Below are 72,089 nucleotides of genomic sequence, written 5' to 3' on the forward strand. Positions count from 1 at the left end.
CAAGTCTCCCGATCTTCTTCCGTTCCGGAAAAAATCATTCCGCAGGTTTTATTCCGTTTGGACTTCGTTCAAAATCCTCCTCTGAAAGGGGTCAAAAACATGGAAAAAACACAAACTGGCACTTGGCACTGAGTTAATAAGTTAGTCCCAAAAAATATATAAAAGGCATACAAAACATCCAAAGTTTGACAAGATAATAGCATGGAACCATAAAAAAATTATAGATACGTTGGAGACGTGTCAAGCATCCCCAAGCTTAACTCCTGCTCGTCCTCGAGTAGGGAAGTGATAAAGACTGAATTTTTCATGTGGAATGCTACCTAGCATAGTTGTCCTTTGCAACTTCTTTCGTGTGACATGAATGTTCAGATCCGTAAGATTCAAAACAATAGTTTGCTATTGACATGAAAACAATAATACTTCAAGCAAACCAGCAAGGTAATCATGAACTTTCAAAATGACAAGGCCAAAGAAAGTTATCCCTACAAAATCATATAGTGTGCCTATGCTCCATCATCCTCACACAAATAATTTAAATCATGCACAACCCCGGTATTGGCCAAGTAATTGTTTTCACACTCCTACTTTCTCAAACTTTTTATAACTATCACGCAATACATGAGCGTGAGCCATGGGTATAGCACTATAGGTGGAATAGAGTGTGGTGGTTGTTGTGAGACAAAAAAGGAGGAGATGGTCACATTGACTCGGCGTATCAAAGGGCTATTGAGATGCCCATTAATAGACATCAATGTGAATGGGCAGGGATTGCCATACAAAGGATGTAGTAGAGCTATAAGTATGTGAAAGCTCAAAAGGATAACTAGTGGGTGTGCATCCAACTTGCTTACTCACGAAGACCTAGGGCAATTTTGAGGAAGCCCATCATTGGAATATACAAGCCAAGTTATATAATAAACATTCCCACTAGCATATGGTGGTGACGAAATGAGAGGCTCTCAATCATGAAGAACATGGTGCTATTATGAAGCACAGGTGTGGAAAAAGATAGTAGCATTGTCCCTTCTCTCTTTTTCTCTCCTTTTTCATTTGGGCTCTTGGGCCACCTCTTTTTTTTCTTTTTTTTATTTGGGCTCTTTGGCCTCTTTTTTTATTTCCTCACACGAGACAATGCTCTAATAATGATGGTCATCACACTTTTATTTACTCACAGCTCAAAGCTCAGAACGATGATGACTCTATAGGAAATGCCTCCCGCAGTGTACCGGGATGTGCAACGATCTAGCTTGGCGTATGACGTTCAAACATCTCGCTAGCTATCTTATGATCATGCAATGGCAATATGAGAGTGACGGCACAAGTCATGAGACGGAACGGTGGGACTTCAATGGCAATATATCTCGGAATGGCTATGAGAATGCCATAGTAGGTAGGTATGGTGGTAGTTTTGAGGAAGGCATATGGTGGGTTTGTGTACTGGTGAAAATTGCGCAGCACTAGAGAGGCTAGGAATGGTGGAAGGTGAAAGTGCATCTATACCATGGACTCACATTAGTCATAAAGAACTCACATAATTGTTGCGAAAGTTTGTATTAGTAATCGAAACAAAGTGCTAAACGCATACTCCTATGGGAAGGGTTGGTAGGTGTTAACCATCGCGTGATCCCGACCTCAACACAAAGGATGACAATCAATAGATCAATTATGCTCGGACTTCCTAACATAGCGGTTCACCATATGTGCATGATACGGGAATCACTAACTTCAACACAAGTATTTCTAGATTCACAACACCCTACTAACATAACTCTTAATATTACCAAATCCATGTCTCAAAACTAATTGAGAGGAATCAAGACTTCTCTTTCTACTCAATGCACATGAAGATGGAAGTTTTTGTATCCTCTTTGGGTACCTATCACCTTTGGGACTACTTTCATAGCATAAGCCAACTACCAAGTCACGCACCGCCGTGCTCTAAAAGATCTAAGTGAAGCACATAGAGCAAAATTATCTAGCTCAAAAGCTATAAGTGAAACACGATGAGCATTCTAGAAAAATCACAATGAGTGCATGTCTCTATCAAAAGGTGTGCAGCAAGGATGATTGTGGCACAAAAAAAAGACTCCTAAGATACAAGACGCTCCAAGTAAAACACATATCATGTGGTGAATAAAAATATGGCTCCAAGTAATGTTACCGATGGATTGAAGACGAAAGAGGGGATGCCTTCCCGGGGCATCCCCAAGCTTAGGCTTTTTGGTGTCCTTGAATTATTCTTGGGATGCCTTGGGAATCCCCAAGCTTGAGCTCTTTCCACTCCTTATCTCTTTTTCCATGAGAACATCACCCAAAACTTGAAAACTTCACAACACAAAACTTAAACAGAAACTCGTGACATCATTAGTATAAGAAAACAAATTACCACCTCTTTAGGTACTTTAGCAATCTTGATTTCTATTTATATTGGTGTTATATTACTGTATTCTCACTTTCCCATGGCTAGTACCCCACGATACTATCCATAGTTTCATCAAAACAAGCAACCAACTCAACAAAAATAGAATCTGTCAAAAACAGACCAGTCTGTAGCAATATGTATACTTCGTATACTTCTGGTACATCAAAAAAATTAAAAACTTACGACTGCCTGGGAAAAAGGCATATAAACCAGCAGCAAAAAGAATCAACACAAAATCTCTTTCTGAATAAAAATGAAAAATAATCTCGTGAGCAAAACGTTTCTGTCTTTTTCCAGCAGGATCAAACATCCATCACCAAGACTAGTCATAAAGGTTTTGCTTGGCTCAAACACAAAAAGAAACACAAAAGACACAATAATAACAGAATTATGATGGTGTGGACACAACAAAACAGAAAGAAAAGGATAAATTCATTGAGTTGCCTCCCAACAAGCGCTATTGTTTAACGCCCTTAGCTAGGCATAAAGCGATAGAATCATGTATCGTCGTCTTTGGTGCTCAAACCATAAGTAGCCCTCATCATGGATTCATAAGGCAATCTTATTTTCTTTCTAGGAAAGTGCTCCATGACCTTCTTTAAAGTAAATTGAAAGCTAATATTCCCTTCCTTCATATCGATGATAGCACCGATAATCCTTAGGGAAGGTCTACCAAGAATAATAGGGCATGTAGGATTGAATCAATGTCAAGCACAATGAAATCCACGGGTACATAGTTCCTATTTGCAATAATAAGAACATCATTGATCCTTCCCATGGGTTTCTTGACACTAGAATCCGCAAGATGCAAATTAAGAGAACACTCTTCAATCTCATTAAAACCCAGAACATCACATAAAGACTTTGGAATCGCGGAAACACTAGCACCCAAATCACACAAAGCATTGCATTCATAGTTTTTGATTTTGATTTTGATAGTAGGTTCCCACTCATCATGAAGCTTTCTAGGGATAGAGACTTCCAATTCAAGTTTCTCTTCAAGAGATTTTATCATAGCTTCGACGATATGATCGGTAAAGGCCTTGTTTTGGCTATAAGCGTGTGGAGAGTTTAGCATGGATTGCATCAAGGAAATGCGTTCAATCAAGGAGCAACTATCATAGTTGAATTCCTTGAAATCCAAAGTAGTAATTTCATTACTACTCAAAGTTTTAATATCTTCTACTCCACTTTCAATGCTTTTAGCATCAAGATAGATGGACTCCGAATCATTGGGGCATTTTTCAACCAAAGTGGATTCATATCGAGCCCCATCATCATTAGGTTTGACACAAGAAAACAAAGATTCAATGGGAGTCACACCAAGCACTTTAAGATCTTCGTGATTCTTATCACGAGAACATGCCTTTTTAAGCCATTCATGTCTAGCACGAATTTGGGCGGTTCTTTCTTTACTCTCACTCATGGAAACACGCATATCTTTCAAAGTTTCATCGATATTTATCTTGGGAGGAGCACATCTAACTTTCAAAGCATCAATATCACTAGACATTCTATCAACGCTCTTAGCCAAATCAATATCACTAGACCAATTTTGAGTAGTTTTTCCTCTATGGATGCATTGAAAATCTTTTGCGAGTTGATAAAATCTTTGGTATTACTCTCTAGATCAGAGGGTAATTTATTGTAATTTCCATGAGTATTGTTTTAGAAGTTTCCAAAGTTATTAGAGGGGTTACTAGGAAAAGGCCTAGGAACATAGTTTCCTCTAAAAGCATTGTTGTTGCCAAAAAGTTTCCTACCAACAAAATTAACGTCCAAGCTAGCGTTGCTACTCTCAATCAAGGAAGACTAGGGCATATCATTAGTATCTAAAGGAGCACTTCTACTAGCAACCAAATTCATTAACTCATCCATCTTAGCACTCAACGAGTTAATTTCTTCTATAGCGTGTACCTTCTTACTAGTAGGTGACCTTTCAGTGTGCCACTGAGAGTAGTTCTTCATGATATTGTCTAGGAGTTTTCTGGCTTCTCCTAACGTGATTTACATGAACGTTCCACCTCAGGCGGAGTTCAAGATATTTCTAAAAGCGAAATTCAAGCCAGCGTAGAAGATTTGTATAATCATTCAAAGACTCAAGCCATGAGCGGGACAATTTCTAATCATCAATTTCATTTTCTCCCAAGATTGTGCAACATGTTCATGATCAAGTTGCTTAAAATTCATGATATCATTACGAAGAGAGATAATCTTAGCCGGCGGCAAATACTTGGATATATAAGCATCTTTGCACTTATCCCAAGAATCAATACTATTTTTGGGAAAAGACGAAAACCAAGTTTTTGCTCGACCTCGCAACGAGAAAGGAAAGGGCTTGAATTTAATCACATCATTATCCAGATCATTCTTCTTTTGCATATCGCAAAGCTCAATGAAGGTATTAAGATGGGATGCGGCATCTTCACTTGGAAGGCCGGAAAATTGCTCTTTCATAACAGGATTCAGCAAAGCGGCATTGATTTCGTGTGACTCCGCACTAGTGGCGGGAGCAATCGGAGTACTAACAAAATCATTATTATTAGTATTAGAGAAGTCACAAAGTGTGGTGTTTTCAGTCATGGTGACTTCAGCAAGCAAGCAAGCACACAAGCGAACAAAGAGCAAGCGAGAGAACAGGGCGAACAAAAAAGGCAAATATTTTTTTGTAAATTTTTGTTTTTTCAGAAGTGGGGGAGAGGAAAACGAGAGGCAAAAAGGTAAATGCAAGAGATGAGTTTGCGACACTTAATTGGATGAGTTCTTGACTTGATCCTCCCCGGCAACGGCGCGAGAAATTGTTCTGCTACTTCTCAAACAACAGCACCAGAAATTGACAAGTTGACGGAGACTTGCTTGCGTTGGTTTTTCCTTTGAAGAGGAAAGGGTGATGCAGCACACACTACAGGGATTAGCTTCTTTGCCGTGTGCCATCACAGACGGCAAACAGTAAATCCCGGACGACAAAGAGAATATCACAGATGGCAAAGAATCTCACGGCCGGCAAAATTTCTGCGTCAGCCTACGACGACATTGTAGCTTATTTGCCGTCTGTCTCCCCAAGGCGGACGGCAAAGAGCTTTGCCGTCAGATTTTCATAGGAGCAGTCGGCAAAGTGGTCGAGATGGCAGCCGAGAGGCGTTGCCTCCATTAGGGGCTAATGGAGGCTTTGCCGTCTACCTCCACCCTGTTCTTTGCCGTCAGCCTCCCGCCTCTTCTTTGCCGTCTGCCTCCACCCTCTTCTGTGTCGTCTGCCTCCCCTCTTCTTTGCCATCAGCCTCCACCTCCTCCACCCCCTCCTCTGTGCCCTCTTCTTTGCCGTCTGCCCCCCTGGAAGCAGACAACAAAGATACTATATGGTCAGCTGCTAATGCCCAGGTTGCACAGCTGGGCGCCACGTGGCACCTTTGCCGTCGGTCAGCTGACGGCAAAGGCCTTTGCCATCAGCTGGCAGATGGCAAAGAGCCTATATTGTCACATTTTTGTTTATTTTTTCTATTTCACAGCACATATACATATAAGTCATAGCACATATATGATAAATAGGTCACAACACATATATGATATACATATAAAGCTCATCAATGCCATTTGTTCATCAACGTACATCCCATATATCAAAAGAACCAACACATACAAAATTTCATCCATATATACATACATATAGTTGCACATATATTGTTCATCCATATATACATATACATATAGTTCCACATTGTTCATCAACTCAAATAAAAACGGAAACTAAAGCACTCCAATGCCATCTTCCATGCATGTAGTACATCCAATCTGCAAAATGGGAATAAGAAAGTCAGAAGAAGAAGAAGAAGAAGAACATATATATGAAAAATAAGCTAAATTGAAGAAGAAAGAGAATAAGCAAGAAGAGAACAAGGAGAAGAAAAACAAGAAGGAGGAGGAGGAGGAGGAGGGGAAGGGGAAGAAGAAGAAGGAGGAGGAGAAGAAGAAAAAAGAAGAAGAGAAGAAGAAGGAGAAGAAGGAGGAGAGAACAAGAAGGAGAAGAAGGAGGGCTCCTTCTCCTTCTTCTCCTCCTTCTCCTTCTTCTCTTCTTCTCCTCCTCCTTCTCTTCTTCTCCTTCTCCTTCTCTTCTTCTTCTCTTCTTCTTCTTCTTCTTCTTCTTCCTTCTTTTCATTTCTCGTCTTCTCCTCTTCTTGGAGCTAAATTAGCTAACTATGTCTTTTTGGAGCTAAATGGGCTAATTAGGTCATTATAGAGGAAAACAAGCTAAGTATATAATATTAATGAGCTAACCAAGGTTCTTATGCAATTTTGAGCTTATAATGTCTTTTAGGAGCTAAATTGGCTAATTATGTCATTGTTGGGGAAATTAAGGCAAGGAGAATATGAAAGAGGATAAGAAAGAGGAGGAGGAGGAGAATAAGAAGATATAAAGAAGAAGGAGGAGAAGGATGAGGAGGAGAAGGACTAGAAGGTCCTTGGCCTTGTCCTCCTCCTCCTCCTCCTCCTCCTCCTCCTCCTCCTCCTTCTCCTTCTCTTCTTCTTCTTCTTCTTCTTCTTTCTTTTCATTTTTCCTATTTCTTCTCCTCTTCTCCTCTTCTTGGAGCTAAATTAGCTAACTATGTATTTTTGGAGCTAAATGGGCTAATTATCTCATTTTAGAGGAAAACAAGCTAAGTATATAATATTAATGAGCTAACCAAGGTTCTTATGCCATTTTGAGCTTATTATGGCATTTTGGAGCTAAATGGGCTAATTATGGCATTGTTGGGGAAATTAAGGCAAGGAGAATATGAAAGAGGAGAAGAAAGCGGAGGAGGAGAAGAAGAAGAAATAAATAAGAAGGAGGAGAAGTGTCGGGACCCCGATCCTAAGCCATAGGAATCCAGCCTGTAACACATTGCATCCCTTTGTGGTCTCACGCACGGTTAACTCCACGGCTGCAGCCTTACCTTAGCCGGGACCGTTTGCGTCTTTTGACTCACGTATGCGATAGTGTCGCTAGCATTCAATGTCAAAGAACCCGGATCGACATGTCTAGTCATAAACCAAAGTGGCAGTTCCGCACAAGGACAGACATACATGACCCAACAAAGCAGGTGTCGGTCATCAACGAACGTAGACGAGTCGTAGCAAGCTACAAGGACTCCATTACGTCGCGTGACATTTCCCCAAAGGGGACAGACACAGCAGCTAAGAAGGACACATGCCGGTCAACCAATGTGTCCGGAGCAGTAGCGAACTACCAAGGCTCGTTGGATCACAAAGGGGCATTTCCTTGTAAGGAGTGCTACTAAAGTTCACGACTAGGTATTCGAACCCCATACATATCAAGTAAGACACACGTACGCATGGCATACCGATATGTATAGATACATCGATGGCATCACAACATAACCATAAACATACAAACTTTATTTAGGAGGCTCGGAAGAGCCACACACATAATATTACACATCAAGGGTCTCGCGACCCATAATGGCAGTCATACAATACAAGCCAGCGGAAGAGTTATAAGCTGTCTGGGTACATACAGAGCAACTAGAAGGCACATGGCCTGACTATACTACAGAGCCGACGTAGGGCCAGGTCGTAGCTGGGACACCAGCTACTCGTCGTCGTCGATGTCTACGAAGAACCCTCCATTAGGGTCATTAGCAACCTCTGCAACATTTATTAAACAAACATGAGTACGAAGGTACTCAGCAAGACTTTAGGATGGCTAACTACTCATGCAAGGTATCAAGAAGGTATTGTGGGGTTTCATGCGGAAAGCCAGCATTTGACTCGTGGCTAGACAACTTGCTTTTTGAAATTAGTTTTGACAACTTGATTTCTCGCACACGAGTCCACTAACACCACAACAATACGCTATCGTGGAATCATTCCGTCTCCATACGGAAATGCCGTCCACGACACTCGCGCTTATCTTGACAATTTTAGGAGTAGCCATTTAAGTTATCTATGAACAACATATGTCTCCAAGTAGTCCATATCCGCGGACGCGGCTATTCGAATAGATCATAACCCTGCAGGGGTGTACTTCGTCACACACGCTTCCGCCACTTATCGCCATGTGCACGTCATGCACCTCGGCAACCTTCAAGCGGAAGCCCAGCGAGGGAGTCGGCCACGACCGTTAACCACACTAGTACCTAGTCCAGGTTTATCGCCTATCTGAGAGTAACCCGTACGGAAGTCCGGCCGAGGTTTCCGCCACGGCCTCAAACGATGTGCGCAGGGTTCCCAAGCCCACCATCCGGGTGCCACTTGGTACACCGTGCCACTGCTTACCGCATCACGGTCCACCTCTCAGGTCAGCACCATGCACGGCCTCCAGCATTACTATAAACACCAGAAACTACTTGCAACTCCTGGACCGAGTACTACGTGATTAATAGGCCGAGCGGGGTCATATTTCAGGGCCCAGCATGTGGTAGTATCTAGTCTTGGATTACATACATGGAACTCAGGTCCTAAGGACGGTTCCAATGAAACAACCCGCCATGTACTCCTACACAGCCTTTCACCGGTACCTTTACCAAATCAAGTTTAACACACGACCTTTGCTTACCGAACACATTCCACATTTCTGTTCATCTCCCAGATGACAGACCATACACAACTCTAAGCATAGCATGCATAGCAGGATAAGGCACATCATAGCTCAAGAAACTACCAGGTATGCTAGGTTGCAAGGTTCGGCTATTTACTGTGACAAGGTTAAGTCATGCAAAGGAAGTGGGTCCAACTATCGTGGCAAAAGCAGTTGAAGCATTTGATTCTAATGCATTAAATAGGTGCAGGAGCAAGAACATAGGTGTTATCGGGATGATCAAAAGGGGTGCTTGCCTTGTTGCTCAGAGGAGGAACGATATCCGTCGGACGGATATTCGGTGGAATCCGGGGGTGCGGAGCCTACCGAAATGAACGGCAACATTCAATAACAATCATATGCAATCAAAATGATGCATGAGCATGGCATGAGAATGCAAAGTGATAAGTTATTATAATCAAGATGTTTTGGGTTTAGAGTTGATTTGAATCACATTCGAATAGCAATTCAAACGGGTATTCCCGGATACCGGTTTAATTGATTCGACCTGATGCTCAGATCAACCTAATGTTAACATGCATGAAATGTCATGTTATGGTACTGATTTACCTCTAGGGCAGTGTGTGATCATTGTACTTATAATGAAATTTGGATATTGTTGCAAATTCCATTTATAAAGTGATTAAAAGAATTGAATTATTCCTTATTTCACAATTTAGGGTTCTGTAACTTTTCCAAACATAGTTGAAAATAGCATAATCAGAATCCTTGAATTTTTCTGATACTTTTTCATATATAAATTATTTTCATTGGAGTTACAGATTAATTTCTATGATTTTTGCAATTTTTAGCAATTTCCTGAATTATTTTTATACTGGAAATTCCATTTATTGCATCAGGCTGACGTCAGCAGGTCAGCCGACCTGTGCAGGTCAAACCTGACAGGGGGGCCCCACTGGTCAGCCTCTCTGGGACTAATCCCGCGCTGACCAGCCCCTAATTGGGGTTTGACCAGGCGTGGGGCCCTCTGTCAGCGACTCAGAGGAGGGCGATTAGGCCCTAATGGCCGGCCACGTCGACGGCCACCGGAGGGTGGTCGCCGGCGACCAAACCCGCGGCGGAGGGCTCGCCGGAGGCGACCTAGACGGCGCTGCACAGCACCAAATCGCACGCGGATGGCAGCTACAGCAAGCTCGGGAAGCGGCCGATCTGGCAGGACCATCTGGGCAGGCTAGGGTCGCCGGAAGAGGCGTCGGCGACGAGCCGGATCGGCGGCCGAAGCTCGGCCGTCGTCGGGGGCTTCGAATCAGGGGGATCCACGCTTAGTTCTTAGCTGCTACGGCATCTACACGTCGTCCTGGAGCTTCTGGTGCTCACGGGAGGACGAGCTGGACATCGGAGGGCTACCGGCGACGAGCGGCAGGGGCGGTGCTCGTCAGCCTCCGGTGAAACTAGGGCTAGAGAAGGGGATCGACGGGGAAAGCTTAGGGGAAACCACCGCATGCTCACAGGGAGTGCAGAGAAGAGCTCAGACGGCTCGGGGAAGGCCTGGGGGCGACGAATCGACGGAAGATGTCCGCGGCCGGAGGAAGAAGACGACGGCGTTGCGGGCGTTGCAGGGCTCGAGGGGACTTCGGCTTCTGCAGAGACGACCAGGGCGACGAGGCAGATATAATGGCGTGCTCGGGGAGGGGTTCCTGTGGCCAGGGCAACGGCCAGCTCGAGCTCGAGCTCGGCTCTAATGGCGGCAGCAGGGAGAAGGAGGGGATCCGGGCGGAGGAGGAGAACCGAGGCGGGGAATGGATAGGGGAGGCTCTGGGGAGCTTATCCCCGCCGTCGCCAGCGCGAACCGGCGGCCAGGCACGCACGCAGGTGCGTGGCCGCGCCGGAGGAGGCGGCTGCCACCTCCTGCTGCCTACTGGCGCGGGGAAGGGGACGAGCGGCGAGGTGGGCTGGGCCTGGCGTGGGCGTCAGGTAAGACTTTTCCTTTTTCTTCTCTTCTTGTTTTTCTGTTTTGCTATTTATTGCTTTGCTAATTATTTCAGCTCCAAAACAAAAAGTAAAAACTATTTTAAACCTCCTGAAATATTTGTTATAATGTCCCCACTCATTTCCAAGACTTTCAACATTTTTGGAAAATTATAGCTTCTATTTTCAAATTTTTAGATTTGAAACCAGTGGCTTTTGCATTTATTTAAAATGCTTGAAGTGCCAAGGAATTAGTTTTCTCCAATGCTCATTTACTTTCATGATTTATCAGAAAGTTTGAACATTTCTTGAGGCCATTTTGGGTTCATTGATTTTGAACTAGTTTGAAATTTCCTTTAATTGAAATGGTGGCTAGGGTTTTGAGTTTTTCCTTTGCCACTTTGTTGTTTTTGTTAAAACTTCTTAGATGCAAATGCAAAGAAGACATGAGCACAATGCTATCTAGCTTAAGTTTTAGGGATGTGACAAGAAGGAGTAGGAGCGAGAGAACGACTAGAAGGTCCTTGACCTTCTCCTACTTCTCCTCCTCCTCCTCCTCCTCCTCCTCTTCTTCTTCTTCTTATTTCTTTTCATTTTTCCTATTTCTTCTCCTGTTCTCCTCTTCTTGGAGCTAAATTAGATAACTATGTCTTTTTGGAGCTAAATGGGCTAATTATCCCATTTTAGAGGAAAACAAGCTAAGTATATAATACTAATGAGCTAACCAAGGTTCTTATGCCATTTTGAGGTTATTATGGCATTTTGGAGCTAAATGGGCTAATTATGTCATTGTTGGGGAAATTAAGGCAAGGAGAATATGAAAGAGGAGAATAAAGATGAGGAGGAGGAGAAGAAGAAGAAATAAAGAAGGAGGAGAAGGAGGAGGAGGAGGAGAAGTACTAGAAGGTCCTTGGCCTTCTCCTCCTTCTCCTCCTCGTCCTCCTCCTTCTCCTTCTTCTCCTCCTCCTTCTTCTCCTTCTCCTTATCTTCTCTTTCTCTTCTTCTTTTTGTTCTTCCTTTTCATTTCTCCTCTTCTCCTCTTCTTGGAGCTAAATTAGCTAACTATGTCTTTTTGGAGCTAAATGGGCTAATTATCCCATTTTAGAGGAAAACAAGCTAAGGATATAATATTAATGAGCTAGCCAAGGTTCTTATGCCATTTTGAGGCTATTATGCCATTTTGGAGCTAAATGGGCTAATTATGTCATTGTTGGGGAAATTAAGGCAAGGAGAATATGAAATAGGAGAAGAAAGAGGGGGAGGAGAAGAAGAAGAAGAAATAAAGAAGAAGGAGGAGAAGGAGGAGGATGAGGAGAAGGACTAGAAGGTCCTTGGCCTTCTCCTCCTTCTCCTCCTCCTCCTCCTTCTCCTTCTTCTCTTCTTCTTCTTCTTCTTTCTTTTCATTTTTCCTAATTCTTCTCCTCTTCTCCTCTTCTTGGAGCTAAATTAGCTAACTATGTCTTTTTGGAGCTAAATGGGCTAATTATGTCATTGTTGGGGGAAATTAAGGCAAGGAGAATATGAAAGAGGAGAAGAGAAACTTACCGTAGTGGTCATCAAGGAGGAGAAACACGTGGAGAAGGGTCGTGCGATGCCGCTCGGGAGTTATTCTGCAGAATAGATATTTTGCAATGTCTCAGTTAGCATGATGACACTCAATTATTAATACTAGTTTATAATGAAACTCACTGTGCCAATCGAAGAGAAGACGGGCATCGACGGAGGGACCTGACCGCTCTTCTCGCACAGACCCTGAAGAGTGGGTCGTATTAGTTAGTAATGAAACAAACATTACACACATTATTTGGCTAATGTGAAAAAAAACTTACCACAAAAAGCTCATACAAGGCCCGTTGACCCGCCTCATTCCGGGACCTCTCCTCCTCAATCAATCATGTCGTGGTCTGGTCCCTCTCATCAAGAGCAGCCTGACTTGCCAATCTCTCTTTCTCAAGAGCAGCCTCAAGAGCAGCCTGGCTTGCCAATCTCTCTTTCTCAAGAGGAGCCTGGTTTGCCAATCTCTCTTTCTGAAGAGCAGCCTGAAACACCATTCCTCGTTACCACAGTAATGATCTATGGTGACACACATAATGAAATGGATGAAAGTGTTCTTAGTCCGTACAACTAACCTCGATGGCAAGATCGACTAGTCGTGGACGACGCGTTATCTTAGGACAGCTGCACGACTAGCGCCTTGATCTCCGGGAGAGTGAGTGGACAACGTATTATCCCATCTCCAATGGCTATCGAGCCATGGGGCCTCCCGCCACCAGATATCATCACCAGCTCTGGATCCAATGGTTCCTGGCTAGGGTTAAAGTCATCCCCTTTCGTAGCCTTCCCCGCGTCCGTGTATGCCACGAGCTTCTGGTGGGCTGATATGTTGGTGAAGTTATTGGGATCATCCAGGTCAGACTCAGAGAATGCCTTCGCCTTCTTGTACGAGGCAGTATGGGCCATGCCATAAAGGTCGTACAAGTGTGGCATCTCCGTCTTATTGTGATGCGCCTAAAAGAGAGGAACAAAATATTAGCATGAAGAATGAATTGCATGAATCATGAAGCAAATCACATACCCAGTTTTCTCCGAACTGAAGTAAGTTGGCGCTGCCTTGATGGTGTGGCACACCAACCATTTGGCTACGCCGATCCTTCGCATTCTCGTGGACGGCTCGCCAGCTGCCTGTGCACCACTCATCAACCAACGCCTCCCAACAATCCATCTTATCCGCACACCATCTCGGGGGCACCTGTAAGTTATGAGAAAGAATTTTGAGCACTACGCCTATGAATTAAATCAAGAAAACTACGTAGAAGGACTTAAGAATAGGTAATTACCTTCATGTATTGCTCCTTCTTCAGAAACTTTCCGCGGCAATCCTTCTGCTGCTTCTTAATACCACGCGTGGCGTAGTAGTCTCGAATAGCCTGCGGCCGAGCCTCGTGGCGTAAGTTCTGTAGTAACCGCCTACACTCGGCCTCGAGTACCCTGGCCGCCTCCTCCTCATATCCATCCTCACACCTATAGAAGGTCTGCAATCAAACGTGAAAATACCGATTAGTACAATAATTAGCTATATTGTTAATTTTAGATTCTGTAAAACGATAATTTACCCAAAAGCTCTTGATCACCATCTCGGCCCTCGTGTGGCACAAGACACCATCTATAATCTCCTCCGGCGGGGCCTGCGCAGCCTGGTAGTGCTCACAGGAAAATCCTAGTGTAGGAACCTGACCCTCACCAGGCAACGTGACAAACCCAGGGAAATTTGTCCGGCAAAGCACACCAAGGATGGAGTTCGGCCTGCGGACTCCAAGAGGGTGTACCCATCCCCCGCAGTATGATAAGTTCAACGCATTAGATATTTGAACAAAATTGAAGGCAAAAGCTAAAAAAAGAGTAAATGTACTTACCTATCTCCTTCAGGTTTAATCACCAGCCTCTGCTCGCGGATCTCAACCCAATCTACACATACTCGGGCTGTCCATGGATAATGTTGGACAATTCGAAAGGATGGCGGTTCTAAATATGCAAACACATGCATATTTATAGATGTCGCCCTTTCGAACGGGATACGCATACTGGTCACGCATACTGATAAATTAATTTAATTACCTAAATCTAGAAAGTTTCATCCGGAAACCAAGCCAGAGTAAAGGAAGGGGCGGGGAGGAGATGAAATTTGTACTGACCCACGAATGCACGGGCGAAGCTCGTACAACGCACGGGCAGGTCTTCGCACAGCAGACCTCATAGCGACGAGACAACTATCACATGTTAATCCACCCGATCAACACAAATATTCTAATTATGTCATTTTAGAGGAGAACAAGTTAAGTATATAATATTCATGAGCTAACCAAGGTTTTTATGCCATTTTGTAGCTAAATGGGCTAATTATCTCATTGTTGGGGAAAATAAGGTCAGGAGAATAAGATAGAGGAGAATAAAGAGGAGGAGGAGAAGAAGAAGAAGAAATCAAGAAGAAGGAGAAGGAGGAGGAGGAGAAGGAGGAGAAGAAGGAGGAGGAGAAGGTATTCTTCTTCTCTTCCTCTTCTCTTCTTCTTTTCTTCTTCTTTTCTTCTTCTCCTTCTTATTTTAGTATGCTCCTCCTCCTCCTCTTCTTCTTCTTCTTCTTCTTCTTCTTCTTCTTCTTCTTCTCCTCCTCCTCCTCCTCTTTTCCTCTTCTCCTCCTCCTCCTCTTCTTCTTCTTCTTCTTCCTATTCTTTCTATTAAGCTAACTAACAAACTAACCTAACTAGCCAAGCTAACTAAACGTATCGCTAAACCTAGATGGCACTAAACAGCAAAAAAATAACAAAAACAGAATCTACCACTATAACAAAAACAGAATCTACCAGTAAGTAACTAAAAAATAATCTAGCTACCACTAAATACCAAACAATAAAAAATCAACTGCTTCTTCTTTTTTCTCTTCTTCTCCTTATTTTTTTATTATTCTCTTCTTCTCTTCTTTACTTCTTCTCCTTCTTATTTTTTTTCTTCTCTTCTTCTTCTTCTTCTTCTTCTTCTCCTTCTTATTTTTTTCTTCTCCTCTTCTTTTCTTCTTCTTCTTCTTCTTCTATTTCTTCTCCTCCTCCTCCTCCTACTCCTCTTCTTCTTCTCCTCTTCTCCTCCTCCTCCTCCTCTTCTCCTCCTCCACCTAACTAACCAAGCTAACTAACTAACCTAACTAAAACTACTAACATAACTAAATCTACCACTAAAACTACTAACAATAACAACTACAAAAACTACTATAACTACTAAAAAATAATAAAACTACTAAAAAATAATGCGGGTGGGGGTGGCGGGTGGGGGTGTGAGGGCTCACAGGGAGGGGCCGGGGTGGCGGGGCGGCGCCGGGGGCGCCAGGGGCGGCAGCGCGACGGTGGTGGGGAGCGGCAGCGGGGGCGAGGTGGGGCAGCGACGGGACGGTGGTGGTGGCATGACAGTGGCGGCGGGGGCGAAAGGGGCGGCGGCGGGGGCGACAGGGGCGGCGGCGCGACGGTGGTGGCGGCGGCCGTTACACGGAGAGGGGCGCGTGGATTGGGAGAGAGAGAGAGGGGCGCGCGGGGTGACCGTTACAGAGAGAGTGAGGGGCGGGTGGGGGGGGGAAGGAGCCGTTAATGGAGTTAGCGCATTGTCGTCTGCCTCTGGACGGCAAAGAGTCTAGACTCTTTGCCGTCTGCCTCTGGACTCTTTGTCGTCCGCTAGCAGATGGCAAAGGTCTGACTCCAGTTTGACCTAACCACCCCGCGGTCAGGTGGGCCCATCTACATCTTTGTCGTCTGCCTCCGGACTCTTTGTCGTCCGCCTCCGGACTCTTTGTCGTCCGCTAGCAGACGACAAAGATGTGACTGATGGCAAAAACACTCTATGCCATCAGCCTGTGCTTTGCCGTCTATTTTGCTGAAGCTGGCGGCAAAGACACTCTTTGCCATCAGCTAGCAGACGACAAAGACTAGGCAGATGGCAACAAACTGTTTTCCAGTAGTGACAGGAGCAGTAAGTATTTCCCTCACTTTGAGAACCAAGGTATCAATCCAGTAGGAGAATCTCGTCAAGTCCAGTGTACCTGCGCAAACACAAACGAGCTTGCACCCAACGTTATAAAGGGGTTGTCAATCCCTGCAAGATTGATTGCAAAGTGATATCTGAAGGCGGAAAGTGCAACGAAGTAAAAGAGTAAGGCTGAAAATATGGTGTGATGTAGACCCGGGGGCCATAGTGTTCACTAGAGGCTTCTCTCAAAATAGCAAATATTACGGTGGGTGAACAAATTACTATCGAGCAATTGATAGAACCGCGCGAAGTCATGACGATATCTAAGGCAATAATCATACATATAGGCATCACGTTCGAGACAAGTAGAGCGATACTCTCTGCATCTACTACTATTACTCCACACATCGACCGCTATCCAGCATGCATCTAGTGTATTGAGTTCATGACGAACAAAGTAACGCCTTAAGCAAGATGACATGATGTAGAGGGATAAACTAAAACCAATGATGAAAACCCCATCTTTTTACCCTTGATGGCAACAACACGATGCATGCCTCGCTACCCCTTCTATCACTGGGTGAGGTCACCGCACGGTATAAACCCAAAACCAAGCACTTCTCCCATTGCAAGAATCATAGATCAAGTTGGCCAAACAAAACCCACAACTCGAAGAGAATTACAAGGATATGAAATCATGCATATAAGAGATCAGAAGAAACTCAAATAAGATTCATAGATAATCTGACCATAAATCCACAATTCATCGGATCTCGACAAACACACCGCAAAAGAAGATTACATCGGATAGATCTCCATGAAGATGATGGAGAACTTTGTATTGAAGATCCAAGAGAGAGAAAAAACCATCTAGCTACTAGCTATGGACCCGTAGGCCTATGGTGAACTACTCACGCATCATCGGAGAGGTCATGGTGTTGATGAAGAAGCCCTCCGTATCTGAATCCCCCCTCCGGCAGGGCACCAGAACGTGCCCCAGATGGGATCTTGCGGAGACAGAAGCTTGCGGCGGCGGAAAAGTACTTTCGATGATCTCCTCCATGGTTTCAGTTTTTAGGGAATTCATAAGCGGAAGAAGTAGGGGAGGGGAGCCACGGGGAGCACACAAGCCTGCTAGGCCCTCCCCCCTAGGCCGGGCCTGGTGAGCTTGTGATCTCCTCCGAGGTCCCCTGCCTTGGTTCTCAAGTCTCCTGCGTGTCTTCTGTTATGGAAAAAATCATTCCGCAGGTTTTATTCCGTTTGGACTCCATTTAAAATCCTCCTCTGAAAAGGGTCAAAAACACGAAAAAACAGGTACTGGCACTTGGCACTGATTTAATAAGTTAGTTCCAAAAAAGATATAAAAGGCATACAAAACATCCAAAGTTTGACAAGATAATAGCATGAAACCATCAAAAATAATAGATACGTTGGGGACGTATCATAGATCATATTCTGGGGACTACGCACACAACGAGGAGCAAGAGAAGTGAACCAAGTCTTAGCATCATCCTTTAGCGAGAAAGGAAACATCTTAAGGGTATAGTAGTGGCAGATCTTTTCCTCACTCGTGAATAGGGTGGCTATATCGTGCAGCTTAGTAAGATGTGCTACAACCGTTTCAGACTCGTAACCATGAAAAGGATCAGATTCGACCAAACTGATTAACTCAGGATCGACAGAGAATTCGTAATCCTTATCAGTCACAAAGATAGGCGAAGTAGCAAACTTAGGATCGTATTTCATCCTAGCTTTCAGAGATTTTTCTTTCCACTTCTTCAGTAATTTCTCAAGATCATTGCTATCCTTAGAAGCAAGAAAGTCCTCAGCTATCTCTCCGTCCATAACATAACCCTCAGGTATATCAGGCAATTCATATCTAGGAGAGCTAGTGCTACCAGGTGAAATAGCAGGCTCTACTTCAATAATTTCAGCAGTTTCAGAAGTATCATCACATTCAGCAGCAACTCTAGCAATTTGTGCGTCAAGGAATGCACCAAGCGGCAAAGTAGTATCAAGCAAAGCATCATCACGAGCATCATGGATAGCAGAAGTAGCATCATCAAGCACAGGCGACACATCAAAATTTCTAGCGGGAGGTGGTGTCGCAAACTTACTCATAACTGAAGGTGAATCAAGTGCAGAGCTAGATGGCAGTTCCTTACCTGTCCTCGTAGTTGAGGCCAAGACTTTAGTTTTTGGATAGTGATCAACAGACGTAAATCCCAAGTGACTCAGAGAATAGCTATGCTTCCCCGGCAATGGCGCCAGAAAATAGTCTTGATAACCCACAAGTATAGGGGATCGCAACAGTTTTCGAGGGTAGAGTATCAACCCAAATTTGTTGATTCGACACAAGGGGAAGCCAAAGAATATTCTCGAGTATTAGCAGTTGACTTGTCAATTCAACCACACCTGAAAGACTTAGTATCTACAGCAAAGTTTCAGTAGCAAAGTAGTGTGATAGTAACGGTAGCAGCGGTAACAGTAACAGTAGTGATAGCAGTAGCGACAAAGTGACGTGGCAAGGACCAGTAGGAAAAGACTTCTAGGCATTAAATCGGTGATGGATAATTATGCCAGATGACATTCATCATGCAACAGTTATAACATGGAGAGATATGTAACTAGCTCCAGTTCATCAATGTAATGTAGGCATGTATTCAGTATATAGTCATACGTGCTTAGGGAAAAGAACTTGCATGACATCTATTGTCCATCCCTCCCATGGCAGCGGGGTCCTAATGGAAACTACGGGATATTAAGGTTCTCCTTTTAATAGAGAACCGGAACAAAGCATTAGCATTTAAGCGAATACATGAACTCCTCATACTATGGTCATCTCCGAGAGTGGTTCCGGCTATTGTCACTCCGGGGTTACCGGGTCATAACACATAGTAGGTGACTACAACTTGCAAGATAGGATCAACAACACACATATATTGACGAGAACATAATAGGTTCATATCTGAAATCATGGCACTCGGGCCCTAGTGACAAGCATTAAGCATGGCAAAGTAGTAGCAACATCAATCTCAGAACATAGTGGATACTAGGGATCAATCCCCATCAAAACTAACTCGATTACATGATAGATCTCATCCAACCCATCACCGTCCAGCAAGCCTACGATGAGATTACTCACGAATGATGAAGAGCATCATGGAATTGGCGATGAAGGATGGTTGGTGATGACGATGGCGACGATCTCCCCTCTCCGGCGCCCAGAACGGACTCTAGATCTTCCCTCGAGAGGAAGGACGGGTGGTGGCGGCGCCTACATATCGTAAAACGCGATGAACTCTTCTCCTCAAATTTTTTCCGGATGAAAGGGACTAAATAGAGCTGGAGTTGGAGGCGGCGGAGCCCCGAGGGCCCCACAAGCCGGCTAGGCGCGGCCGGGGGGGCCGCGCCTCCTGGGCTTGTGGGCTCCTCGCTCCACGCCTCCGGCTGATTCTTGCGCCAGTATTTTTTATATATTCCACAAAAAATCCTTGTAAATTTCCAGGTCATTCCGAGAACTTTTATTTCTACACAAAAACAACACCATGGCAATTATGCTGAAAGCAGCGTTAGTCCTGGTTAGTTCCATTCAAATCATGCAAATTAGAGTCCAAAACAAGGGAAAAAGAGTTTGGAAAAGTAGATACGATGGAGCGTATCAGGTGCTGGATTGGATGACTCGGCACACACACTTCAAGGCCCCTGCAAATGAGCTGCTGCGAGAACTTCCTATGTCAATTCCTTCAGAACAAGCCGTGAATATGTATGATGAACGAGAGCTGCCCAATAAGCTGATGGAAGTCCTCATGAAGCCTTTGGCCAAGGGGCAACCTCCACGAACAACCTTCCTGGTCCATGAGCTGAAGTATTAAACCAGGACTGTTTACAGAATCCTCTGCAGTGTTCTTGTGCCAATCAAGGGCCATGATGATGAAGAAGATGTCGTCGGCATCATGAAGAATATCCTCTTCAACATCATCCATGGAATTCCCATAAACATTCACGATTTCTTCTTGAGGACTCTGGTGGAAAATGCTATGTCCCCTTTTGACCTGAATATTTACGCTCCATGGATCATGAGTTTCATCAGACGCAGGTCAGGCATCAACTATCATGTTGATTTCAACAATCACATTGGATATACGCCTCCAATCAGGGTCAACAAGAAGACTTTCAAGCCAGTTGAAGGAAAAGGAAAGTCTGTGATCGATGAAGGCAGTCGGCCCCTTGATGGCCACTTCTGTGAGCCAGATGCATATTCTTCATGGGATGATACTCAAATCCAGCCGCCAAGTCTTGTTGCTCCAAGGGTAATGAATACCAAAGAGCTTCTCCTCAGTCTTCATCAAAAGGTTGATCGAAATCACAAGTGGGTCAAACGCCAGTTCGGCACCATTGTGAAAACCCTCAATGAGACTCAGAATGCTGTGATGCTTAATCATCATTATCTTCATGAGGTCTTTGATCGCACCTGGGCCACACTGGCTCATTTGAAGACTCCAGCAGAACTTGAAGAATTGGAGTTTACACAAGACTTCGACTGGTCATGGCCACCAAAGAAGAAATTCAGGCCAATTCCAGTTCCAGACCTTGAGGACAGTTCTTTTTCTTCATTCCGCACTGCAGAATCAGATGAAGACCAACAAGACACTGCCACTGGTCCAAGGAGGAAGCCTGCTCCCAAGAATCCTCACGCGTCTTCCTCAACTACCAAGAAGTGAAAGTCTTCACGGGGCGTTAGTCCTCAGTTTTGTCCCTTTTCGTCGCTTGATGACAAAGGGGAAGAAATCTGAGAGTTAGTCTTCACGCGGGATATATTTTGGGGCTTATGAACTTTATTTACGTTACAAACTCTTGGCTCTTCTGAAGTGTTTTATGTAATGAGTTGTAACTTAAGCCCGATGGTACTCTGACGCTTTTGAACGTTTTTCTTCGCATGCGTATTCCTCAAAATACTAATGCACGCATGTAGGAATTCGTCAGATACCATTTCTCATCATGCATTGTCAATTTCTTCATACAATATGTCATATGTATGCATGATTTACAAGACTCAGGGGGAAATCTCCATGATATAAATCATCAATGTGCATTTGCTGTGAAAAGCAAAATCCTCAAGATATGTACATCTTCAGGGGGAGTCTCTCTCAATTTTGATTTCAAATTCCTCAAATGACTATTTACACTTCATGTTTTTATCCCCGTTGAAGACTTAACTAATTGTCATAAACCACCAAAAAGGGGGAGATTGTAAGTGCATCTAGTGCCCCTTAGTGATTTTTGTGGTTTGAAGACTTATAGGTTAAGTATCTAATGTGTTCATGAGTGTACACAGGATCTATAAGTCGCTGGGGAGTTTGAAATATTCGATGAATATCGACCCTTAAAAATGTATATCTTCGGCTGAAGAAATTGGTCTGAAGCTGAAGAATTGAATCGTGAAGAAATTGCGATGAAATTGATATTCCTCATGAAGATATTGAAAATGAGGAATTCGGTGTGTCGTGAAGAAAATCAGTCTGAAGACTTTGAAGCATGAAGATTTGTTCTGTCCATTTTATTTTCTTCACTTTTGAGTCATAGGAACACCGTACTGTTAACGGGGGTCAGAGTAACACGTCGTAATGAATTTCCTCATGATGCTCAACCCAAGCCTAATCCTACCAAAAGCCTCAAGTGAGGAATACGAGAGACATGAGGACTCTCATAGTTGAGGGTCCCGACCATTACCGCAAGTCGCGCCACATCACTGATCTTATCCACACCAAAGGTCATATTATTTAAGAGCATTAATGTCAAATCATGACGGGATGCTCCTAGGCTAGAAATAGTCGCCCTCCACAACCATTAGTTGGTTGGCTGCTCCGTTAGAAACTGACACTTGTCATAAGAGCAACCCAAATTCCTCAGAGTCTTCGAGAGTAATTCATCAGTGAGGAAATACCCCAAACACCAAACCACAAACCAAAACCAAGTGATTGAGCATCACTGAAGAAGTTGTTCATGTGTGGGACTGAAGCCTTTTACCTTTGAGGACTGTGCATCCTCCAGACGGTTAGGCGTCATGGTCTAGAGCAATCCAGCAGTCAATTGTGGATCGCCAGGTGACCAAGTTTGTGAGGGTTTGGAAGTCTTCCCTGAAGACTTACCACGAGTGTTGGGCGAGGACTGTGTGTTCTTAGCTCAAGGAGAATATGGTAGGGACTGTGTGTCCCTGGACTGTGTGTCTTTTGGTTTCAATACCAAGCCGCTCCAAACCAGATGTACAACTGTCACAGCAGTTGGAACTGGGTCATCAACCACTCTCTTCACACTGAAACGGGTTCTATTTCTTCAACTCTTTCAATTCCTCACATTGTATGTTGAAGATTTTCAGTGCCAATGTTTGAAGAATTTGCTGAAGACTTTCTCTGAAATTCCTCAACCCCAAATTCTTCACACGAGTTATTCTTCACCCGCTGTCTCTGTGCCTGCTTACTATGCAAACTATTTTTCATATTCTTCACCTTGAAAAACTGATGTAGTGATACATTGCACTCCTGGTCCTTTGCTGTTTCCGTTGCAAGTTAGTCATCAGTGAGGAATTTCCTCAAAAGGAATTTCCTCAGTGATGAAATTCTAAAAACCTCCTATTCACCCCCCTCTAGCCGATATAACGCAATTTCAGCTGGCGCTGGGCCAACCGGCGATAGTAAATATCGAGGGGTTGGAGAAGGTTCACCTGTTAGTCGATGTTCACTCCAACGAGTGGGGGCCACCGAGATCTGGCCGGGCTCATGGCCCCGGGGTGAGGTGGTGACTTATGTTGTCCCCCTTCATATCCATGCTCTCGTTGCTGGGGTACTACCACCATTCTCGACTTTCTTTGTCGTTGTGCTTTCGCATTACCAGATCCACGTGCTCCACCTTGACCGAGAGCTTTTGTTCTTCTCTCGGCCTTCGTGTTCTTCTGCGAGGCTTTTGTCGGCATTACTCCTTCTGTGGCCTTGCTCCGCCATTTCTTCTCCCTCGAGCTAATTTCTGAGGGGCAATGCTTCGGGTGCGTGTCGTTGAATGCAAGCGACGCACTAGCCCAGGGGCCATTGACGTCGAGTTCCAACCCGAGTCAGAGGCGTTCCTGCGGCAATGGGTCCTGGTCAGAGTGACCGAGGTGGTGGCCCAGCTTCAGCCCCTCGTTGGCCCCTGTGACGCCTAGCCGGGGATGGACGCACTGGGCGCTCAATGAATCCCGAGTCGTGCTGGTCTTGACCCGTCTGGAGGTGCTCAAGAGGGCAGGGGTGATGATGGCGATGGTGGTGCGGGAGCTCATCAGTCGACGGATCGCCCCTCTAAAGCGCCACTCTCATCCTATGTGGGCCTTCAGCGGGCCTCGCGACCCAATGAGGGTTCGAGTTCTGCCGCATTCGCCCGACGTCTTGCACGGGCTGCTCCGCCAGCTAACGGGCGGCGATCCAGAGGAGCTTCCCCTGAACGGTCTTCCTCTGTACAAGTTCAATGCCGCAGGGGGCCTTATCGCGGGAATGCCGCTCTTCGATGAGTGGGGTCTCCCTCCCGGGGGACGCGCACCCCCAGGGGGCCCGACGTTTAGGGTGCATACCGATGCGAGCTACAGTTACGCCGCCGCTGCGTGGCTAGGGCGTGCGATGTTTCGCCGCCCACCTCCACAACCCCGCCCTGTGGCGGGCCGGGGCTCGCGGCGGCGACCGGTCGTTGGTGGAGGTCACCGCTCCCATCCCCGATATTTGGTCGCAAGTCGTGGAATCTCCGGATCAGGTCCCTCGTGTCGGCCGAAAGAGAAGGTTGCTGGGGGACAGTCGTCCTCCTGTGCGAACGACCCCGACAAAGAAAATATGGACCGCCTTGGACGAGTAAGTGCTTGTGTTCGCCTCACCTTCTCTTCGGGTTCCTTCCTCCTGAGCTTTTTGTAATGTAGGCTCCCTATTGACGACGGAAGGAGCGAGTCGGTGCCGCCCGCACCAGTGCCCGCTGAGCGTGCCTTGATTTCTCCCCGCACACCCCGCAGGACCCTCCTTTCCAAGCTCGTGGTGCATGATCCCGTTGCGCCCTCCTTCATGATCGGAGCGCGTATCCTAGGGAAGGCAATGTTTCCTTCACCCATGGCTCCTCCCAGGGCGGTGTTGTGCCCCCCCCCATTCTGGTCCTTCCTTTCAGCACGGTGCCCGCTCCGGAGCCCCCAGCCCCTGAGGATGGGACCAAGACGCAGGGCCCCTAGCACGCTCCCCCAATTCATCATGGGGGAGGCGAGAGTTCCCGCCGTCCAATGGAGCTCAGCGAAGGTCCATGCACTATGTTGTGGGGCTTGCTCCTTACCGCGGCGGACGCATTCCATCATCTAGGGGCGGGGCTCGTGAGCCACGAGGCATGCTCGGAGGATGAGCGCCAGCTCCTTGCGTCAAGGTGGCACCAACTCGAAGTCGTCATGAACCTTGGCCGCCTGCAGCATGAGCGCGCCCTCGCGAAGGCAGAGGAGTCCATCGCTACGGCTACGGAAGCCCGCGAACGCGCCCTCTCTGAAGCACGTGAGGCTGATTGCCAGTGCAAGGCTTCTGAAGATCGCCTCAGGGAGCTCCGCTCCCTCGGTGCTGACCTTGAAAAGCAGATTGAGTCGCGGAGGGTCGCGCTGGGGGGTCGGCCCATTGAGTTCTTCCCTACCGGAGTGGGCCTCTGTGCGTCCGCCGAGTCGCTGGTGTTGACCGAGGTGGAGCAGAGCCTGGAGCGAGAGCGTCTGGAGGTGAGGGAGCGCTAGGTGTCGCTTGCCGAGGAATCCCTTGCCTCCCGCGAATCGAGGCTTCACGAGGAAGTCGACTGCAGGGTGACGGAGGCCCAGCGCTGCCTTCGTCTTGACTACCGCATGAAGCTAAGGCTCCAGGAGTCCCGTTTCCCTGAGCGCCGCGGACACCTAAAAGACGAGGTCTATGCCCTCCAGAAAGGGTTAGATCACGAAGTGAAACGTTGGCAGATCACACTGGACGCCCAGGCCACTACCAAAGGTAAACTGGCTCTTCTTTGCAAGCAGGTGAAAGGGGCAGCTTCCCTGGTTTGGGGGACTTCTGACGAGGCGATTCGTGTGCGCGGCCTGCAGCTTGAATGCTCCCGGATGTTCCAGTCCCTCGAGAGGAGGGCCTCCACGGCTTTGGTGGACATCTGTGGCGAGGGCGTTTTGAGCCCCCTGTTCCTGGATGATGTTGCATACTTGGGCTTCTTCTCGCGGGTTGTAGAATGCCTCGAAGGCGGCGCTGAGAAGGCCCGCACGCTCACGGAGGAGAAGGGTCATGACCTCCTGAGTCAAGCGGCCTCGGACATCTTGAGCCACCTCCTTCGCCTCAACCCCGACTTCGACTTTGCCGCGGTGCTAGGCCCGGTGCCGGAGATGACCCACGCCGCCTTAGCCGAGTGGGTCGAGGACCACGTGTAAGACCTGGTAGCGAGACTTGCTCTTGAGCGCAACGTCGAGGGTTCTAATGACGGTGTGCTTCCCGAGTTGGTGTCTCTTTCTCCTGACAGGGTTATGTACGAGGCTTAAGACCAACTTTGATGTAACTTGGGGTAACTTTTAATGTGTTCTCCGAGGTCTGTGTAACACTTTCCTTCCTATTGGGGTCGTAGCCTACCCCGTGGAGTCGTGAACATCGATAGTGTAGCCAGCAGGGGTGAGTGCACTGGAGGCACTTTCTGTATGCTTGTGGGGCGGTTTGAGGACCCTTCCGGCACTATGTATGCACGTCCCGGTCCCGTACATTTCCCTGCCGCCGTAAGGTGCGGCCCGTTACCAAGGTCGTTCCTCACGACGCAAAGCCCTGACACCCCAGATACCGTCTGGATCGCGAGAATGGCACCAGGGTGGCCAAGTGGAATTGTGACCAGTAAGGCTCCTGAAGCTCGCTGCTCTCGAGCCCCCTTTGACACTCGAACCACTCTACATCGACAAGCCCCAGTCCCGCTCATTTCACCGCCACCGTCAGGCGCAGCCATGAAGGATGCACTCAAGGGGTAGGGCGCCGCATCCCTTGACACTGACCGGATCGCCAAGACGACATCAAAAGGGGCAAGTGGCCTTGTGACCGGTAAGGCTCATGAGACACGCCTCAGGAGCCCCTTTCGACGCTCGAGAGATTCCTCATTCCACCCCTCTCGTGGTTTCCCTGAGGGGCCCAGCGGTCCCCCGAAGTTTTCACAAAACTCCAACCAAAAAAAGGGAGAAAGAGAACTCGGATTCGGTAAAACAAGAAAACGTAGAAAAGAAATCCCCGTCCTTTTTAAAAAACATTTAATCAATGAAGTCTGTGAGCCCATGACAGCAGAAATACAAAAGAGGAGGCCCTCGAAGGCCACAACCTGATACGCAAAAGGGAACGAGAAAACTGTCGCGTCCGGCTCCTAATCTATTCTCCGCCTCCATCTCCCCCCCAGCGCGGAGCATAGGGCTTCCACTTGGCGTGGGAGGGACCCCTCCGCGTCCTCGGGGGGCCTGGGCATGGGTAGCCTCGGCTCTTTATTACGTGACGGTGTCACGGGGGGGTGTATCTGGGAGGTCGCGAGGACGCTTTGGCCTCGCGAGTGTCCCTACCCCCACGACATGGGTGCCTGATTCCGGAAGTCACTGGAGGACTGTGTTGGTTACCGCCGTCTTCTCCCCAGCGTGGAGCATAGGACTGCCACTAGGCATGGGGTGGACCCCTTCCGCGTCCTCGGGGGGCCCTGGGCGTATACAGCCTCGGCTCAATATTACGTGAGAGTGTCACGGGATGAAGTAGGTTCCGGAAGGATTGAAGGACGATGCAGAGGCGTTACTCGTTGATGTAGGTCCCGAGGGCGCTTCGGGAGCCCCATGCCTCGATGGCGAGGGCCCCGCCCGTGGTCCCCGGGTTCATAGCAGCGTGGCGTGGTCCGCCCTATGCGAGCCCCTGAGCGTGGGAGGTGCCCCCAACGCTCGCTGGTTGGGGGGCTCGCCCAGACAGTAGGTCATGGGTCCCCAAGGTGCTGCCCCAACGCGCCTCGCCGGAGCCCCCTGGGTTCCCCTGCTGGTACTCTGGGCCACGACCCCAAGTCGGGTTGACCTGCCCTTAGGGCATTGACGAGTACCCGAGCACCTGCTGGCAGTCGAACGAAGCCCGCGCTGGCGACATGGGCGTATGTTCCACCCTCCTTCCCCCAGCGGTCGTTGCTCACCCCGGAGGCAGGGGCGAATAAGCCACCACCGACCCCCCCCCCCTGGTTAGGATCGCCTGGCCTGGGAACATGGGCGTGTGCTCCACCCTCCGTCCCTAAGCTGGGATCCCTCCGTTCGGATACATGGGTGGGTCCACCCCGTGTTTCCAAGCGAGAGATCCCGATCCCCAGACCCCAGACGTCTGCCCAAAATAGCTCCCTGCCAGCAGGTGAGCCCCGCGAGAACAACCCCGCTGGGTGTCCCCGCGAAGCCACCCTCGCAGGCTGCCCCCTCGGTGTTGTGCATACCTATCTACGAAGGGGCCGCCCACGGGGTCGCGCGCATGTCCCCTACCTGGCGCGCCAAATGTCGGATTTCAAGCTCCGTAAAAACCCTAAAGTTTCTAACTCAGGGGCGTGTACGAGGGTTTCTCGAGAACTAGCCTCACCTAGCTCGCTACTCGCTGGGATGGCTAGAAACTCACTCGATGGTGAGGAAGACAAAGCACACGACAGTTTACCCAGGTTCGGGCCGCTGTGAAGCATGAAACCCTACTCCTGCTTTGGTGGATTGCCTCTCGTGGAGGGTGGCGGATGAACTAGTACAACGTTTGGGTGCCTACGGAGGCTCACTAGCTCTTTCGTGGAGGAAGTATGCGAATGAGTGGATGGGTTTGGATCCACCTCTACGGTGCATCCTATCCTCCATATATAGCGGAGGCCCCGATCCTCTTCCCTTAAAGTTTTGGCCGGAAGGGATCCCACAACGGCCAATTTTGAAGGGGAACAGGGGAACATGCTCCCTCTGCCCCAAAGTTGGTCTTCGCCTGCAAAGCGACTGCTGGTGCTGCAGGAGCAGGCCCGTGGGTGACGTTCGTCCTCCTGGCGAGCGGTGGAGGCCTAGTTGCACCGGAATGGAAACCTTTGGAAGATGCCTTGGGAACCTGCGTATGCCCTTGCTCCCTTTGCACTAAAGGGGAAACTGCGCCCTCCTGTGGTCTGCCACCCGCTTGCCCTTCCTCTGCGTCACCCTTGATTCCCGAGGCCGAGCCTCCCCTCGGAATGTCCGCCGCTCCATAGGGGTCCTGGTGAGGTCTCCCGTAGGACTCGGTGCTGCTCCCCCTTGCGAGGCTTGGCCCCTCGCAAATGTCTTGCTTTGAGCGATGTTGTGCCTGCTGTTGTTCGTCTAACGATGTGGGCCAGCCTTGGCCCGCAGGCAGGCAGGTCTGGGTACCCCCATTCCTAGAACGCCAACATAGTCCACTAGTTATTAAGGATAACTTTTGACCGTTGTCCAGTAATCCACTCTTGGATTACTTTCGTACTCCTAGATAGATTCATGGCAAGGCACACATGAGGTGCGGTACGCAACATAGCATACTATAGAGCCTATGACTAAGGCATAGGAGACGACCTTCATCCTTTCTCCTTTTTCTATCGTGGTTGAGCTGTTGAGTCTTACTCAAATTCACACCTTACAACACAGCCAAGAAATCCTTCTTTGCCGATCTATTTTGAAATCCTTCAAAAACTTGTCAAGGCATGCATTTCGTTGAAACTTTTATTAGGTGTCTTAATCTATCTCTATAGATCTTGATGCTCATTGTTCAAGTAGCTTAATCTAGGTTTTCCTTCGAATAACACTTTTCAAACAACCCTATATGCTTTCGAGAAATTCTACATCATTTCCGATCAACAATATGTCAACCACATATACTAATGAGAAATTCTATGTGCTCCCACTCACTTCCTTGCAAATACAAGTTTCTCATAAACTTTGTATAAACCCAAAAGTTATCATCATCTCATCAAAGCGCATATTCCAACTCCGAGATGCTTACTCTAGTCCTTAGAGAGATTGATGGAGCTTGCATACTTGTTAGCATCCTTAGGATCAATAAAACCTTCTGGTTGTATCACATACAACCTTTCCTCAAGGAAACCATCGAGGAAAGAATGTTTTGACATCCTATATGCAAGATTTCATAAATAATGCAACAACTGCTAACATAATTCCATCAAAATTTTAGCATCGCTACGAGTGAGAAAGTCTCATCATAGTCAACTCTTTGAATTTGTCGGAAACCTCTTTGCAACAAGTCGAGCTTTCTAAATGGTGACTGTCACCATGATCGTCTGTCTTCCTTAAAAAGATCCATCTGTACTTAACAGTCTTACGACCATCAAGTAGTTCTTCCAAAGTCCACACTTTGCTTTCATACATGGATCCTCTCTCGGGTTTCATGGCCTCCAGCCATTTGTCGGAATCCGGGCCCACCATCGCTTCTCCATAGCTCGTAGGTTCATTGTTGTCTAGCAACATGACCTCCAAGACAGTATTACCGTGCCACCCTGAAGAAGCGTGTATCCTTGTCAACCTATAAGGTTTGGAAGTGACTTGATCCGAAGCTTCACGATCACCATCATTGGCTTCCACTTCAACTGGTGTAGGCGCCATAGGAACAACTTCATGTGCCTTTTTACTCTCTGGTTGAAGTGATGGTTCAATAACCTCATCAAGTTCCACCATCCTCCCACTCCATTCTTTCGAGATAAACTTTTTCTCGAGAAAGGACCCATTTCTAGAAACAAACACTTTGCTTCTAGATCTGAGATAGGAGGTATACCCAACTATCTTGGGTGTCCTATGAAGATGCATTTATCCGCTTTGGGTTCGATCTTCTCACGCTAAAACTTTTCACATAAGCTTCGCACCCCCAAACTTTTAAGAAACGACAACTTAGGTTTCTCCAAACCATGGTTCATATGGTGTCATCTCAATAGAACTACGTGGTGCCCTATTTGAAGTGAATATGGTTGTCACTAATGCTTTAACCCCAAAACGGTAGTGGTAATTTGAGAAGAGACTGTTGGGGAACGTCGCAATGGAAACAAAAAAATTCCTACGCACACGCAATACCAATCCATGGTGACGATCATCTACGAGAGGGGAGAGTGAATCTACATACACTTGTAGATCACTAAGCGGAAGCGTATATAACGCGGTTGATGTAGTGGAACATCTTCACGATCCAAATCGCTGCCCGTCCCATGATATCATCATGATCCGTCCCGCGATCCCATCACGATCCTTCCCGATCTAATGCCGAACGGACGACACCTCCGCGTTTAGCACACGTACAGCTCGATGACGATCTCCACCTTCTTGAGCCAGCAAGTTGGGCTGGAGAGGTACATGAGTTCTCTAGCATGACAGCATGGTGGTGGTGGTGGTAGAACAATTCCTGCAGGGCTTTCCCTAAGCACCGCAGAAAACTGATCTAGAGGAAGAACTACGAACTAGAGGAGAGGGTTGCACGTGGCTGAAATTGTGTCTCAAAAAACTATCAATACCTCTAGTATATATAGGAGGGAGGGAGGTGAGGAGGCAGCCTCAAACCCTCAAGGTTTGGCAAAAATTGGAGGTGGAGGAGTCCTACTCCACTCCTATTCCAAGTAGGACTCCTCCGACTTGGAATATTCCCCCTCTCCCTTTGGAAACCTTTTCCACCTTTGGGTTTTTCCCACTCAAACCTTATGGGCCTTAGTGGGAACTTATTCCAGACCACTAAGGGTTGGTTTATCTCTTCGCACAGCCCATGAGGTCCCTTGGGGCGTGACACCCCTCCCGATGGTCCCCGACACCCCTCCCGGCACTCCTAGTACACTACCGATGAGCCCGAAACTTTTCCAGTGACCAAAACAGGACTTCCTATATATCAATCTTTGTTTCCGGACCATTCCGGGACTCCTCGTGACATCCTGGATCTCATCCGGGACTCCGAACAAAACTTCGGTTACCAGCACCCATAACTCAACTATACTGAAACGTCACCGAACCTTAAGTGTGCAGACCTTGCGGGTTCGAGAACTAGGTAGACATGACCCGAGACACCTCTCGGTCAATATCCAATAGAGGGACCTGAATGTCCATATTGGATCCTACATATTCTACGATAATCTTATCGGTTGAACCTCTATGCCAAGGATTCATATAATCCCGTATACCATTCCCTTTGTCCTTCGGTATGTTACTTTCCCGAGATTTGATCTTCGGTATCCAATACCTTATTTCAATCTTGTTACCGGCAAGTATCTTTACTCGTTTCATAATACAAGATCTCGCGGCTAACTCTTTAGTCACATTGCTTGCAAGGCTTGTTTGTGATGTTGTATTACCGAGTGGGCCCCGAGATACCTCTCCGTCACACGGAGTGACAAATCCCAGTCTTGATCCATGCCAACCCAACAGACACCTTCGGATATACCTGTAGATCACCTTTATAGTCACCCAGTAACGTTGTGACGTTTGATACACACAAGGTATTCCTACGGTGTCCGGGAGTTCCATGATCTCATGGTCATAGGAACAGATACATTGACATGTAGAAAACAGTAGCAGTAAACTTACACGATCATATGCTACGTTCATAGTTTGTTCTTGTCCATCACATCATTCTCCTAATAATGTGATCCCGTTATCAAGCGACAACACTTGTCCATGGCTAGGAAACCTTAACCATCTTTGATCAATGAACTAGTCAACTAGAGGCTCATTAGGGACAGTGTTTTGTCTATGTACCCACAAATGTATTTGAGTTTCCAATCAATACAATTATAGCATGGATAATAAAAGATTATGATGAACAAGGAAATATAATAATAACTAATTTATTATTGCCTCTAGGGCATATTTCCAACAGTCTCCCACTTGCTCTAGAGTCAATAATCTAGTTCACATCACTACGTGATTTTAACGGATCTAACACCCATACAGTTCTGGGGTTTGATCACGTCTTGCTTGTGAGAGAGGTTTTAGTCAACGAGTCTGAACTCTTCAGATCCGTGTGTGCTTTACAAATATCTATGTTATCCTACAGACGCTGCTACTACGTGCCATTTGGAACTATTCCAAGTGACTACTCTACTATACGAATCCAGTTTACTACTCAAAGCTATCCAGATTAGTGTCAAAGCTTGCATCGACGTAACCTTTTACGACGAACTCTTTTATCACCTCCATAATCAATTAAAATTCCTTAGTCCACTAGTTACTAAGGATAACCGTTGACCGCTGTCCAGAAATCCATTCCTGGATCACTTTCGTACCCCTTGAAATGTTCATGGCAAGGCACCCATCTGGTGCGGTACACAACATAGCATACTATAGAGCCTATGGCTAAAGCATAGGGGACGACCTTCATTCTTTCTCTTTCTTCTGCCGTGGTCGGACTTTGAGTCTTAATCAAATTCACACCTTACAACACAGCTAAGAACTCCTTCTTTGCTGATCTATTTTGAACTCCTTCAAAAAAACTTGTCAAGGTATGCATTTCATTGAAAGTTTTATCAAGCGTCTTGATCTATATCTATAGATCTTGATGCTAAATGTTCAAGTAGCTTAATCTAGGTTTTCCTTTGAAAAACTCCTTTCAAACAACCCTATATGCTTTATAGAAATTCTACATTATTTCCGATCAACAATATGTCAACCACATATACTAATCAGAAATCCTATAGTGCTCCCACTCACTTACTTGGAAATACAAGTTTCTCATAAACTTTGTATAAACCCAAAAGCTTTGATCATCTCATCAAAGCGCATATTCCAACTCCAAGATACTTACTCCAGCCCTTGGAAGGATCCTGGAGCTCACATACTTGTTAGTATCCTTAGGATCGACAAAACCTTCTGGTTGTATCACGTATAACCTTTCCTCAAGGAAACCATCGAGGAAACAATGTTTTGACATCCATCTGCAAGATGCAACAACTTCTAACATAATTCCAACAGACTTTTAACATCGCTATGAGCAAGAAAGTCTCATCATAGTCAACTCCTTGAACTTGTCGGAAACATCTTTGCGACAAGTCGAGCTTTTCTTAATGGTGACTTTTCACCATCATTGCTTGTCTTCCTTTTAAAGATCCACATGTACTTAATAGTCTTACGACCATCAAGTAGTTCCTCCAAAGTCTACACTTTGTTTTCATACATGGATCCTCTCTCGGATTTCATGGCCTCTACCCATTAGTCGGAATTCGGGACCACCATCGCTTCTCCACAGCTCGTAGGTTCATTGTTTGTAAACAACATGACCTCCAAGACAGGGTTACCGTACCACTCTGGAGCAGTACGTGACCTTGTCGACCTACTAGGTTTGTAGTAACTTGATCTGAAGCTTCATGATCACTATCATTAGCTTCCACTTCAATTAGTGTAGGCGCCAGAGGAACAACTTCATGCGCCCTGCTACACACAGGTTGAAGCGACGGTTCAATAACCTCATCAAATTTCCACCATCCTCCCACTCAATTCTTTCGATAGAAACTCTTTCTCGAGAAAGGACCCGTTTCTAGAAAAAAACACTTTGCTTCTGGATCTGAGATAGGAGGTATACCCAACTGTTTTGGGTACTCTATGAAGATGCATTTATCCGCTTTGGGTTCGAGCTTATCAGGCTGAAACTTTTTCACATAAGCATCGCAGCCTCAAACATTTAAGAAACAACAGTTAGGTTTCTCCAAACAAAAGTTCATACGGTGTCATCTCAATGGAAATACGTGGTGCCCTATTTAAAGTGAATGCGGTTGTATCTAATGCATAAGCCCAAAATATTACAGTGGTAATTCGGTAAGAGACATCATAATATGCACCATATCCAATAGTGCATGACTATGACGTTCGGACACACCATCGCAGTATGGTGTTCGAGGTGGCATTAGTTGGAAAACAATTTTCACGTTGTCTTAAATTGTGTACCAAACTCGCAACTCAGATAATCATCTCTACGATCATATCGTAGACATTTCATCCTCTTGTCACGACAATGTTCAACTTCACTCTGAAATTACTTGAACCTTTCAATAATTCGGACTTGTGTTTCATCACGTAAATATACTAGTATCTACTCAAATCATCTGTGAAGTAAGAACAAAATGATATCCATTGCGTGCCTAAGCACTCACTGGACTGCATACATCAAAATGTATTACTTCCAATAAGTCGCTATCTTGTTCCATCTTAATGAAAACGAGGACTTCAGTCATCTTGCCCATGTGGCATGATTTGCATGTCTCACGTGATTCAAAATCAAGTGAGTCCAAACGATCCATCTGCATGGAGTTTATTCATGTGATTACACCAATAGGCATAGTTCGCATGCCTCAAATGATTCAAAATTGAGTGAGTCTCAAGATCCATCAGTATGAAGCTTCGTCATGCGGTTTACACCAATATGGCTCAAGTGTCAGTGCCACAAGTAAGTGGTACTATCATTACTACTTTGTATCTTTTGGCATCAATATTATGAACATGTGCATTACTACGATCGAGATTCAATGAACCATTCACATCGGTGCTTGACCATTGAAGGTATTATTCATCTAAACATAATAAATTTTTATTCTCTGACTTCAATGAATAACCGTATTGCAATAAACATGATCCAATCATATTCATGCTCAACGCAAACACCAAATAGCATTTATTTAGTTTCAACACTAATCCCGATGGTAGAGGGAGCATGCAATGTTGATCACATCAACCTTGAAAACACTTCCAACACATCGTCACCTCGCCTTTAGCTAGTATCCGTTTCTTCCACAGCTTTTATTTCGAGTTACTAACACTAAGCAATCTGAACCGGTATCTAATACCCCAATGCTACAAGGAGTACTAGTAAAGTACAAATCTAAATCATGCATATCCAATATACTTTTGTCGACTTTTCCAGCCTTCTTATCTACAAAGTAACTAGGGTAGTTCCGTTTTAGTGACTGTTCCCCTTATAATAGAAGCACTCAGTCTCGGGTTTGGGTTCAACCTTGGGTTTCTTCACTAGAGCAGCAACTGGTTTGTCGTTTCATGAAGTATTTCTTTTTGACCTTGCCCTACTTGAAACTAGTGGTTTTACTAACCATAAACAATTGATGCTCCAATTTGATTTCTACTTTTGCGGTGTCAAACATCGCAAATAGCTCAAGGATCTTTAAATCTATCCCTGATAAGTTTATAGTTCATCACGAAGCTGTGTAGCTTTGTGGCAGTGACTTTCGAGAACTATGTCAATCACTATCTTATCTGGAAGATCAACTCCCACTCGATTCAAGTGATTGTAGTACCCACACAATCTGAGCACATGCTCAACGATTGAGCTTTTCTCCCTTACTTTGTAGGCAAAGAATCATGTCGAAGGTCCCATACCTCTCAACACGGGCACGAGCCTGAAATCTCAATTTCATCTCTTTGAACATCTCATATGTCTCGTGACGTTCATAACGTCTTCGGTGCCTTACTTCTACGCCGTTTAAGCATTATGCACTGAACTATCATGTAGTCATCAAAACGTGTATGCTAGATGTTCGCAACATCTACAAAGTACGCTCGAGGTTTGGCACACTGAGCGGTGCATTAAGGACATAAGCCTTCTGTGCAGCAATGAAGACAATCCTCAGTTTACGGACCCGGTCCGCATAATTGCTACTATCATATTTCAATCTAAATTTTCTCTAGGAACATATAAACAGTAGAGATACAACACAAGCTACAACATAATTTGAAAGACCTTTTGACTATGTTCAAGATAATTGAGTTTAGCTAATCATATTACTAATAAACTCTCACTCAAATAGACATGCCTCTAGTCATTCGAGTGTCACATGATCCAAATCCACTAACTCAAGTTCGATCATCACGTGAGTTGAGATTAGTTTCAATGGTGAACATCTCCATGTTGATCATATCAACTATATGATTCATGCTCGACCTTTCCGTCCCTTGTGTTTCGAGGCCACGTATGTACATGCTAGGCTCGTCAAGTTTAACACGGATGTTCCACGTGCGCAACTATTTTGCACCCGTTGTATGTGAACGTAGAGTCTATCACACCCGATCATCACATGGTGTCTCAAAACGAGAAACTGTCGCAACGGTGCACAGTCGGGGAGAACACAATTTCATCTTGAAATTTAAGTGAGGATCACCTTATAATGCTACAGTCGTCCTAAGAAAAATAAGGTGCATAAAAGAATTAACATCACAAGCAAATCATAAGTGACATGATATGGCCATGAACTTGTGCTTCTTGATCTCCATCACCGAAGCACCGACATGATCTCCATCGTCACTAGCGCCGCACCATCATCTCCATCATTGTGCTTCCATCGAGGTTGTCGCGCTAACTATGTTGTTACTACTAAAGCTACTGCCTAGCGATATAGCAAGAGCATCTACAAGAGCAAAAATAAATTTAAAGACAACCCTATGGCTCCTGTCGGTTGTCGTAGCATTGACGTGCAAGTCGATATTTAACTATTACAACATGATCATCTCATACATCCAATATATCATATCATGTCTTTGGCCATATCACATCACATGCATACCCTGCAAAAACAAGTTAGACGTCCTATAATTTGTTGTATTTTACGTGGCTTCTATGGGTATCTACTATGATCGTATCTTTTGTGTTCTACTCGAGATGTCATCTACGCATGAACATAGCTCTAATACCACTATGGAGGAACGTAGCATGGGAAACAAAAAATTCCTACACACACGCAATACATATCATGGTGATGATCATCTACGAGAGAGGAGATCGGATCCACATACCCTTGTAGGTCACTAAGCGGGAAGCGTTAATAAATGCGGTTGATGTAGTCGAACGTCTTCTTGATTTAAATCACAGTCGTCCCATGATCCGTCTCGATCTAGCACCAAATGGACGGCACCTCCGCGTTAAGCACACGTATAGCTCGATGATGATCTCTGCCTTCTTGATCCAGCAAGAGGGGGCGGAGAGGTAGATGAGTTCTCCGGCAGCGCGACGGCATGATGGCGACAGTGGTGGAGCTATTTTGACAGGGCTTTGCCTAAGCACCGCTGAACTAGACTAGAGGAGAAAACGATTTAGATGAGGTAGAGAGAGCACGTGGCAATTAGGGTTCACCCTCACCTCTAAAACCTCTAGTATATATAGGAGGAGAGGTGGAAGCCTTGGCCCGTACTCCTAGGAGGTTCGGCCGAACCAAGACAAGGGAGGAATCGACCTCCCACAAGGGAGGTGGAATCCTATTAGGACTCCTTCTAGTTTGGCCCTTTTGCCTTATTCCTCCACTCGAGCTGCATGGGCCTTTAGGGGAGGCTTCAACCAGCCCACCAGGGGCTGGTATGCCTCCTCTTATAGCCCATGAAGCCCTTGGGTCGTCACACCCCTCCCGGTGGTCCCCCGGTACCCTCCACACACTCCCGGTACACTACCGATGAGCCAGAAACTTTTCCGGTGTCCAAAACATGACTTCCTATATATCAATCTTTACCTCTGGACCATTCCAGAGCTCCTCGTGATGTCCTGGATCTCATCCGGGACTCCAAAGAACCTTCAGTCACCAGCACCTATAACTCAACTATATCGAAACGTCACCGAACCTTAAGTGTGTAGACCCTCGGGTTCGAGAACTATGTAGACATGACCCGAGACACTCCCCGGTCAATAACCAATAGCGGGACCTGTATGCCCATATTGGCTCCTACATATTCTACGAAGATCTTTATTGGTTGAACCTCTATCTAAAGGATTTAGTTAATCCCGTATGCTCTTCCCTTTGTCCTTCAGTATGTTACTTGCCCGCCGTGATTCGATCGTCCGTATGTCCATAACTAGTTCAATGTCGTTACCGGCAAGTCTCCTTACTCGTTCTGTAATACAAGATCATGTGACTAACTCCTTAGTCACATTGCTTGCAAGGCTTGTTGTGATGTTGTATTACCGAGTGGGCCCCGATATACCTCTCCGTCATACGGAGTGACAAATCCCAGCCTCGATTCACGCCAACCCAACACACACTGTAACACCCCCAAAATCGGGTTATTGATTTTTGTGCTGTTATTCCTTCCTAGCTTTTCTCTCCCAGATTTTTTCCTCTGGAATTTGGAAAATGGCCAGGTGAACCCAGTCTATCCTCAACCTCTCCGTTCTTTTCCCATGTCCTTGTGCCAGTTTGTCCTTGTTGAGTAAACTCTGAACCTCTTGGAAACCTTAGCTCCGAAATATTGGAACTGGGAACCCTGTTCGTGTGTTTTCAAAGGAGCCATCATTTCCCTTGCTCTGTTGATCCTCCAAGTCTTCCCAGAGATCATCATTCCCTCATAGACCCCATATGTGCAAAAATATTGCCAAGTCCTATGCAATCTTTCCCCTTTGGAATTAATTCCTGCTTCTACTTGTGTGAGGAATTAAATCTTGGAATATAGCTATCCATCTCCAATGCTCATGAAAACTTGTAGAGGTATTCTTTGTGATCCTATTGAGCTCCCATAAAATATTGGCCATCATAGAATAAAGGAAAATTGCATTTTCCTATTTTATGCCAATATAGCATTTTTGGGCATTTCCAAAGGAACTACCATTTTGGTAGCTAGGAAAAATCTCAAATAATTTTTGAAGCTTGTCATATCCATATAACCATCATTTCCATCAAAAGACCAAGTTCCCCATTCAAAAATTGAGCACAATATCCCTTTGCAAATTCTGTCCAGATCTTCTATTTGTAAAGGAAGTGCTTGATTCCTTGTTTCCCCTTGAGTTGAAATTTGGCAGAGTGGTTCATTATGTTAAATCATCTTTGTCCACCAAAATTTAGCCCATTTCATCATCCCATTCTTCCCCAGCAAATTATTTAAGATCCTGTCCAGAATGAAGCTTTGTGAAGGAAGTACCATTTATAATTGTGCAAATGGTATGAATCTTTGCCAGTGCCTTCATACGCCTAAATCACGAGTCTCCTCCAATTTTCAGCCATTTCCATTTAGCCATTTGACCCCAGCAAAAACTTCTTCATTTCTAGTCAGTATGCCAAGTTACAAAGGAAATATCCCATAGGTTTATTGGATTAAGCTGAATTTTGGCCAGTATAGTGAACTTAGTGAGTGGTCACCCTCAGTCGAATATCATTCCAAGAGGTGCACTGTGGTGGTGACACCACAACACAAACACCTTGCTGTTGGAGACTATTTGACTTTGATGTGGTCACCTCATTGCTCCCCAGTGGTGTGTGTTGTGTCATTTCACCTTAGAACTGTATGTAGATAAGCCTAGACAAGGTTCGAAATCTAGAGGGGCAAGGCAAGGCCATGGCAACGTGGTGACCATGGGCAGAGCATGCCAAAACAGAGCTCTGTGCGTTTGAATTGACGTAAGCTCGATCACAGTGGATTCTATCTTGTCTTGAGGTGTCGGCAAGATCCCCACTGCTCTCCCGCACACTCTAGAGCTCTCTCCCCCTCGATTCCTTGCCAAGGAAGCCGCTTCCATGGCCCCGAAGCTTCGGTCGTCGTCGTAAAGCTTCGGTCACCACCGTGAATCTTCCTTCTGAGGGTATTTAAGCGTGCCTCGAGCCCCTCCTGTTGAGCAGCAAGTTCCCGCAGTCTCATCCCCCCTCCTAATTGAGCTCCTAGAGCTCTCCATGTCCTCAATGGCGGAAACCTCTCGTCGGACCTTCATGGCGATGTCAGCCCTAGGGTCCTCCCCCTCTCCCCTCCCCACGGTCAGAGCCCCTCCTAGCTGTGGTGAAGCCGCCGCCGCCCTCCGCTTCTCCCGGGAAGCCCCGAGGCACCGGCGCCACGGGCGCCCGTCGGCCACCACGTCTCCTACCGCCGCGGTAGTGCTGTGGGTCGCCTCCGGCCACCCTGAGACCACCCTCGGGTGCGGCGAGGGGCGCCCGACCGCCTCGGCCCGCCGGCCGGCGCTCCCGTGGCCGCCAGTCGCCAGCTGATCGGCGGTCGATCTCCTCTGCTCCAACGCTGAGAGGAAGGAAAAAGCGTCGGGTAGGAGAGAGGAAGGAGAGGAGAGGAGAGAGAAAGAGGGGTGGTGCCCAGGTGTAAGTGAGAGAGAGGAGGTCAACACCTGGGCCCGCGCGTTTTAAGTGAAATAACCAGTGCACTTTCGGTTTAAAGAAAGCGTATTTTCCGAAATACGCTTTCTGTTTCAGCCCAGCCGGCCAAACCGCTTAGGTTGTGAACGTTCACTCGCTAAAGACTGAAATGAACAGATTCTGGTTATTTCACCGCTTAACGAATGAACGTGCATAACTTTTCGACGTAGCTCCGATTGAGGTAAAACCAGCGCACACGCCTTCGTCTCGTCGAGCCCATTTTGATAGTATCATTTTCATAATGTGTTTGCACAGTAGAAATGACCATTTTGCCCTTGCCTTTGTTGGACCTTCCGAGAGGGAAACCCTCTCCCGCAAAGCTTTCCGGTGTGTTATTGCGCTTCTTCCCGGAGTATTCGTCGACCCCCGGGCAAGCCAACCTCTTACAATGAGCTCCGGACCTGCGTGATAACTTTTCTTGCACTTTGTGTGTTTCTCTGTATCACCGCTTAGCCTGCATTTGCATATAACTGTGATGACATTAATATAGTTCCTAGTATTGCTTTTCATCCAACATACGCCCTCACATGTTGCTCTTGCATATTTAATAATGCTTATATCCGAGTACATAGTGAGGTGTTGTGTGTGACACTTACAAACCCTTGCTCGCATTTTCTTCAATACTGGCACCATGCTTGAGTCTATGTTGTTTCCGGCCGTCCGGGGTGGATGCCAATTTTTTTATATTTATTTTGCCAGCAGTTGTCTCGTGTTCTGTGCTGTTTTTTGGCCGTCGCGGGCAAATGTTGAAATTCTCTCCGTAGCGGTGACCCTATGCTCTGAGCTGTGCTTCGGTTGTCTTAGGGTACTGCTACCTTCTTCTTATCAACACCGCCTCATGCTCTGAGTTGCTTTCTAGCCGTCTTGAGTCAGAGTTGAGTTATTCCGGTAACGTCCCAGATCTGCGTTGTAAAGACTGTTCTGGTGGCTACCGATTTATTTGCTGATTTTACGCGAGGGTTCCGAAGGTCTCACTTATAGCCATAATCTGTAAAGTAATAGTTTGCTATATATGCTATACTGTTGAGATTACTGTCTATGATTACTTTGTGTTTTATCCGACAGTTTAGGAATGTAGTTTAACAGTAGTGGCTTAATCTTATTGATTATCGGATTGCGGTGACATCGTAGCGTCAGCTATGACAGATAATATTCAAGGCAAGATACCTAGTTGGTTGATCAGAGTCACCTGTCCGGGCCCATCCGCACAACCACCTCTTGCCGATATGGGACGGCTGTGACTTGAGCTGATCGCGTGATCTCTCACCGGTACGTCCAAAGAGGGAGGGTTATGCATGCACGCTACCCCGATCAGGTAGGCGGTGATAATCCTGTGAGCCCAGTTAAGTTGAGTTGGGTACCCGTCCCCGGTTTGGACAGTTTTGTTTGGCAAGATGGTGGCAGGTGTCATGAGGACACATGGCCACCCAGGGCAGGACTTCGGAAGGGAGTGATTGCCAGTGGTACGTTGAGAGAGTCACGGGTCATGAAAGTCTGGTTGGAGCAATGCTGGTCCACCGGAATGGGATCACAAGGTTAGTGCTCCAGAGTATGGGTAAAGTGTGCAACCTCTACAGAGTGTCAAAACTATTCGAATAGCCGTGTCCACGGTAATGGACAATCCGATCAGACCTCAGTAGATGGTCAACCATGTCAGTATTAGTAATGATGGAAGAACTCGTCTCATGTGAACATCAGAGGATGTTGTGTTAGCCAAGAGAAGGCTACATGATGAATGGTCAGATGACTGTGTGATGTGATCCGTTCAGATTGGACTACGAGTATGTCGAGGGTTGTGGTACAACCCAGAAGAGAGCAAATTGATATTTGGTAACAGTAAGCTGGTTAAGTAATTGTTGTGATCTTTTCCATGCTAGTAGATGTTTAGTCCATGTCATGCTATGCTTGATTTATATGTTTCCTGTTAATCCCATGCCATGCTTAGAATAGCTATTATATAATCATTGTGCTTGCGTTGTTACATGCTTGTTTGGATGCCATGTATTTGGTTGTCTTGCGAGTACATTCAAAGTACTAACCTGGCCTTGCACGTGGTCAGTTGCAGGAGAAGACTCGTCGTGCTAGATCATAACCAAGCCAGTCCTGCGAGTTATGGAGCCCAGCCAGGGACGTCGATGCCGCTGTATCAAGACCTTTGCTGCCATTTAGCTAGCCTTGGAGTCATGTGATATTTGTTGTAAGCAACAGTATTGTAACACTCCATCATATTAATAAAGCCATATTTGCCTGGAATTTCTGTATCGTGTCTTTGGTGTGCGTCTGGTCTTATCCTGGGGACGGACGTATGTCAGCCCACTATTGGGGTGCCACAAGACTTGGTATCAGAGCTAGGCTAGCTATAGGTTACCCTATCACCTAGACCACCTTAGGATCGACCAGTAGTAAGCCTGATAGATTTGACCCGTCTCTGGCATCCAACATGGCCACTATTGACAAATAGATGGCGCAGTCGGAATAGACGTATCCCTACCCAATTGTCCGCCCACCTAGCCACTCTAGATTGGACGTGACCCTACCCAGTTGTTGGTCGTGCAGTGTATATCCTACCCGGCACGAGAAGGATCTACGCCATCTTGGTGTGTTCCAGCCCGACTGCCTATTTAAACCTTTCCCACTTTTGTGCCGTAGCTCTCCCCACCCAGTAAGCCGGAGCCTTGCAAGAGAACCCAGACCAGTATCCCCAAACCAGCAGCCATGGCTAGTTCCTCCAAGACACCCACTTTCCACAGCCGAACCCTAGCCAAAGTTTATGTTGGCTTCCCGCCCATCCTTTCTAGTATGCTCTCCCGAGCCTTTGGCCTTAGTAAGCCCCCAGTGTATTTGGTGTTCCAGTCGGAACCCATCCCCCATCTTTTCCGCTTTTATGCAAAGGTCCATATCAACCCAGGGCCAGCGGCTGATGGGAAACCCACGAGTATTCGTGGCCATCCCATGCCCACTCTTGAGTTGGTTGTCCAGATAGCCGCTGCGGAACCTATCACCCGTCTTCGGCTTCAGTTTCCGCAAGTGGCGGAGATGCAGGAGCTTCGCTATTGTCCCCCTGCATCAGACTCAGGCTGCAATTCCTCCGGCACAGTCAAAGATGTAGACCCAGCAATAGCTTGGCTGATCCAGTTTGCTGCTGCCCAGGGATTATTGCTCTTCGGCATTCTTAAAGAGCTCAAGGCCGTGGATCAGGACGCCACGCGGGTTGTTGCGGAAGCACACCGTGCGGCCCATCAAGTGGAGCCCCAGTCAACCCAGTCCCTATTGCCAGGCTCAGTGCCACCTTCGCAGCTGGTACTGCCCTCGCAACCCGTGGACCCATATCCGCCCGGGGACATCCACCGTAACTCCATTCTGGGAGCGATCAGGCGACTTCGTCGTCGGGATGTGTTTCGTCAAGCTCCCTTTGCAGCTCCAGCAGTTGAGTCCCAACCCATAGAAGTGCCCGAAGACCTAGACAAGACTTGGCTTAGCCTTCGTCCCCCAGGGAAGCCCCAGCAGGAGTAAGCCCATTGGTGGCTTCGACAGTGAACGAAGCCAGAAGATGCCGCGTGTAGGTGTGCTCCGAAGACTGTTTCTTCACCCGCAGATAGGATTAGGACGTTGTTGTTTGGAGTGCGTTGTTGGTAGCCGCCCAGTAAGGCCGTGTATTGTTGTACTGCTTGCACGTGTGTGCTGTTGTAATGATATTAATAAAGCCATATTTTCCTGGAATTTCTGTATCATGTCTTTGGCGTGCGTCCGGTCTTATCCTGGGGACAGACGTGTGTCGGCCCTCTATCGAGGTGCCACAGATACCTTCGTAGATAACTATAGAGCACCTTTATAGTCACCCAGTTAGTTATGACGGTTGATACACACAAGGAATTCCTTCGGAGTCCAGGAGTTGCATGATCTCATTGTCATTGGAATAGATACATTGACATGCAGAAAACAGTAGCAATAAACTGACACAATCATATGCTACATTCATAGTTTGGGTCTTGTCCATCACATCATTCTCCTAATGATGTGATCCCATTATCAAGTGACAACCCTTGTCTATGGCCAGGAAACCTTGACCATCTTTGATCAATGAGCTAGTCAACTAGAGGCTCACTAGGGACAATGTGTTGTCTATGTATCCACACTTGTATTTGAGTTTCCATTTAATACAATTCTAGTGTGGATAATAAACGATTATCATGAAGAAGTAAATATAATAATAACTAATTTATTATTGGCTATAGGGCATATTTCCACACTTCATATCTCAAAACTATATGCAAGGAATCAAACTTATCATCGTATTCAATGCACTTAATATGGGTGTTTTTATTATATCCCTCTTGGATGCCCATTATAAGTGAAGTACTAGAGCAACATTGCCTAGCTCAAAAGATATAAGTGAAGCACATAGAGTATTCTAATAAATTCATGATTCAACGTGTCTCTCTCAAAAGATGTGTGCAGTAAGGATGATTGTGGCAAACTAAAAAGCAAAGACTCGTATCATACAAGACGCTCCAAGCAAAAAACATATCATGTGGTGAATAAAAATATAGCCACAAGTAAATTTACCGATGGATTGAAGACGAAAGAGGGGATGCCTTCTAGGGCATCCCCAAGCTTAGGCTCTTTGGTATCCTTGAATATGGCCTGGTGTGCCCTGGGCATCCCCAAGCTTAAGATCATGCCATTCCTTATTCCATAGTCCATCAAATCTTTACCCAAAACTTGAAAACTTCACAACACAAAACTCAACAAAAATCTCATGAGATCTGTTAGTATAAGGAAAATAAATCACCACTTTAGGTACTGTTGTGAACTCATTCTTTATTTATATTGGTGTAATATTTTCTATATTCAAACTTCTCCATGGTTTATGCCCCCGATACAAACCATAGATACATCAAAATAAGCAAACAACACAAAGAAAACAGAATCTATCAAAAACATAACAGTGTGTAGCAATCTATAGACTTGGAATACTTTTGTAACTATAAAAATTCTGAAAAATTAGGACAATCAGGAAATTTGGATATCAATCTTGTGTAAAAATTAAAATCAAAAGCACGTTCCACTGAATTTACAAAATTCCTGGAGTGAGAGTGAAAGTTTACGTATTTTAGCAAAATCAACTCACAAACACCGTAGACCATCAGAAAGGTCTTAGTTGGCTCAAATAGTAATTAAAACAAGAATACACAATTATTGTAGAGGTAATAATGTGTGCAGCACTCAAAAACAAAAGCAAAAACAAGAGCATAAAAATAAAATTGGGTTGCCTCCCAACAAGCGCTATTGTTTAACGCCCCTAGCTAGGCATAATGCAATAGATCTAGGTATTGTCATCTTTCGTATGCAACTACTCAATTGCACACTTGTAAACCCGCGGAGATCCTTTGGTTTTATCAATAATCATACTCCTAGGAGAGAAATCCAGAAATTCACTTGTAGCAATAGGTTCCCTAACAATATCGAAGCTAGGATGAACATTTATCATCTTAAGATCTCCATCCCCTTTTCTAGAGGATTCACCCTTATTTTTAGGAACATAAAAAAACTTGGCACTCTTAGCAGGAGGAAATTTTTGAGTGGTTTGAATAGAGGCAAAAGCGGAACCCAAGTTGGTCAGAATGTCCTCTAGCTTTCCAATTCTAGAAGAATCTTGATCCAGTTTTTCATTAACTATGGGTCCCTTTCCCCTAAGGTTTTTTAGAGTAACTCCTACCTTGGATCCATATATAGTAATATGATTATGAATATTTTTGTCCAAGTTTTCGATGAGCTGTATGGTAGGAACTTTATTTTCAATAGTATCAAACCTTCACATCACATGTCCCAAAGTTAAGATTGTTTCATTAACCATGAGTGGGTGTGTGTTGGAAATATACCCTAGAGGCAATAATAAATTGGTTATTATTATATTTCCATGTTCATGCTAATCGTTTATTATCCATGCTATAATTGTATTGATTGGAAACCGAAATACATGTGTGGATACATAGACAAAACACTGTCCCTAGTTGACTGGCTGATTGATCAAAGATGGCTAAGGTTTCCTAGCCATAGACAAGTGTTGTCGCTTGATAACAGGATCACATCATTAGGATAATGATGTGATGGACAAGACCAAACTATAAACATAGCATATGATCGTGCCAGTTTATTGCTACTGTTTTCTGCAAGCCAATGTATCTGTTCCTATGACCATGAGATCATGCAACTCCCGGACACTGAAGGAATACCTTGCATGTATCAAACGTTGCAACGTTACTAGGTGACAATAAAGGTACTCTACAGGTATCTCCGAAGGTGTCTGTTGGGTTGGCATGGATCAAGACTGGGATTTGTCACTCCGTGTGACGGAGAGGTATCTTGGGGCCCACTCGGTAATACAACATCACAAGAAGCCTTGCAAGCAATGTGACTAAGGAGTTAGTCACGGGATCTTGTATTACAGAATGGGCAAAGAGACTTGTTGGTAATGATATTGAACTAGGTATGGAGATACCGAAGATCGAATCTCGGGCAAGGAACATACCAAAGGACAAAGGGAACAACATACGGGATTAACTGAATCCTTGACATAGAGGTTCAATCGATAGAGATCTTCGTAGAATATGTAGGAGCCAATATGGGCATCCATATCGCGCTATTGGTTATTAATCAGATAATGACTCCATAGTTCTCGAACCCGTAGGGTGTGCACACTTAAGGTTCAGTGATGTTTCGGTATAGTTGAGTTATAGGTGTTGGTAACCAAATGATGTTCTCAGTCCTGGATGAGATCCTGGACATCATGAGGAACTCCGGAATGGTCTGGAGGTAAAGATTGATATATAGGAAATCCTCTTTTGGTCACCGAAAAAGTTTCGGGCTCATCGGTAGTGTACCGGGAATGCCGGGAGGGTACCAGGGGACCATCGGGAGGGGTGTGACGACCCAAAAGACCTCATGGGCTGTGGGAGGAGTCAAACCAGACCCTAGTGGGCTGGCCGAACCAACCACTAAGGCCCATGCGGCTAGGGGTGGGAAAAACCCAAAGGTGGAAAGGGTTTCCAAAGGGAGAGGGTGAATATTCCAAGTGGGAGGAGTCCTAGTTGGAGTAGGATTGGAGTAGGACTCCTCCACCTCCAATTTCGGCAAAACCTTGTGGGTTTGAGGCTGACTCCTCCCCTCCCTCCCTTCTATATATAATAGAGGATTTAGAGGGGAGAGCTAACCCTAATTGCCACGTGCTCCCTCTACTTCTCTCTAGATGTGTTTCTCCTTTGGTCTAGTTTCAGCGGTGCTTAGGCGAAGCCCAGCTGGATTAGTTCACCACCACCACCACGCTGCTGTGCTAGAGAACTCATCTATCTCTCCGCCCCTCTTGCTGGATCAAGAAGGCGGTGATCGTCATCGAGATGTACGTGTGCTTAACGCGGAGCTGCCGTCCGTTCGTCACAGATGGATCATGATGAGATCACGGGACGGGTTGCGATTTGGATCGCGAAGATGTTCCACTACATCAACCGTGTTATATACACTTCCGCTTAGCGATCTACAGGGGTATGTAGATTCACTCTCCCTTCTCGTAGATGATCATCACCATGGATAGGTATTGCGTGTGCGTAGCAAATTTTTTGTTTCCCATGCTATGTTCCCCAAAGTGGCATCATGAGCTAGGTTCATGCGTAGATGATATCTCGAGTAGAACACAAAAGAGTTTGTTGGCGTTGATATTCGATTTGATGCCCTACTTATTATTTTCTTAATTGAGCGGTATTGTTGGATTGAAGCGGCCCGGATGAACATTACTCGTACGCTTACGAGAGACCGGTTTCGTCGACAGACATGCAACTTGTTGCATAAAGATGACTGGCGGGTGTTTGTTTCTTCGACTTTAGTTGAATTGGATTTGATTGAGGCGGTCCTTGGAGAAGGTTAAATAGCAATTTTTATATCACCGTTGTGGCTTTGCGTAAGTAAGAAGCGATCATACTAGATACCCATAGCAGCCACGTAAAATTTGCAACAACAAATTAGAGGACGCCTAACTTGTTTTTGCAGGGTATGCATGTGATGTGATATGGAGAAAGACATGATATGATATATTGGATGTATGAGATGATCATGTTGTAATATTTAAATATCGACTTGCACGTCGATGCTACAACAACCGACAGGAGCCATAGGGTTGTCTTTAAACTAACGTTTGTGGTTGCAGATGCTTTTACTATATCGCTAGGTTGTAGCTTTAGTAGTGATGGCATAGATAGCACAACCTTGATGGCGGTATAATTATGGATACTATGGTGCGGCGCTAGTGACGATGGAGATCATGCCAGTGCTTTGGTGATGGAGATCAAGAAGCACAAGTTCATGGCCATATCATGTCACTGATGATTTGCATGTGATGTTAATCCTTGTATGCACCTTATTTTTCTTCGGAAGACAGTAGCATTATAAGGTGATCCCTCACTAAAATTTCAAGATGAAATTGTGTTCTCCCCTAGTATGCACCATTGCGGCAGTTCTTCGTTTCGAGATACCACGTGATGATTGGGTGTGATAGACTCAACGTTCACATACAACGGGTGCAAAATAGTTGCACACGCGGATCACTCGGGTTAAACTTGACGAGCCTAGCATGTACAGACATGGCCTTGGAACACAAGAGACCGAAAGGTCGAGCATGAATCATATAGTTGATATGATCAACATGGAGATGTTCACCATTGAAACTAATCTCGACTCACGTGATGATCGGACTTGAGTTAGTGGATTTGGATCATGCGCCACTCGAATGACTAGAGGGATGTCTATTTGAGTGGGAGTTCTTAAGTAATATGATTAATTGATCTCATTATCATGAACATAGTCAAAATGTTTTTAAAAATTATGTTGTAGCTTGCGGTGTAGCTCTACTGTTTTGATATGTTCCTAGAGAAAATTTAGTTGAAAGATGAGTTAGTGATGGGTACTTGGTAGGCTTGATCTTGCTATGTATCCTCCCCAACAACGGCGCCAGAACTCCTTCTTGCTACTTCTTGAGCTTGTGTTGGTTTTCCCTTGAAGAGAAAAGGGTGGTGCAGCAAAGTAGATAATTATTTCCCTCGGTTTGTTGAGAACCAAGGTATCAATCCAGTAGGAGGAACAAGTAAGGCCCCAATCTTCGCACCTACACAAACAATCAAACACATGCACCCAACACTAAAAAGGGGTTGTCAATCCCTTCACGGTTACTTGCAATAATGAGATCTGATAAAGATAGATATAAAAGATTGCTGAAATAAAAAGTAAAACAAAAGTAAATAAATGGCAGCAAGCTATTTTTGGTATTTTTGGTTTATAGATCTGAAAATATTATATGGAAAATAGACCCGGGGGCCATAGGTTTCACTAGAGGCTTCTCTCATGAAGGAAAATAATACGGTGGGTGAACGAATTACTGTTGAGCTATCAATAGAAAAGCGAATAATTAGGAAGATATCCAAGGCAATTATTATGCATATAGGCCTCACGTCTGTGTCCACTAGACAAAAACGATTCTGCATCTACTACTATTACTCCACACATCGACCGACTCCTGCCTGCATCTAGAGTATTAAGTTCATGAAGAACAGAGTAACACATTAGGTAAGATGACAGGATGTAGAGGGATAAACTCAAGCAATATGATGAAAGCCCCATATTTTTATCATCGATGGCAACAATGCAAATACATGCCTCGCTACCCCTACTTTGTCACTGGGTGAGGACACCACAACATTGAACCCAAAACTAAGCACTTCTCCCAATGCAAGAATTACCAATCTAGTTGGACAAACCAAACCAATAACTCGAAGGGACTTCCAAAGATATGAAATCACGCATATAAGAATTCAGAGAAGACTCAAATAATATTCATAGATAATCTGAAAATAAACCCACAAGTCATCGGATCTCGACAAACACCTCGCAAAATAGTATTACATTGGATTGATCTCCATGAAGATCATGAATAACATGGTATTGAAGAACAAAGAGAGAGAAGAAGCCATCTAGATACTAGCTATGGACCCGAAGGTGTGTGGTGAACTACTCACGCATCATTGGAGGGGGCAATGGAGTTGATGTAGATGCCCTCCATGATTGATTCCCCCTTCGGCAGATTACCGAAAAAGGCTCCAAGATTGGATATCACGGGAACAGAGGCTTTCGGCGGCGGGAAAGTATTTTTTGTTGCTCTTCTGGTATCCAGGGAATATTTGGGAATTTATTGGCCAAAGAATAGGGTTAGGAGGGATGTCGTGGGGCCACAAGCCAGGCCCCCCTAGGGCGCGCCCCTATGGCTTGTCGCCACACGGCGGCTCTCCTAACTTCATCTCCAAGTTTTCTGGGTTTCTATTGGTCCAAGAAGAATCATTCCGAAGATTTTATTCTATTTGCACTCCATTTAATATTCCTTATCTGCAATACTCAAAAACAAGGAAAAAACAGAAACTAGCACTAGGCTCTAGATTAATAGGTTAGTCCAAAACATAATATAAAATAGCATATTAATGCATATAAAACATCCAAAACAGATAATATAATAGCATGGAACTATAAAAAATTATAGATACATTGGAGACGTATCAAGCATTCCCAAGCTTAATTCCTGCTCGTCCTCGAGTAGGTAAATGATGAAAACAGAATTTTTGATGTAGAATGCTACCTAACATATTTATCCATGTAATATTCTTTATTGTGGCATTAATATTCAAATCCATAAAATTAAAACAAAAGTCTAATATTGACATAAAACAGAAATACTTCAAGCATACTAACAAGGCAATTGTGTCCTTTCGAAATAATATGGCCTTAGAAAGTTATCCCTGCAAAATCATATGGTCTAGCTATGCTCCATATTCCCCGATGATAATATAATAGCATGGAACAATCAAAAATTATAGATACGTTGGAGACGTATCATTGAACCACTGCAGTCTTCGGCATCTCGATGGCATTCCTCGCCTCAACCTCGACCAAGGTGTTTCCATGGATGGGAAGCGACTCCACGTTACGGGTGGAAGCCAACATATTATCAACAGGGTTTCCAAGGTGACCCTGTAGTGTCCGGAACCGCTGAGTCAGCGACCGTGCAGGTGGAGGATGAGCCGGATCAACCTCTCGGTCAGTCTGTCGGTTGGGTCCTGCTCCACCCCCAACGTGCATGGGCTATCAACAAGCGAACCGGGTCAAGATCAACTGGAAGCCGAGTCTGGTGTCTCCTCTGGTGTACCGCATCGGAGGCATTTCGACGATGTTCCAGTTGCCAAGCCTCTGCCTTCAAGCGCTCCGACTCATTATTGATTCGAGCCTGCAGTTCTGCCATCCGGGTGTTCTCGACGTCAATCTCCCACTGCACTTTAGCCATCTCCTCATGAAGCTTTGTTAGCTCCGCATTGATATCCTCCTCATTTTCGGCAGTAACTGGTGTTGCCACAAGTTTCGTCATCTCCCCCATCAGATCCATCATGGCCTGAATCGGCGTCTTGCCAAACCCACTAGCTCCATTGGTGGTGGCTGCTCCTCGCTGATCTTGAGCCAGCGCGGCCCCTACCATGTAGATGGTGACCTTGCGGGGCGGCTCTTATATTTCTTCTGATATTTCTGCCTCGGGGAAGCTGCCAAGCCTCCCATCATAGAGGGGTAGATCTACTCTGTGTCTCCCATGGACGACTCGCCATCAGAATTACCAGGGTATCTCCGCCGGCTCATCTGTGAGGTTGGTCCCTTGCGTGAAGCCGACGAAGACGTGACCCCGCCTGACTTGATGCTAGGTGGGTTGAGCAAGTCGAGCCGGCTTGACGATGTCGGTGCAGATGTCCGGCTCGGGGATAGATGCATCAATTCTACCAATGAAGACGTGCATCTTGCCGAAGGGGGCCCGGTAACCAGACTCAATTGAATCAACCTCCGGACCCCATCTCGAATTGTCGATGTAGCACTTTCCACGGCGGCTCTTGGTCATCACACCAACCGCGTAGCTCCCGAACCCTGGAAGGGCTCCCTTTGAGAACTCAATTCCATCGTGTGATAGCCCCATGGTGGGCTCCAATTGTCATGGTTTTTTCATGAAAAATATCCTCGTGGAAAGGACTTAGTGATGAGGCCACCGCAACTACGTGGCAACTCAAAGGGGTTGATCGGGAATGAGAGAAAAGTTTACCCAGGTTCGGTCCCTCCAATGGAGGTAAAGCCTACGTCCCGCTTTCTGTGTATTGATGATGAAATCGATTACAAGGGAGCAAATTCGCTTAACCTAGCTCTCGATGTATTGTAACTTAAGTCTATTGGCCCTAGAGACTCGCCTTTATATACAGGTCGAGACCCTAAGTTTACAAGAGTCCGAGTCACGTTATGATTCATGACCCGATATGTCTCTAACTCGCCTTGCTCCTTAAGCAAGGAAACTGTTGGTGACCTTCTTCTTCGTGGGCCTTAAGCCGCCATCTTCATGTCCTAGGCCATGAACGGGCCCATCTTAGTGACCCGCCTTGCTTCTCTAGTCCTGAACGTCAGGGCTTATCTTGGCCCCGAATATTGAGTCACCATAATAGTAACGCGGCCCAATAGTGCGGGTTATATAATAGAGTTATATCTCCAACACACACCCCGAATGGGCACAAATCATTTCTTGGTAGCGAAGATGTTTTCGCCTAAGGAAAAAAACCCGGCCCCGAGTGAGGACAAAATCCACGCTCGGGGACTTAGCTACGAACCAGCTTTCACCTAATTTAAAATGGATCCAAATGTAGCAAGCTCTTCATTCGGTCGCCAACATGAACAGAACAATCATTCCCTTGTAGTGAACCTGCTTTTGCCTAAGGAACAAAAACAGGCTCGAGTGAGGACAACCTCCATGCTTGGGGACTTAGATGCGAACCAGCTTTCACCTAAGTTAAAACGGTTCTGAATGTAGCAAACTCCTCATTCAATTGCCAAGATGAACAGAACAATCATTTCGTGGTAGCGTGCCTGTTTTCGCCTAAGGAACAGAAACTGGCCCCGAGTGAGGACAACCTCCACGCTCGGGGACTTAGCTGCGAACCAGCTTTCGCCTAAGTTAAAACGGCTCCGAATGTAGCAAGCTCTTCATTTGGATGCCAAGATGAATAGAACAATCATTTATAGGTAGTGGACATGTGTTCGCCTAAGGAACAAAAACCGGCCCCGGGTGAGGACAACCTCCACGCTCAGGGACTTAGCTGCGAACCATCTTTCACCTAAGTTAAAACGGTTCCGAATATAGCAAGCTCTTTATTAGGTCGCCAAGATGAACAAATCCATCCCGAGTGAGGATAAATCCCACACTCGGGGGTTTAGCTGCGAACCAGCTTTCGCCTAAGTCAAAAAACAATCCCGAGTGAGGACAACTTCCACACTCGGGGGCTTAGCTGCGAACCAGCTTTCGCCTAAGTAAAAAACGATCCCGAGTGAGGACAACTTCCACACTCGGGGGATTAGTTGCGAACCATATTTCACCTAAGTAAAAAACCATATCGAGTGAGGACAACTTCCACATTGGGGGCTTAGTTGTGAACCAGCTTTCGCCTAAGTTAAAAACTATCCTGAGTGCGGACAACTTCCACACACGGGGACTCGAATGTGAACCAGCTTTCGATTGAGTAAAAGTGGCCCCGAATAAAGACAACCAAACAAATAAGATCCAAACTCAAATATGGATAAACAAAACCAAGTTCAGCAAAAAGCTCACATAAGAGAGAGCTCAAGGCTCGCTCAAAGTTTGGGGTTACATAAAACCACTCGGCACCCCGAGGCAAATTGGAACTTAAATGTTTTTCCTTCGAGCATCACTCGGAAGCCAAAGATTCCACTTCTTCGTTGAAGGTGTCGAGATCGATTCCTGCCGCAATCCGGGTGCCAACCACCATAAACATCTCCATGAAGTCCTCGACCTTGGCGATTTTCCTGTTGACGACCCGAAGACCCTTAAGCTTCTGTTCATCTACTCCTTTACAGTGGATGCACACAAGTGAGAGGGCGATGTCGGCTCTGGCCCTCGCTGATGAATTCTTCCAAGATTTGAGTTCTCTGGGGATGACCTTCACGCGGTTCACGGTGATATGGGCGTCCTTTGGGAGTGCATTGTCAGGGGATTTCTCTTGATCTATCTCCCCAACGGCCGAATGGAGCCATTTGAAGCAGCTCAATACATAGTCGATGCGAGCTTCCAACCTGAGAAGAGCCAAGGCAGCGTTGTCCTACAGGAGGCCTCTCTTGGGGCCAAGATCTTTCTCTATTCACGTCGTCTCTTCTTCAACACCAATGGGGAAGGCTGGATTCAATCGAAAAACAAAAAGATGAGAGAATATCGCTCAGAAATTACAAGGAGACAACGAGAGATCATTCAGATGCATAGCATACCTTTAAGCTTCTCACATTGTTTCACATTGAAGTCCTCATTGAACTTCTCGATTTCAGCTCTCTTGGTGGCGACCTTCTCAAATTTGGCCTCCCGCTCGGCATAGTGCTTCCTTAGCTCGGCGAGCTCCGTAGCAGATTTCCCCACACCTGCCTTTAGAACTTGGTTCTCTTCTTTAAGTGTCCCGACCATCTTAAGCTTGGCTTCGGCCGTCTGGGTCTTCTGCTTGGCCTCCTTCCAAGCCGAGGAAAGTTCTTCATCCCTCTTCCCGAGGGCGTCCTTCATGGTTGTTGGAATTATGCCCTAGAGGCAATAATAAATATAGTTATTATTATAATTCCTGTATCAAGATAATCGTTTATTATCCATGCTATAATTGTATTGAATGAAGACTCATTTACATGTGTGGATACATAGACAAAACACTGTCCCTAGCAAGCCTCTAGTTGGCTAGCCAGTTGATCAAAGATAGTCAGTGTCTTCTGATTATGAACAAGGTGTTGTTGCTTTATAACTGGATCACGTCATTAGGAGAATCACGTGATGGACTAGACCCAAACTAATAGACGTAGCATGTTGATCGTGTCATTTTGTTGCTACTGTTTTCTGCGTGTCAAGTATTTGTTCCTATGACCATGAGATCATATAACTCACTAACACCGGAGGAATGCTTTGTGTGTATCAAACGTCGCAACGTAACTGGGTGACTATAAAGATGCTCTACAGGTATCTCCAAAGGTGTTCGTTGAGTTAGTATGGATCAAGACTGGGATTTGTCACTCCGTGTGATGGAGAGGTATCTCGGGGCCCACTCGGTAATACAACATCACACACAAACCTTGCAAGAAATGTGACTTAGTGTAAGTTGCAGGATCTTGTATTACGGAATGAGTAAAGAGACTTGCCGGTAAACGAGATTGAAATAGGTATGCGGATACTGACGATCGAATCTCGGGCAAGTAACATACCGAAGGACAAAGGGAATGACATACGGGATTATATGAATCCTTGACACTGAGGTTCAAACGATAAGTTCTTCGTAGAATATGTAGGATCCAATATGGGCATCCAGGTCCCGCTATTGGATATTGACCGAGGAGTCTCTCGGGTCATGTCTACATAGTTCTCGAACCCGCAGGGTCTGCACACTTAAGGTTCGACGTTGTTTTATGCGTATTTGAGTTATATGGTTGGTTACCGAATGTTGTTCGGAGTCCCGGATGAGATCACAGACGTCACGAGGGTTTCCGGAATGGTCCGGAAACGAAGATTGATATATAGGATGACCTCATTTGATTACCGGAAGGTTTTTCGGAGTTACCGGGAATGTACCGGGAATGACGAATGGGTTCCGGGAGTTCACCGGGGGGGGCACCCAATCCGGGGAAGCCCATAGGTGTTTGGGGTGCCGCACCAGACCTTAGTGGGCTGGTGGGACAGCCCAAGAGAGGCCTATGCGCATTGGGAAGAAAATCAAAGAGGAACGGAAAAAAAGGAGGAGGTGGGAAAGGGAAGGAGGACTCCACCTCCAAACCAAGTAGGACTCGGTTTGGGAGGGGAATCCTTCCCCCCTTGGCTCGGCCGACCCCTTAGGGGTTCTTGGACCCCAAGGCAAGGCTCCCCCCTCCCTCTCCTATATATAGTGGGGTTTTAGGGCTGATTTGAGACAACTTTGCCACGGCAGCCCGACCACATATCTCCACGGTTTTACCTCTAGATCGCGTTTCTGCGGAGCTCGGGCGGAGCCCTGCTGAGACGAGATCATCACCAACCTCCGGAGCGCCGTCATGCTGCCGGAGAACTCTTCTACCTCTCCGTCTCTCTTGCTGGATCAAGAAGGCCGAGATCATCGTCGAGTTGTACGTGTGCTGAACGCGGAGGTGCCGTCCGTTCGGCACTAGATCGTGGGACTGATCGCGGGACGGTTCGCGGAGCGGATCGAGGGACGTGAGGACGTTCCACTACATCAACCGCGTTCACTAACGCTTCTGCTGTACGGTCTACAAGGGTACGTAGATCACACATCCCCTCTCGTAGATGGACATCACCATGATAGGTCTTCGTGCGCGTAGGAAATTTTTTGTTTCCCATGTGACGTTCCCCAACAGTGGCATCATGAGCTAGGTTCATGCGTAGATGCCTTCTCGAGTAGAACACAAAAGTCTTTGTGGGCAGTGATGTGCGTTTTTCTGCCCTCCTTAGTCTTTTCTTGATTCCGCGGTATTGTTGGATTGAAGCGGCTTGGACCGACATTACTCGTACGCTTACGAGAGACTGGTTTCATCGCTACGAGTAACCCCGTTGCTCAAAGATGACTCGCAAGTGTCAGTTTCTCCAACTTTAGTTGAATCGGATTTGACCGAGGAGGTCCTTGGATGAGGTTAAATAGCAACTCATATATCTCCATTGTGGTGTTTGCGTAAGTAAGATGCGATCCTACTAGATACCCATGGTCACCACGTAAAACATGCAACAAAAAAATTAGAGGACGTCTAACTTGTTTTTGCAGGGTATGCTTGTGATGTGATATGGCCAACGATGTGATGTGATATATTGGATGTATGAGATGATCATGTTGTAATAGATAATATCGACTTGCACGTCGATGGTACGGCAACCGGCAGGAGCCATAGGGTTGTCTTTATACTAACGTTTGTGCTTGTATATGCGTTTACTATTTTGCTAGGATGTAGCTTTAGTAGTAATAGCATGAGTAGCATGACAACCCCGATGGCGACATGTTTATGGAGATCATGGTGCGGCGCCGGTGAGAAGAAGATCGTGCCGGTGCTTTGGTGATGGAGATCAAGGAGCACGTGATGATGGCCATATCATGTCACTTATGAATTGCATGTGATGTTAATCCTTTTATGCACCTTATTTTGCTTAGAACGACGGTAGCATTATGAGGTGATCTCTCACTAAAATTTCAAGACGAAATTGTGTTCTCCCCGACTGTGCACCGTTGCTACAGTTCGTCGTTTCGAGACACCACGTGATGATCGGGTGTGATAGACTCAACGTTCACATACAACGGGTGCAAAACAGTTGCGCACGCGGAACACTCGGGTTAAGCTTGACGAGCCCAGCATGTGCAGACATGGCCTGGGAACACATGAGACCGAAAGGTCGATCATGAATCATATAGATGATATGATTAGCATAGGGATGCTTACCACTGAAACTATGCTCAACTCACGTGATGATCGGACTTGAGCTAGTGTAAGTGGATCATGAACCACTCAAATGACTAGATAGATGTACTTTTTGAGTGGGAGTTTAGCGAATAATTTGATTAAGTTAAACTCTAATTATCTTGAACATAGTCTAAGTCCACTTTGAATATATTTGTGTTGTAGATCATGGCTCACGCGACAGTCACCCTGAATTTTAATACGTTCCTAGAGAAAGCTAAGTTGAAAGATGATGGAAGAAACTTTGTAGACTGGGCTCGTAATATTAAGCTAATCTTACAAGCTGGGAAGAAGGATTATGTCCTTAATGCTGCGCTAGGAGATGAACCACCCGCTACGGCTGATCAGGATGTTAAGAACGCTTGGTTAGCACGTAAGGAGGACTACTTAGTAGTTCAATGTGCAGTCTTGTATGGCTTAGAACCGGGACTTCAATGTCGCTTTGAGCGTCATGGAGCATTTGAGATGTTCCAGGAGTTGAAGTTTATCTTTTAGAAGAACGCCCGGATCGAGAGGTATGAGATCTCCGATAAATTCTATAATTGCAAGATGGAGGAGAACTCGTCTGTCAGTGAACATGTGCTCAAAATGTCTGGGTACTCAAACCGTCTAGCTGAGCTGGGGATTGAACTCCCGCAAGAGGCTATCACTGACAGAATCCTTCAATCACTGCCTCCAAGCTATAAAGGCTTTGTGTTGAACTACAACATGCAAGGGATGAACAAGTCTCCCAGCGAGTTGTTTGTGATGCTGAAAGTCGCAGAGTCTGAACTCCGTAAAGAGCATCAAGTGTTGATGGTGAATAAGACCACTAGTTTCAAGAGAAACGACAGAGGCAAGAAGGGAAATTCAAAGAAGAGCGGCAAGCCTGTTGCCAATCCGACGAAGAAACCCAAAGCTGGACCTAAGCCTGAAACAGAGTGTTACTATTGCAAGGGTATGGGTCACTGGAAGCGCAATTGCCCCAAGTATCTGGCAGATAAGAAGGCGGCCAAAGAAAAATCAGGTATATTTGATATACATGTTATTGATGTGTACTTAACCGGCTCTCGTAGTAGTGCCTGGGTATTCGATACCGGTTCTGTTGCTCATATTTGCAACTCGAAACAGGAACTGTGGAATAGACGAAGGCTGGCGAAAGATGAAGTGACGATGCGCGTAGGAAATGGTTCCAAGGTTGATGCAATCGCCGTCGGCACAGTTTCACTTCAGTTACCATCAGGATTAGTTATGAACTTGAATCATTGTTATTTAGTGCCTTCGTTGAGCATGAACATTATATCTGGATCTTGTTTATTGCGAGAAGGTTACTCTTTTAAGTCAGAGAATAATGGTTGTTCTATTTCTATGAGTAACATCTTTTATGGTCATGCACCCAATGTGAGAGGATTGTTCATATTGAATCTTGATAGAGATACACACATACATAACATTGAGACCAAAAGAGTTAGAGTTAACAATGATAGCGCCATATTTTTGTGGCACTACCGCTTAGGTCATATTGGTGTAAAGCGCATGAAGAAACTCCATGCCGATGGACTTTTGGAGTCACTTGACTTTGATTCACTTGACACGTGGGAACCATGCCTCATGGGCAAGATGACTAAAACTCCGTTCTCCGGAACAATGGAGCGTGCAAGTGACTTGTTGGAAATCATACATACCGATGTGTGTGGTCCGATGAGCATAGAGGCACGTGGTGGATATCGTTATTTTCTCACCTTCACTGACGATTTGAGTAGATATGGTTATGTCTACTTAATGAAGCACAAGTCTGAAACATTTGAAAAGTTCAAGCAATTTCAGAGTGAAGTTGAAAATCATCGTAACAAGAAGATCAAGTTCCTACGGTCTGATCGTGGGGGTGAATATCTGAGTTTCGAGTTTGGTGCTCACTTAAGACAATGTGGAATTGTTTCACAGTTGACACCGCCTGGAACACCACAGCGTAATGGTGTATCCGAACGTCGTAATCGTACTTTATTAGAGATGGTGCGATCTATGATGTCTCTTACCGATTTGCCGTTATCGTTTTGGGGTTATGCACTAGAAACAGCTGCATTCACTTTAAATAGGGCACCATCAAAATCCGTTGAGACGACACCATACGAACTGTGGTATAGCAAAAGGCCAAAGTTGTCGTTTCTTAAAGTTTGGGGATGTGATGCTTATGTCAAAAAGCTCCAGCCTGAAAAGCTGGAACCCAAAGCGGAAAAGTGCGTCTTCATAGGTTACCCAAAAGAGACAGTTGGGTACACCTTCTATCTCAAATCCGAGGGCAAAGTGTTTGTTGCTAAAAACGGAGCTTTTCTTGAGAAGGAGTTTCTCTCGAGAGAATTGAGTGGGAGGAAGATAGAACTTGACGAGGTTGTCGAACCTCTCATCCCTCTGGATGGTGGCGCAGGGCAAGGGGAAACCTCTGTCATTGCAACGCCGGTTGAGGAGGAAGTTAATGATGATGATCATGAAACTCCGGTTCAAGTTTCTGTCGAACCACGCAGGTCGACGAGACCACGTGCTGCTCCAGAATGGTACGGTAATCCCGTCTTATCAATCATGTTGTTGGACAACGATGAACCTGCAAATTTTGAAGAAGCAATGGTGGGCCCAGATTCCAACAAATGGCTCGAAGCCATGAAGTCCGAGATAGGATCCATGTATGAGAACAAAGTGTGGACTTTGGAGGTACTGCCTGAGGGCCGCAAGGCTATTCAGAACAAATGGATCTTTAAGAAGAAGACGGACGCTGACGGCAATGTGACCGTTTATAAGGCTCGACTTGTGGCAAAGGGTTTTTCACAAGTTCAAGGAGTTGACTACGATGAGACATTCTCACCCGTAGCGATGCTTAAGTCCGTCAGAATCATGTTAGCAATAGCTGCATTTTTCGATTATGAAATCTGGCAGATGGATGTCAAAACGACGTTCCTTAACGGTTTCCTTAAGGAAGAATTGTATATGATGCAACCCGAAGGTTTTATCGATCCTAAGAATGCTGACAAGGTGTGCAAGCTCCAGCGATCCATTTATGGACTGGTGCAAGCATCTCGGAGTTGGAACAAACGCTTTGATGAGGTGATCAAAGCATTTGGGTTTATACAAGTGGTTGGAGAATCTTGTATTTACAAGAAAGTGAGTGGGAGCTCTGTGGCGTTTCTAATATTATATGTGGATGACATATTGCTGATTGGAAACAACGTAGAGTTTTTGGAGAGCATAAAGGATTACTTGAATAAAAGTTTCTCTATGAAGGACCTAGAGGAAGCTGCTTACATTCTAGGCATTAAGATCTACAGGGATAGATCAAAACGCCTGATAGGACTTTCACAAAGCACATACCTTGATAAAGTTTTGAAGAGGTTCAAAATGGAACAGTCCAAGAAAGGGTTCTTGCCAGTTTTACAAGGTACGAGATTGAGTAAGACTCAGTGCCCAGCAACTGATGAAGATAGAGAGCATATGCGCTCCGTCCCCTATGCTTCAGCCATAGGTTCTATCATGTATGCAATGATGTGCACTAGACCGGATGTTGGCCTGGCCATAAGTATGGCAGGTAGGTTCCAGAGTAATCCAGGAGTGGATCACTGGACGGCGGTCAAGAATATCCTGAAGTACCTGAAAAGGACTAAGGAGATGTTTCTCGTGTATGGAGGTGACGAAGAGCTCGCCGTAAAAGGTTACGTCGATGCAAGCTTTGACACAGATCCGGACGACTCTAAGTCGCAAACCGGATACGTATTTATTCTTAATGGGGGTGCGGTAAGCTGGTGCAGTTCCAAGCAGAGCGTCGTAGCAGATTCTACATGTGAAGCGGAGTACATGGCTGCCTCGGAGGCAGCTAAGGAGGGTGTCTGGATGAAGCAATTCATGACGGATCTTGGAGTGGTGCCAAGCGCACTGAATCCAATAACCTTGTTCTGTGACAACACGGGTGCCATTGCCCTAGCCAAGGAACCACGGTTTCACAAGAAGTCCAGACACATCAAATGACGCTTCAACCTCATCCGCGACTACGTCGAAGGGGAGGACCTAAATATATGCAAAGTGCACACGGATCTGAATGTAGCAGACCCGCTGACTAAACCTCTTCCACGGGCAAAGCATGATCAACACCAGAACTGTATGGGCGTTAGGTTTATTACAATGTAATTCGCATGATGATGTGAGGGCTAGATTATTGACTCTAGTGCAAGTGGGAGACTGTTGGAATTATGCCCTAGAGGCAATAATAAATATAGTTATTATTATAATTCCTGTATCAAGATAATCGTTTATTATCCATGCTATAATTTTATTGAATGAAGACTCATTTACATGTGTGGATACATAGACAAAACACTGTCCCTAGTAAGCCTCTAGTTGGCTAGCCAGTTGATCAAAGATAGTCAGTGTCTTCTAATTATGAACAAGGTGTTGTTGCTTGATAACTGGATCACGTCATTAGGAGAATCACGTGATGGACTAGACCCAAACTAATAGACGTAGCATGTTGATCGTGTCATTTTGTTGCTACTGTTTTCTGCGTGTCAAGTATTTGTTCCTATGACCATGAGATCATATAACTCACTAACACCGGAGGAATGCTTTGTGTATATCAAACGTCGCAACGTAACTGGGTGACTATAAAGATGCTCTACAGGTATCTCCGAAGGTGTTCGTTGAGTTAGTATGGATCAAGACTGGGATTTGTCACTCCGTGTGACGGAGAGGTATCTCGGGGCCCACTCGGTAATACAACATCACACACAAGCCTTGCAAGCAATGTGACTTAGTGTAAGTTGCGGGGTCTTGTATTACGGAACGAGTAAAGAGACTTGCCGGTAAACGAGATTGAAATAGGTATGCGGATACTGACGATCGAATCTCGGGCAAGTAACATACCGAAGGACAAAGGGAATGACATACGAGATTATATGAATCCTTGACACTGAGGTTCAAACGATAAGTTCTTCGTAGAATATGTAGGATCCAATATGGGCATCCAGGTCCCGCTATTGGATATTGACCGAGGAGTCTCTCGGGTCATGTCTACATAGTTCTCGAACCCGCAGGGTCTGCACACTTAAGGTTCGACGTTTGTTTTATGCGTATTTGAGTTATATGGTTGGTTACCGAATGTTGTTCGGAGTCCCGGATGATATCACGGACGTCACGAGGGTTTCCGGAATGGTCCGGAAACGAAGATTGGTATATAGGATGACCTCATTTGATTACCGGAAGGTTTTTCGGAGTTACCGGGAATGTATCGGGAATGACGAATGGGTTCCGGGAGTTCACCGGGGGGGCCCACCCACCCCGGGGAAGCCCATAGGTGTTTGGGGTGTCGCACCAGCCCTTAGTGGGCTGGTGGGATAGCCCAAGAGAGGCCTATGCGCATTGGGAAGAAAATCAAAGAGGAAAGGAAAAAAAAGGAGGAGGTGGGAAAGGGAAGAAGGACTCCACCTTCCAAACCAAGTAGGACTCGGTTTGGGAGGGGAATCCTTCCCCCCTTGGCTCGGCCGACCCCTTGGGGGTTCTTGGACCCCAAGGCAAGGCTCCCCCCTCCCTCTCCTATATATAGTGGGGTTTTAGGGCTGATTTGAGACAACTTTGCCACGGCAGCCCGACCACATATCTCCACGGTTTTACCTCTAGATCGCGTTTCTGCGGAGCTCGGGCGGAGCCCTGCTGAGACGAGATCATCACCAACCTCCGGAGCGCCGTCACGCTGCCGGAGAACTCTTCTACCTCTCCGTCTCTCTTGCTGGATCAAGAAGGCCGAGATCATCGTCGAGTTGTACGTGTGCTGAACGCGGAGGTGCCGTCCGTTCGGCACTAGATCGTGGGACTGATCGCGGGACGGTTCGCGGGGCGGATCGAGGGACGTGAGGACGTTCCACTACATCAACCGTGTTCACTAACGCTTCTGCTGTACGGTCTACAAGGGTACGTAGATCACACATCCCCTCTCGTAGATGGACATCACCATGATAGGTCTTCGTGCGCGTAGGAAAAAATTTGTTTCCCATGCGACGTTCCCCAACAATGGTAACTATAGAAATGGAATTCTTCAGCCTCTCAGAAAAGCGATCTGACAAGACAGCCACAGTCGGTTAGGAAAGAGAACCGAATTAGGAACCAGTCGGACAGCAAAAGCGTACATTCAGTTGTGCATTTCTCCTGTTCCAGTCGCTTATTCTTTGCCTTCTCAGCATCGAGGCTCAATAGGAGTTCCTACAGCTCCTTCTCCACAACATCATCATGGCCCCCGAGCCCACAGGAAGTCTGCCATCAACACACACAAGTAAAGTAGTATACAATATAGTAACTCTAAGACTACCGTTGACTGATCCAGTCAACGGTAGCCTCGGGGACTACATCCAGTGGGTGCGCACAGTGTGCACCCACTGGAAAAATAAGAGGAGGGAAAAGGTTCATGTACCCTATCTACCTTACTCAAATTAAAATAGGAACTAAGACTACCACCGATTGATATAGTCGACGGTAGCCGCGGGGACTACATGAAGTGCGTGCGCTCACCGCGCTCCCACTAGAAAACAACACCCAATGGGTGTGCCTCAGAGCAAATCTTCTCGGGATCCAGTTGAAAAACTAAAACATGTGTGCACAAAAGGACTCACCTGGATGTTCTTCACCACGGCTTCACTAGCATCGTACGCTTATTTCAGCCACCCAAACATTACTTCCAGTTGAGCTAGGGCCGCCTTGCGTGCTCCCTCCTGATCCTAGGGATACGGTGCAAGTGGAAGAGGTTGTGGTCCACAGAAGGAAGCAACGACATGGCACACAAACTAGGTCCAAGTGGCACTCCAGCCAAAGCAGTCTCTCGGGACTTAGGAACCTAAACCTAGGTAGTCGTGGACTCGATCACTCGGCTAGGGGTTGCAGCTTGTTTGGATGCTCCTCCAACCTCCACGGGACCGATGGGATCAAGTTCAATCAAAACTCATGGCTCTGCACATCCACAAACATTTAAAGTGCCATCACTTGGCTAGATCCTAAAAGATCCGAATGGCACATAAATAAGCCCAAGGGATACCGTTAATTAGAAGAAGCAACGTTGTCATCTGTCTGCCCTTTCTCTGAGGTCTTTGGCTCTAGAGAAGCAGTCGATGTATCAGCCTAGTAACAAATACAACAAGAAGACTTGTCATTGATGATGAGAGAATGTATAGACTTCTCGCCCCCTTGTTGGTTACCCCAAGTGCAAGGTTGAGATGTAGTCAGTAGCAAGTTTCCCTTACACACGGACTGTAAGGTTTATCGAACCAGGAGGACTCTGAGGTTCAACAAGTAGGTGTCCGCTGCTCTGGCGCTTATAGAGGACGTGGACCTGCACACACAACAAATAACTTTGCTCCCAACGAGTACACAGAGGTTGTCAATCTCTCCGGCCTTGTAGTTTGCAAAGGATCAAAACACAAGCGGGAATAGTAATGGTGATTGAAAAGGGAAAGTAAATAAGCAGTAAATGACAGAGGTGTAAACAGTGGTGGAAATATGGACCGGAGTCTCATGATGTTCACTAGTGATGTCTCTCTCCCAAAATACGATAAACAACTATGCGAGGTAAACAAATAACAGATAGGCAATTTACAGAATTATAAATGCACCACAATGCTAATCATGCTCCTTGATTGTTTTGAGGCTCAAAGTAATGGGTAGTACACCAAGACAAGTAGATCGTTTATTCATTAGCATCTACTTACTAATCATCCACCTTGAGATATCTATCCAGAACATCTCGCTGGTATTAAGTTGCGAGTCCCACCCAAAGTGTAAACTCGAAGCAACGGACAATTTTATTAACGAACTATGCGTAAGGTAAACAATACTTGCAACCGCAGTCACAAGCACCGTTGTTTTCTCCGTGGTGGCAACAGCACATTCCCTAGTCACATGTTTCTCTCACTCAAGCTAGACATCGAGGGGCATGAACCCGCAATCATGCATAACGCTCCCTCTTGGAGCTACAATCTACTACTCGGCCAGAGCAATCAAAGCTAACGGAGAACATGCCTAAATCACTAAGAACATAATATAAAAGGAGAACCAAATATATAACTAATAACAATCTGAACATAATCTCATAATCCATTGGATGCCATCAAACTCAACGTAGCAATAGCAAGAGTATTACATATATGCCTTGATCATGTAGGGCAGCTCACAAGGATTAACCATTGAAGCACAAGGTTGGAGAGAAGACATCACATAGCTACTGGTCATGGGCTCATGGTCCAAGGAGGACTACTCACGGCACATCCAGGAATCGTCTATGGTGGTGGAGAAGCTCCAGGAGATCAATCCTCCCTCCGGCAGGGTGCCGGGAAGAGGTCTCCTGATGCTCCCGATCTCGAAAGCACTGCGGCAGCGGAAGGTGGAGGAATTCGCGATTTTGGATACAGTCCGTGGGTTTTCCCTCCGAGGAGTAAATATAGGCGAAAGGAGGGCACCGGAGGAGGTAGGCCCCACCCAAGCGGCCTGGTGACGCGGCTAGGGGCCAGGCCGCGCAGGGAGGCCGCCTAGGCAGGCCCTGGCCCCCCTCTGGCCCCCCTTAGGTGATCCTGGAGTTCCGGTCACGCTGGTTTTTATATATTTTTCATGGAATTTTTCGGGCTTCGGAAAATTGGGTAAAAGCCCCTCTAAAAAGAAATCAGCAGACAGAAACTGGCACTGGGTGCACTGAGTTAGTAGGTTAGTCGAAATATGTGAAAAATGATATGAAAGTGTTGCAAAACATGTAAGAATTTCACTGAAAAGATCATGGAACAAGCAGAAAATATAGATACGTTAGGGACGTATCAACACCCCTAGGGTTAATTCCTGCTCGTTCCCGAGTAGGTAAATGATAACAGAAATAATTTCTATGGTGACATGCTATCACACATATAAGAACTACATAGTAAAGCAAGTGAGATATGCAATTCAAGTCAATACAATAACAAGCAAGAGTCTATATCTAGTACCGAAATTATCAAAATAAGAACATAATGGTGCAAGAGCTCTCGCTGTCCGTGACTCGAATGTCTCCAAATGATGTTTGCATGCAAGAAGTGGGAGATGGGTTGAGAGTAAAAATATTTTTTTAATTGAGAACTAAATCTGTTAAAATTTCACACTTGTTCTCCTTTGGAATCTTATTTTGACTCATCCTCATACCACTAGTCACGTACAAGTCAAAACAATCCTCTCCCTTTCGACTTTGAGCACTCATGCAATGGATGAGCGTAAGCAAGATATATTGGCACTTAGGATGTCAAAGAGAATAATGATGGGGAAGGAAGACAAAAAAGGTGTGAAAGGCTCACATCAATGAGGACAATCATAGGTGAGAGAAAACCAAATGATAAATATGATGTGAGGAGTAGGGATTTCCATGCAATGGATGCACATATGAGCTATGGTAAGCTCTCCAACGGAACTAGTGGGGGTGCATCCAATTTGTTTGATCATGAAGACATAGAGCTCATTTGAGGAGGCTCATCATTGGAATATGCAAACCAAGTTCTAAAGTGTAACGGTCCCCACATAGTTATGCATGAATGATAATCTTTATGAGGTACAAATATAGCAATGGAGTATGAGTATGGATCTTTCAAAAGGAATAGTAGTGTTGCCCCCTTCTCTCTTTTTTGCTCTTTTTTTGTGGCCTCTTTGGCTCTTTCTATTTATCTCTCATTTGTACTCTTTGGTATCTTTTCATCACTTAAGGGCAACACTCTATGTTTTACAAGAATAGCAAGAAAAATCTTCACACTTTATAACAAGTACTCGACATAAAGAACAATGAAAACTATCATGATGTATGCAAATGTATGCCTCTGCCAGTGTAGCAGGATATGCAATGATACTAGAGCATCATGTAGCAAAAATAATAAGGGCAAAGCCCAACTAACATGCGGCTCCTCGACCAAGCAAAAGCATGTGTGACATGAAGATCAAGTCATGAGATGATGGATGTTGCATGGCAATGTATCTCAGAAAGGCTATGGAAATGCCTTAATAGGTAGGTATGGTGGCTATTTCGAGGAAAGATGTAATGAGGCTTATGTATGACAGAGCGTATCATGTCATGGGTTTGGATGCACCGGCGGAGTTTGCACCAACTCTCAAGATGAGAAAGGGCAATGCACGGTACCGAAGAGGCTAGCAAAATATGGATGGCGGAAGTGCCAATAATCGAATACTCACATTAGTCCCAAGAACTCATGCACTTATTATCGGTAACTCTCTGTCTAGTCAGGAAATTCACAAAGAGACAAGCACCCCGAGGAGGAGTGTTTGGGGGTTCGGTTATCCTTGCGCATCCTCGACCCATGGTAATGTGAAGGTACTCTATATATTCCAACCCCTCTAGAGGTTAGCGATCCATTTAATAGCTAGAGTTCTCAAATAATTTTTTGTTTTTGAAAAACACACGGATTTCCCAAAATATGACACCTATCACTAATAGGCTCAAGCTCTCGGCACCAATAGTCCAAACATTACTCAAATCAATACCTCAAAACTATTGCAAGTTACTACTATACTTAAATAGCAACCTTAATTACCTACTCATGCAAGACACACAAATCAATGGAACAAGCCAACTCTCTAAACAAGATAGTTCAAGAGAGTTTCAAAATCAACCTGAATAAATAAATACCTCTTAAAAGATAAGCATGGAAACTAAGAGCTAAGCATGTCAGCAGCTATGGAAAGATATAGAACACACAAAAAGGATAAGCTTGAAAACTCATGTTATGTTCTATGTTGGAGTGAAGTGTGCTTCTCTCCCAAGCAAAGAAGGATAGGATCCAACATGTTATGAACAGCAAGCAAAACTAGAACAAACTAAAAAGTAAAGAGCAAGACGCTCCAAGCATAGCACATAACATATGAAGTGATAAAAATATAGCATGGAGAAGGATGAACTGATGATTGTTGATGGAGAAGGGGATGCACGGGGGCATCCCCAAGCTTAGACCCTTGAGTCTCCTTGAATATTTCTTGGGGTGCCTGGGGGCTTCCCCAAGCTTGAGTGCTTGACACTCATGTATCTTCTTTCATCATCTTCCATGGCATACTTGAAAACTCCCTTCATACGCAACTCATCATAAGTAGATTAGAGTGGTTAGTTCCCTTAATAAAATAATTAACTCTCTACTGGAAATAAATATTTTCAGGAAGAGTTTTTGTTTCTCAAGATTGCCAAAAGGTTTTTGCAAATAAAAGGCAAGCTTAAGCTTTGCAAAACAATGAAAATGCAAAGCAGGGCAGAATGTGGGAAAAACAGACCACCAGGTAGTAAATAGTTGTTTCGGGGCACTTCTACAACTCAAATCAAAAAACTCAGAACTGACACGAGAAAGACAATTATATAGAGCATGCTATCAAAAAAATTCAGATCAAAACGATGATCTGGTGATTTCACGCGAATGTTTCTATCAGGCACACATAATCTGTTTCTGGAGAGCATGTCACAATTTTTGCACTTTCTTGCAATCGGAGGCTAAAACTGGCACAAGGCTTAAAATAAAGATACAATGATGTTGCTACAGTAGTAACAAACATCAAGACCACTAAAACTTAAAGTAAAAACTAATTGGGTTGCCTCCCAACAAGATCTTTCTTTTATGCCTTTGAGCTAGGCACAATGCAAAGGATCAAGTTATATCAACTCCAAAAGAATAACTTGTCTATGTAACAGACTCATAAGGTAACTTAATATTCTTTCTAGGGAAGTGTTCCATTCCCTTTTTAAGTGGAAATTGGAATCTAATGGTTCCCTCTTTCATGTCAATGATCGCACCAATGGTGTGGAGAAAAGGACGTCCCAAAATAATTGGACATGAGGGATCACACTCAATATCCATAATAAGGAAATCAACGGGAACGTAATTATCATTGACAACAATAAGCACATCATCAATTCTCCCTAAATTTTTCTTTATGGAATAATTAACAAGGTGAACACCAAAAGAACATGGATCATAAGGTTTCAAGTTAAGCATATCATACATTCTTTTGGGCATAACGGAGGCACTAGCTCCAACATCACACAAAGCAAAGCAAGAGAAATTATTCATTTTAATCTTGACCATAGGATCCCAATCATCTTCTAGTTTCCTAGGGATAGAAGTCTCTAGCTTGAGCTTCTCCTCCCTAGCTTTGATAAGAGCATTGGTACTATGCTCGGTGAAGGCAATATTAAGTGTACTAGTGTGGGGGTCCTTAGCCATTCTTTGCAAAAAGGTGATGACTTCAGAAACACTACAATTGTCAAAATCAGGATTACTACCATTAATTAAAGTGGTAGGGATGTCATCTAAGCTCACTCTTTGAGTAGTATCTAATTTCAAAGGACCTGCTTGTCCTAAAGTTGAGGTATTAGCGTCGCCATTAATAGGTCCATTAGGACTAGGGATGTGATGGGTGCTAAAAGTTTTGATATCCTCAACAACATGTATAGTAGCAAGGGTAGTGTGTGTAGGGTTCCTAATCCTATCTTCCTCTTCTTTTTCTCTAGACCATCTTTCCTTAAGTTTGGCTAGCATTCTAATATTCTCATTAATTTGGACTTGGATAGCATTCATGGGTGTGGTCTTCCTTTCCTCAAGGGGGGAAGTTCTAATTTTAAGCATCTCTACATCATGAGCTATGTTCTCCACCTTCAAAGAGAATTTGTCTAATTTCTCTTCTACACTCTTGTTGAAGGCTTTTTGAGAAGTGATAAAATCCTTAAGCATGATCTCTAATTCAGTAGTGGAGTTTTTGGTGCTAGGATAAGTGTTGTTGTTCCCATAGTTGGATGGAAACGGTCTAGGATTGCTACCAAAATTACACCTATAAGCATTATTGTTAAAGTTGTTCCTGAAGATAAAATTAACATCAACTTTCTCTCTTTCTTGAGAAACCAAAGAATTCAAAGGAACATCACTAGGATCAATAGGAGCTTGCTTAGTAAGTAAAGTCATGATCATGTCAACCTTATCATTAAGGGAGGAAATATCCTCAATAGAGTTTACCTTCCTACGTGTTGGAGCTCTCTCGATATGCCATTGGGAATAATTTTTCCTGATCTCATCCAATAGTTTTGTGGCTGCACCAAGTGTAGTTGACATAAAGGTTCCTCCCGTGGCCGAGTCTAACAGATTCTGCGAGGTACAGTTCAATCCTGCATAGAAAGTTTGGATAACCATCCAAGTAGTCAAACCATGAGTAGGGCAATTCGTAACAAGAGATTTCATACGTTCCCAAGCTTGGGCAACATGTTCATTATCCAGTTGCCTAAAATTCATAATATTACTTCCAACTGGATAATCTCAGCAGGCGGGTAATACTTCCCAATAAAAGCATCTTTGCACTTATCCCAAGAATCTATGCTATTCCTAGGCAAAGATAGAAGCCACACTTTAGCTCCCCCTCTCAAGGAGAAAGGAAAAAGCTTAAGTTTAACCATATCACCATCTACTTCTTTGTACTTTTTCATATCACAGAGTTCTACAAAATTATTCAAGTGCAAAGCAGCAGCATCTCCAGGACCGGAGAATTGATCTTTCATAACTAGGTTCAATAAAGCAGGTTTACTCACATAGGACGTCACCCCAGTGGTGGGAGCAGCAATAGGAGTGGAGATAAAGTCATTATTGTTGTGGCTAGTGAAGTCACACAACTTGGTGTTCTCAGTGGAACCCATAGCAACAACAACAAGCAAGAACAAAGCAACTAATTTTTTTGTGGTTTTTGGTATGAGACTCTAAAGCAAAAACTAGAAAGCAAACTAACAAGACTGAAAAACAAAGTTAAAGGATGGTGTGCAACTCCCCTATCTTGAGGACTCGAGTCCCCGGCAACGGCGCCAGAAACTTTGCTTGATAACGAGAGAATGTATATACTTTTCGCCCCCTCGTTGGTTACCCCAAGTGCAAGGTTGAGATGTAGTCACCAGGAAGTTTCCCTTACACAGGGACTGTAAGGTTTATCTAA

This window comes from Hordeum vulgare, chromosome 6H, assembly GCF_904849725.1.
Source record: "Hordeum vulgare subsp. vulgare chromosome 6H, MorexV3_pseudomolecules_assembly, whole genome shotgun sequence".
Classification (NCBI taxonomy): Eukaryota; Viridiplantae; Streptophyta; class Magnoliopsida; order Poales; family Poaceae; genus Hordeum; species Hordeum vulgare.